Below are 51,988 nucleotides of genomic sequence, written 5' to 3'. Positions count from 1 at the left end.
ATTTTGTTATTATGTTGTTGCTGATGTTTTAGTGTTTAAAATTGTATTTTTTGCTAGAAGGCTATTACGTTTATTTTTTAAAAAAGTTCCTGTGGGCTCTAAGCAATTCGTTTTTGCATGATTTTATCTACTGTGACTACTGAATACACATACTACTTAGTTTCAGCTTTTTTGTGTCCATTCCTTTGAGCATTGCTCTCTTGTTTGATTTCACATGGTATGGTTTAGGTGGGTATCCATTTTCAATAATTTATGTCGAGGAATCGAGAATCGGAATCGAAAATTTAGGAATCGGATAAGAATCGAATACTTGTAAGTACTCATACTTAGCATCCTTATTCCCCAGTAGAACTTCGTGATATCATTGTACATGGTTGAAAAAAGAAACTTAACTTGACCAAAAGTATAAAATATTGGTAACCATAGTAACGCAGTCGTCAGTTTATTCTGATCGGTCATGCTCCAATGCTTTCATCAATATCGTACAAAATTCAACAAGACCTCAAAATTTGATTCCCGTAGGACAGCGTTCCCCAAACTTTTTCGGCCACGGAACACTTACACTTTTTATGTCGCCTCGCGGAACACCACAAAATGAAAGGGTAAAATTAATAAAAGAAAAACGCTGTAATGCTGCGGTTCTCAATGGGTTTGCCGTGGAGAGTTGTCCAAATGCGCCGCGAAAACTATCAGAATTGTGTTAAACATACCTATAATACGATTCAATAATATACATATTGCATTTATAATAAATAATTTGTTGTTTCTTAATTTAAATACTGCGTATATGAATCAATAAATCCATTTCACCTATTCATGTAGTTTACTTTCTATGGACCTTTCCCCGACCTTTGACCCCCGAAAAATTCTTCCTATACTTTACCTTTGCAAAATTTTCGGGGCTATTTTAAGAGTGCTTTTGCGAGTTGGCGCCTGTGAAATGGGGTATGTGTTTCAAACCATCATTATGATTCATCGCATACAACAATCTGTTTTTTAAAAGTACCATTTAAGAATTTTAGCCTAGTCCAGAGCTACTCAACTGGCGGACCGCGGTCCGAATCCGGACCTTTCGAGTACGAGATTCGGACCGCACCCAATTCTTTATTTTAGATCATAAGCCCCACTTTTGAAGTTTCCTTTTATAAAATGACTTTTATAGTTTTGAATATATATGAAAAGAACTATAACACCATAATAAGCAATTTCGATTAGCTAGTAATCATTAGCCGGTCGAGGAAGTGTGCGTTTAAGGATGCCGAAATAAAAATTCTGTAAAGACCGGACTCAAATAATTTTGAAGTTTTGTATGCGGATCTTCGGTAAAAATAGTTGAGTAGCTATTTCTACACTCATTTTTATAACTGCAGTAAAGTTAAAACTCCTAGGAAGACAGGGTGACCATTGAATTATCTGATTTATATTTAAGTTTCCAAAACACAACTGAAAGCTAACGAATAGAGTTAAAAAATGCGAAAACGAGGTAATGTTTACGACCACGCTTGAAAATCTGTCTGAGCGGATGCGAAAAGGGAGCATTGTTACGCCACTTTTTCAATTTGCTGATTGGCCAATGTCACGAAGCAAACGAGGAGGCCGATGCTCGGGGAAGGGTCCATTACGTAGTGTTTGCTTCTAATGTTACGTCTGTGGCGATAGAATTACTTGCTGCAATTTCGCGAGCTGTAGACCTGCAGTTTATTTATCTGCTAAATCGAGTTTAGCGAACATGAGTAATTTTTTCAGCATTTTAAAGTAAAACCGGGCAGAGATGGAGGAAGGAGAGTTGACATTTTGCCTCCATTCTTTAGACCTACTTGTTTGCTTGCACTATAGCAAAGCCAAAAGGATTGCTGTAACCTTGATGATGAACTTAACAGTCAAAAAGCTAGGCCGAAGGTTAACGAAAATGCCACTACACTACCCTAGTTAGTTCGCATTAGGCCGACGGTGACGCGATGTTGCGCGACAACTCCACGATCCCTAGAGAACCATGTCAAACAATTTAGACGTATTTATGATTCCTTTTCCACGGAACACTCGGAATCCGCTCGCGGAACACAGTTTGGGAAACGCTGTTGTAGGATATAGGATAAAAAACGCTTAGAGTCCTAGGATTCACAAAGATTCTGGCACCATAGAATTAAACTTAAGGCCTTCACGTCCACAAAAAGTAAGCTCTAGGGCAGATATGCACCGCTTCAAGGTACTGTGGCAGCAAATAGCCATATCGTAAGTACCATACTGGAGGACATGTATGAAATACCTTTGTGCTGCTAGACTTATTGTAAATCTTACAATCTAGCTGTCTAGCATAATATTAACAACAACTAGCAAACGAGAATATCGGTCAGAGACCGAAGACTTATCGATCGAAAGTTAGGGGATCCCAAAACAGTGCTTTTACTCTATAGTGACACCTTGTGTCTTATCACTAATTAATTAATAACTCGCTAATTATACTACATAATTCCTCCAAAATCAATAGACTTCTGGTACGACATATGATGAATGCACATGCAAAATCTGGAGCAGATTCAATCTCGCTTTCGTGAGATATCGCGTGCATCTAACAGACAGACAAATATCTATCAACATACTTACCGATTAAAATCGATGAGTAATGAGGTTAGCTTTACTGGGGTTACTGTCTTTCTCCTGACCAAAACGTGCTGCTGGGGTTTGTAAACCACCAGAAGAGCATTGTTTATTTTATTATTTGAAAAATGGATTTATATTTGTTTTCGTGGCATATTCATATTTTCGCTTTGGTAAATTTTTTGCAGCGTGGGATTTGGGTCACGGCAATTTTCTTCTGTCGACGTTGTTTTGTTGAATGAGGTGAGAAATCTCTCTAAAAAGCTAACATTGTCCCTGGACCATGTTATAGGTGAGTTATACGGGCTGTCCAGTTCATCATATCTTCGATTCTTTTAAATTTCCTTCCATCGCCAACATAAAAGATTTCAACATTTTAAAACTCAAGTTGAGCGCGGGCCAATGCTAGGTAATTATTCACGCATGAGATTGGAATTTCGCGACGCAAAGTTTAAACCAGTGGCGTGAACTAATTATGACGTCCAAAATCCTTTTACGGTAATTTAATTATGCCGATGCCCAAGTACCAATTAAAACCATTTTATAATCTTATATTGCCTGAGGCAACATGAGTTATTTTACAATGTGGAGTATATGACGAAATCTTATAATTATTTCAATTGGAAAAGGTCGGGATGGGTTTTCAGAACATAAGATAATTTGTTCTAATTTTAAAATATTTTTAACAAAACTTTTTTGTATTATGCTTTGAGTAGTTTCAATTAGAGCTCGACCGATATCACTTCTTGGCACCGATACCGATATATCGGCCAACTGGTGACCGATAACCGATATCGACATACCGATATCTACAACCTGAACCCGCAGTAAATACAGATAGAAAGAAACATTCCGTTTCAGTCAATTAAAAGTTTATGTTGAAAAATAAAGCAGTCCTACACAGTGCTTGCATCAGTAATAAAAGTTTCACAGCAAATAAGAACACACATTAATGCACAACAGAAAAAAGGCAGTCAGTAAAAAGCTTATAGAAGTCCATTTTGATCCATACAGTAGTAGGTGGGAGTAGGCTTGCACGTAATTTACGGAATTATTTCGAGTTACGGAAGGGAAGTTACAAATTACGTAAAGTCGTAATTATTGGTCGAGCGCTTTCGCGTTTGAAACGTGCTCCTTACAAGCAGTCAATTCCGTCGATTGTAAAAAATGAAAGTTTAACAAGTAGAAGAAATTAGAGTTCCGGTATTCGCAGCCGTTTTGAGCCGGCATGACGCGTTGCCACCCCGTTTGAGCGTTTGATTTCACGGTCAAAACGATATTATTATAAGCGTTATCACCGTAACGCAATTAACACCGACAGACTTTTTTGTCTTTGTCACGATTTGGTATCTTTTTTATTTGGCGCTGATAATGATAAATAAGAATGTGTGATAGTTGATTGTAATTCCGGAAGGCGTATTTTTCTTTCTCTCCGTGAAACAGACATGAGACGAATTTTACCGCCGCTCAAATAGAGAGAAGGCTAGGCTACTTTCTTTTCCAGACTCAATCACTTTTATTAATACAAATCACAGCGCATTAAAAAACAAAAAAGAATTTATTAGCATTAATTTACAACGAGTTACGGGTAAGAATTTATCGCCGGCTAAATAATTAATATTTGATCTAAATTTATCGCAAATAATGTTATAACATTTAGGCCGCGAAATGATTTGATATAAAATGAAGCTTGGTAATCGGAATATCGTCAATAATTCAGCGTCAATAATTATTTTAAAATGCTAACTAGGTAGCAAAGTCGGATAATGTAAAAAACGGAGCAATAACAAGTCTTCGTCGCAGGGCAGGCGCAGGTATAATCAAATGAGAGAATACGCTTGTCGTTGATTAATATCTTACAAACCCGAAATTTTTATTCAATACGAAAGTAGATTTTAAAAAAGGCAACTATCGTTTCATATATATCCGTATACCAGTGTCGGTAAATACGGTAATGATAAAATTGATCGCATAAAATTGGGACGATTAATTTGCGAAGGTGATAAAAGGAAAATCAAAGCCAACACAATAAAACAAGATAAAAATCAGAATAAATTTAATTTGAATTCACTCCTTGGTATTTGTCTTTAACATCTGTCGCCGGCGTGTAGTACTGTCGGTAATATGAAAACCAAACTTCGATGTCCCATTCGGAAAAGAAGTGGATTTAAATGGTTTTTATGATAGGTTTAAACGTGTGAAAAAAATCGTAATTACGGGGTCATTACGTAATCGATTTTGCCGTAATTATGGAATTGATTTTTGTCGATTACGTGCAAGCCTAGTGGGGACGCAAGATATTCGAAGGCGAGGATTTTGCGCCGCACGAAGAGATAAAAGAGAGAGAGAAATATAGAAGAGAACTCTCTGTTCATTGAAAGGCAAAATGAGAGAAGCGAAAAAAAGAAAACGCTCGGCCGCAGATATTTCCCGGAGAAAAATACTCATTTTTAGGACGTGGAAAAGCGACTAGGGCTGATATATATCGGCAAGATATATCGGCCGGTTGGGCCGATATGATATATCAGCAAACACGCAATATCGGCCCGATATATCGGTTGGCCGATATATCGGTCGAGCTCTAGTTTCAATGAGCATTTTTGTACCACAAACCGCTTGTAACATAATTCGCTGTACTCATGGGATACACACAGTTGTGGGATTCAAATTTTTTGTCAGCCAGTCCCATCACAAAAATCATAGTTTTCGGCCGGTTCTGTTACAAATTATTTTTTTGTAATGCTAACCGGTTTGCTGATCTCATGAAATTCGGTGAGACGGTTCTATAGAACCGGTGTGAACTTGCTGAATCCCACCACTGGATCCACAACATTCAAGCAGATAGATCATATAAAACGTTCATGACGTTGAAAGGACTGAGGTATACGAGCAAGATATTGCTCATTCGTCAATACGTAGATAGATATATATACATATGCTGGAAGTCTGGAACTATAATTGGTACTGGTCCTATCTAAAATCTTCTCCATTACCAGTCTCCAATAATGTAGAGCAGTAATGGCCATTCCCAATAGTGACACGGCTCGATTAATTGGGCCGCAAGTAGGGCGACAAGTTTTCTCTGTTTCCATACAGGAAATGTGTCACGTCATAAGTCTGATCACATCAGGGTGCCGAAGTGCCTAACTGCTGCAAGTGTTGCGGAATGTTCCAGTCGAGATTGATAAGGAAGTGAAAAAAAAAAATGGTAAAACTTTCATAACTCTCCCAGTAACAAGACAGTTTTTGACGTGAACAGTTGGTTATAAGCAAATAAGATAGTTTAGGTTTCAAATGTCTGCCAATCCAACTAAATTATTTCGAAGTAGTTTACGAGCGAAAAGGAAATATTAGATATTTTATTATTTAACCCGAATAAGTACATTGGCCGGTAATGAGCAACTATGCGTATGTTTTGAAGCAAACCTGAATTGTATTTGTAAGACACTTCTATAGTTAATCTATAATCTATAGTTCCTTACCACATAATCATGAGTTTTCAGAGTGCTCAGTGAAAAAACCTAGGGGCTCCGCGAGTTATTCGATTATTTATCACACAACTGACTTGACTAATGTTGTAAGTCATAGTCAATTTTATTTTTTCCATCCAGTAAAACGTAACATACGAAATTGAAAAATAACTAGAATTCAACACACATTTGTACTGGGGAGGAAAGCCTCGGGGAACCCAAGGGCTGTAACTGTCCAAAGAAGCAACAAAAATATTGGTCTGAGACCGAAGACTTATCGATCGAAAGTTAGGGGATCCCCAAAACAGCGCTCCTAATCCATAGTGACACCTTGTGTTCCATCACCAATTAATAAATAACTCGCTAATTATACGACATAATTCATCCAAAATTAATAGGCATATAATGAATGCACATGCAAAATCTGGAGCAGATTCAATCTCGCTTTCGTGAGATATCGCTTGCATCTAACAGACAAGACAAATACCTATCAACATACTTACCAATTGAAATTGATAAGTAATAACAGCATTAAAACCATTTGATGACGGTAGCGCCGAAATGTGGCAACGAGGCGTTAATTCAAATACAGTATCAGATCTATAAGCAGAAGCGCAGCCATCATTTTTAAAAGAAAGGGAAAGGGTTCCAAATTGGAGTCGGAATTCACGCGCAACATTCTTCACAATTAGGCCACTCGTTAAAAAAAGACCTTTTCAGCTGGTAACGAATTTTCTGTTGCGTAAATATACAAGCTATGGCCGATGCTAGCATTTACAAATCTTGTCATATTGATTTGTGCTCACCGTTACTCGCCTTTAAGTCGAGATTACTATTACGATTACTAAAATGAAAGAATACCATTCTAAAATAAAATACGCGCTCAACTGCTAACTTCAAATAGATTGGAATTGTTATTTAGTGATTTGTCAAATTTGATTCGATATTTCGACAAGACTGCTTAATCCAGCGTTTCCCAACCTTTTTTGGTCGCGGACTATTTTCTCACCGGCGAAAACCTTTGCGGACTCAAGGTGCGTTCATTGCAACCGTACTCTGTGAGAAGAAGCAATTAAAGCCATTGCGCGCTCGTTAAAGAGCCGACTTTTTTTAGTGTATAAGGGCGTTTCCGTCGCACAATATTCAATTCATGACAACGCCAAGAATTCAAAATGTCTTTCTATTTTAATTTAATTGTGTTCATGGTCCCGGTTGTGTTCAACTCGCGCTTGCGTCGACTTACGACAATATGAAAGCATTACTTTTTTAAAATGTCACGGCAATCTGCGAACATAATAATGTGAGAAAAATATTGCTCGATTATATTTAGTTTTGATACATATTTTTTGCGATCTTGCGAATTTGTCATCGCCGTTAGAAAAATCCTACTATCTGCAATAAAGTTCCAGAAAGTACAACTTGATTCATCACTTATTAAAATATATTTAAGTATATTAGTAAATCAAAAATACATATTCATCGCCTTTCGTGCTTCGCTATTAATTTAATTGTGATGATTTTAATCAGCAGTTGTGTTGACGAAATAAAAACAACGCGTGGTAAAGTGCCCAAATATATTTTGTTTTGATTCGTAATTTTGTGAATTCGACAAATCTGAGCTGTTTGTACAACACTTATGGCGCTCCAGTACTGTACGTACCAATGTAGAGGCAATAAAGCAAGGAATCCTAAGGAAAATGCCCTGGTACGTATACTACGGTAGCACCTGAAATTTTGCGATTTTCAATTTTTAACAAAACGTTTTTAATCGATCGCGAACCATCATAAAACAAAACCTATGGTGTTCTCCGTTTTGTTTCTAGTATTTCGTATTGCCGCTTTTCAATTTAGAAAATTTGGGTTGCCACCATCGACACCTACCCGATTTTTTTTTTCATTTTTCGAACTCGCGAGAAGCACCACTATAAGGTATAACTATCGAAGCGTGTGCAGACTCGTATTTTTGTCGGAAATCCGCAAGTGAGTTGTGAAATCCAATCGTTGATCAGGCGACGCGTCACCTGTTACCAAATTTTCGAATAGTAAATTGCTATTCTGATAGTTGAGTATTCGGATATATGCCCAGTCCTACTCATTAACCAGTGATTATTGTCTCGAATATTGTTATGTGAATAAACTTGCCTTTTATGTTTTATGTAAATTCTAACTTAAATTGTAACTTGGCTGATAGTTAGTTTTCGCAAAAACGTTTGCAGTCCGCAGTGAATTTCTGGCTCGTTGCGGACTCATTCAAACGCTCCGCGGGCTCATTTGAGACCGCGGACTCGGGTTGGGAAACACTGGCTTAATCATATGGAAAATACTGATGGAACTTGCAAGCAATCGCTTATAATGATTAATATATTAATAAACCTGTTCTTGATATCTATTTGAATATAAGTCCGCAGATGTGCATTATGATTGATTAAATTGTTCATTTACAGCTCTGGAGATAAGTGAGAGTTCGAAGACATTTCGTTCTCCTCCGACAAACCGACAACTCCACTATCTATAAGGCAGTTCAGTTGTACCAAGTACTTCATCTGCGTCCACAAGCACGGCTAGTACACGTAGAGGCAGACCATTGAAAAGAAGATGGTCGTGAGGACGCCGTAGAAATCCACAGGCTGTCGTAGAACTAGCTCCCCCACAACCGGTGCCCGTTGTCACCCCTAGACACTTCAACCAGTGAATGTACCCCGACCTTCTTCTTAGCCGGAAGACCCAAGTCAATGTCCTAGCATTCCACCTTTCACTGGCGTCCCGAACATCAATATAGTATGTGATGATTTGACACCAATGAATATGGTTAGCAAATTTCTCACCAATGAATTTTTCGAAATCATCAGAGATCAAACAAATTTATATGCCGCACAAAAATCAGTGCTTCTCAGTCATCCACTACACACCCCCGAATATTATTGAAAACCTGGAAAGCGGTTATAATCGCCGAATTAAAGATTTTCTTTGCAATTATGCTTCGCACCGGCGTAGTCAGAAAACCTCAGTCGCGACTATACTGGTCAACAAGCCCCTGTTATGCAGAAACATATTGTCAGTCTCTCATGTCCCGAAACAGATTTACCTCAATATTATAGATGCTACATTTCAATGACGTCAACACATATGTACCATATGGGACAGTTGGTCATGAACCATTGCACAAGATTCGGCATATCATAAATCTGTTGCATGATAAATTTGAGAATAATTTCTATCTAAATCAAAAAGTATCTCTGGATGAAGGGACGTGTCCTTTCAAAGGACGACTCAGATTTCGAACTTATAATCTAGCCAAACCGCATAAGTGGGGAATCAAATTATGCCAAACTTTACGATGCCTTGTCTCTTAGAAAAATACATGTGCCGTGGTTGCATCAGGATCACAAAAAAACAATATACAAAAAAACTGCGTACATGTGTGAGTTGTGCAAAGTGCCACTTTGCGTCACTCCTTGTTTCAAAAATACCATACTCAGCAGCAGTATTGGGGGGAATGATATTATATTGCAGTTTATCAGTGCTTTTATTCATTTTTTTTCACCTATTCTTACACTCATTGTATATATACATTTTTCGATACAATTATTTCCACAGTGTTTTCTAAAAGCACCCTTGTTATATCTTATGCATTGCATGTATGCTGTTTATTTCATTTCTTCCATCATTTGTTATCACTGTTCAGTTCATTTTTTAATTTGAGTTGTTGTTTTTCATACGAGTGACAAAAAAAAATTCTTGTTTTTTTTCCGGTGTTTTCATATGCTCTTTATGTAAGGTATGGGTTAGACAAAAAAGGATTCACAATAGCTTATATATTCTGGTCTCCAAATTTGGTGGCTGTGGCTTGTATAGTTTTCTCGTGAGTAAACCGTTTTCAAGATCAATCGAAACCGTGCGTTTTTGATCAATTTCGCTAATATTTACTAAAAGTGAAAACATCAATTATTTTGACGTAAAAAATTCGGCGAATCGATTAGAATATTCAAAAAATGGAAGGCATTGACATGTAGGGCTTCTTTAGCTCTCTCAAGCGCAACCGAATGCGTGTTCATGGGGTCAGTAGTTCATGTTTGAGTTCGAATTGAAAACAGCGTATTTAGGGGGTTTAATGCGGGTACGGTTGGGTGCACGTGAATATGACTTTGGGGCTGTAAGAGTTGAGAGAAATATTTGTATTATTATTATTTCAATCATTCAACTAAGAAACAAGCTCACCCATAAGTCGTGCTTCCATGGGCGGCTGCCCCCTGAAAAACAGTAGAAGCGGATTTCGCGCGCTGTGTGGACAAGTATAGCAAACATTTATGATTGGGAAAGAGGAAAAAATTGGTTTGAAATGTTTTTACATAAACTGGAAAAAGGAGCTTTTTTCGGGACTCGGATAACATATAGTCCATTTCGTTGTAAAGTTGATCAATGTTAGTGTTAAATATTAGTTGTTCCATTGAAGTTGTGGGGATTTCAAGAAATTCACACATAAGCTTTCTTTTATGATGTTGTTCCAGAACAACGTTACAGAACTCGATTATGACGTCATCGTTTTTAGTATATATAGTATTGACATCGTAAATACTTCATTTCAATATAAAAATAGTTTTTTCGGCGTAAGCGAAAAAGTCATGAATGAAAGGATTAAGATTTAGCATTTAGATTTAACATAAGTAAAGTAAAGCTAACTTACTCTGGAATCATCATCGGTAAATAACAATTTTAAATTCATTGTGAATCATAGTCAACCATTTCACGAATTCCGTAGTTTAAGAACCCTTGAGTTAGACCATTGTTATCTGAGATAACCTTATTAATTAGTTCAGAAAGAAAGCTGTATTCCAGTGGGATTTTTCCGAATTTTACATGTGTGATACGCCGACCACGTTCTATTCAATTAAGTATTTTCATCATCGTTAGCTTATCTCTCACAACTCAATTTCTATTTGTTGATTTTGCTATTTTTTATTCTTATTTCAGATTGATAAATAATAGCCTAAAAGCCTTTTATCCAGTACATTTATATATTTCATCCAGTATATTTATATATATTGTGATCAGTTCCCTTTTTTTCAATTTTGCAATGAATTAGATTAAGATACTTACAACTAAAATGACAAAGGCAAAACAAAGTAAGTTGCACGGATGTAATATTTGTGGTAAAAATGTACGTTCGATTAGTCATCTCAGATATCATCAAACGACACACACTGGAAAACGACCACATAAGTTTGAAATCTGTGGTAAATGATTTCCTAGCAATAGTAACTTGATTGAGACACCATTTGCGATTGCACGTTTCCCATAAGCCACAAACTCAACAGAAATGCGGACAAAAACTATCCACGAGAGACAACATACGGGAGAAAGACCATACAAATGTGATATATGTGGAAAAAGCTATTGTGTTAAAGGCGCCTTGAAAAAGCATATTAATCGACATTCTAAAAATTCGCATGTGAAATATGTGACAGACCATTTGGATGTCGTTCTGCATTGACAGATCACATGTCCACTCATACCAACAAAAATTATATTCAAGCAAAAACAATTTATACCGGCATATGAGAAGCCATACAAATGATGCCCCCATTGAGATGTGAAATATGCGGTGTCACCAAATTGGAACAATCTGTTTTGAATATTCATATCCGTACACATGCAGGTCAAAAAACGTTTATCTGTAAATTATGTGGGAGAGCATTTTGTCAACAAGGCATTCTGAATACTCATTTGCAATCGGTACATTCCAACAAAAAGCCTTATAAATGTGAGATATGTGGGAAGAGATTCGCCGTACAAATATATGTCAACGTCCATGTAAAGAAAACTCATTTGAAATGCAAAAGTATACCGAACACAACCAAATTAAAGTTGAGCAGCAACCAACTAATCACATGTATTCGGAATGCACCTTTCAAAACAAAAAGATAATACAGATTGAATTGAAAACGCCCCGAGCAATTGATATCAAAGAAGAGTTGCATTTGGGATTTGATCACAAATAACTTGATTATATGCACTTTGCTCTCACCGTTTATTCAGATATGGCACACTTCCGATGGACGGAAGGTATACTTGCTCCGTGATAGGACCCTCTTTCGGGTAATTCTTCACACACAACTGGGGTATTTGAAGTCGAGCCCGCGTCGGCTAATACGACGTACTTTTTTCTTGGTTGAGGTTGATATTCGGCCTCCACCACCGATCCTATTTTTGGAACATTTAACAGATTCTGTCGAACTCAACCAACCTAGACGTGCATGTAAATTATTTTTTCCTTATTGATTAGAAATGAGCCCTAAATTGAAACGAATAATAAATGATGTGTTTATGAATATTATCGCAATAACAGCCGTAGTAATAAACATGGTTTTTTGTGGGAACTATAATTTGTAATGTGGCCGGGGATGGATACCGGTATGAAAATTTGATATATATGCTTTAACGTTATACTTTGTGTGGTTCATCGCCTCCTTACAAACAGAAAAAAAACTTGTTAATCTAATCCTAGAAAAGCGTACACAACGGAGACTGTTTATGTAAGTTTAGGCGTTTTTTCAGATATTTATATCCGTCGTACATGAAATGGTTCACAATTAAAAAAAATCAATAAATAGAGAAAAAATAACGGCCATACAATATTACAATTGTAAATGACGAGGAGCCGCGAAAAAACTATACAGTAAGCGCGTTAGCGACACCAAAAATCTCTGTGTTCAGCAGCGGAATAACGTCAAATAACGTGTGAACTTGAACGTAGCAAGTTTACTTTCCATACGAAAAACGTCATTTACGCAAATTCGTACTCGTGAAGCGACCAACGACTTGTAAACGATACACGGGGGAATTTACGCATTACATCCAGCCTCAAAACCTGTTCGACTAAATCACACAATATGCAGTGTTATTACCGTTTAATTACATAAAATATGAAAAACAGTAATGGCAAAAAATAGCAAAATTTGTCTGACTAGCAACACACAATATTTCATGTTTTCTCAATTAATTAGGAAAATGTTAGTCGAATTGAGAGAGTCAGTTAGGAAAGAATTATTTAATTTAAATAGAAAATGAGGGAGTTTGTTGACGTCCATGCCTTCGAAAACAAATAATTAACTAATCCTATACCCGACATGGAATGGTAACCGGACGAGAGGCCGTGGTTCGCCATATGGTTAAGCCGTCTTATAGGCTTCCTTCTCCCCCGGGATAAATATGTAAATCCTACTAAAATTGCTGGATTGGAGCTATTTAAATAAGTCATGAAACAGAAATTGCAATTTTTTCACTTGACATTTCAACCAGTGTTTTTTTTATGACAAATCATGGTTGCAATTCCAAATGCTTTCCAGTTAAAAAGTGTGGAATTAAGATGACATGTGTTGCAACTCGCAAGCATTGCATTGTTGAAAGAGCCCTCGCGTTCACAAAGAGTCTAGCGCCGTAAAAGATAAACTTAAAACTTTATCGGAAGTGAACATGATAATGAAAGCATAGAGCCCTCGAGTTCACAAAGAGCTTAGCGCCATGAAAAATTAACTTGGAACTTTATTGGAAGTAAACATGATAATAAACGCTTTGAGTCCTCGCGTTCACAAAGAGTCTAGCGCCATGAAAGTTTGCTCAATGGACATGGACGTGAAGGCTCGATGTTTCTCTTTCATGATGCTACCCTTTTTGTAAATGCGAGGACTTTGATATATTATGTCCTATTTTATTTAATAATACAGACAGGGTTGTCCAAAACGAATCGAATATTCGAAATCATTCGAATATCAAGGTATTCGAATACCTTTTCGGCTCATTTCCGAATAATTACGAATAGTAGTCACTTTTCGCCGTAAACACGGTGTTTCGTTTTACCGGAATCTTCAAACGACTTTCTACGCTTTCTCACGTATTGTAATGACGATGTAATAGAGTCGGCATTTTGATTGTTTATATTCAGCGCGAATGTACGTCGCATAGTGTTGCGACACATTTGCACGTTTGCGTTGGTGGACATTGCCGACATTCGTCTTTTAATTCACAAAATCATTTCCATTAGTCGAAAAATCGACAATCCCCGTATTTCCTATTTCCCGGCTAATAAGTCGCTTTTCTAGACCCAATTTTGGCTTGATTTTTGGGGGGAAGGGGCGCCTTATTGAGAAAGCAAGTTTATTTTATTTCTATGTGGCCTGCTTATTTTTCGCATTAGTCTTCTCAAGCATAATTTGTGTTAAACCTTATATTTGGTCCTTATGGGTCTGCCAATCATGATATTTAATCGTAGGCCGGTTCGATCGTTACTTAAAGAGAAAACACGGCCACCGCCACCGAGATAAAGTAAGTGATTTATGACCCTTTGGTTTTGCCGATTCAGCAGAAAACGACAGGGACATGAAACACAGCTGTGAAATAACCCGTGGACGTACCGTGTGGTACTTATCACATTCCAAAATTATTTCAACATTCGGGTTGATAGGTTGTCCAAAATGATTGCCGCTTTATAATTTAAATTTACCGCTTCGTTGTTGAGAATAGTTAATTCCGTGAGTATGGTTCTACCAAACAAACATGATCTGGTTCTGTTCTGACCCTATAAAATTATAGATTGTTCAAAATGATTGTGATTTTCAACTTAAAATTACCGCTTTATTGTTAAAAATAGTTAATTCTGTGAGTATGATTCTACTAAACAAACGTGATCTGGTTCTAAACATTATTATTAGCGCATATTAGCATAACTGAACAACAGGGAATAATTTTTCTACCCGTCTTCTTGGAGGCCTATATGGAAAACCCCCTTTTTTGAGTGCTAAAAATATACATCGTCCTATTTGCCATGTAGACTTATTAGCCGGGAAATACGGTATTTATAGCCGTAATTGTTACGATATCCAATAAATTGTCACAAGTTGGGAAACAAGTTGATTTATTAGAAAAATACTTTCACCCGCTTTCTGGGAAATAATTTTGATAATGATGGTCAAAAGTATCGATAATGAAAGTATTAATACCAAATACCACGGGTATTTGTGGGCATGAAATGTGTGGTAAACTGCCCAATTATAATTAATTTCGGATTCGTATTTACAAAATATTAAAACTATTATAACTCAAAAATACAACGGCGATTTGTGGACTTGAATGTGTAATAAAGTATAAATTATTTTTCCGACTTGTGACAATTTTTTCGAGTACGAAAATAAGAATCAAAAATTAAATATATTCGGGCACAATATCACGGCATTCTGTGGACATAAATTGTGAGGCAAACTCGCGATTGATATTAATTTTTGATTCCTATTTTCGTATTTACAAAATACAACGGTGATCTGCGGACTTAAAATGTGTGGTAAAGTTCCCGAATATAATTACTTTTTGATCCGTATTTTTGTACTCACGAAAAAATTGTCACAAGTCTGAAAAAGAACTCATACTTTATCCCGCTTTTTGACAAATAATTTGGATAATGGTTGGTATTTAAAAGTATGGGCGTTTTACTAGGATGATTTTGTGTTGCGCAAGCATTCAAATCCATCACCGATACCACTATTTAAAATGCCATGTCGTATTATTTTAATTCTGTTAATTAACACAACTCATGTTATATAAAATATATATCGCAATAATCTGCAAACATGAAATGCCTGGTAATATAGCCAGGTTGTAGATAGAAGTTATTCCATTGTTGATTGTATGAAAATTCCTTCATACACTTAGATTCTATTACTGGATTTTATTTTCAAAGTATTCGAAATTTCATATTCGAAAATAATAATTTCGAATGTATTCGAAATAGTGAACTATTCGGTATTGGCCATCCCTGAATACAGACAACATATCCTTTGTTAACTATCATGCATTTTCTTGGCTTGTCAAATTTTGTATGATATTAATGAAGGCATTGAGACATGGCTGGTTGAAATATTCAAAACTAATGGTAAACGAACTATGGATTTTTGGTTCAGTTAAAATTCCACCTGTGCCTGACTAACTATTATCGATTGAAGGCTTTTCAAATATTTGGAAGTATAATTTGATTTCCACGAGAAATCATACACCAAACAAAACAATGAACACGCAAAAAATTTGAGAATGCAGTTTAACAGAGACCACTTGCTAACGTTATTTGTGAATGGCTTTAATTGCAGAAATAATTGTAAACACAATTTAATACTAGTTTCAATTTTAGTTGCGTTGAGCCACAATTTATAAAACGAAATATTTACGAAAAAATAGGAAATAACGGTGTTATCTAAGTTAGTTCCCGTTCAACTTGTCCGTATTTAAGATACTTTTTGATTTCAAATGAATCCGTTTCATGTGTTTCTTGACATATCTTTGTAAAGCAAATCTCTTTTCACATATCTCACATGCATACGGCTTTTCGTTGGAATGTGTTTGCATATGAGCATTTCGATTAGTGTCATGGCTAAATGCCTTCCCACATAACTTACAGATGAACGGTTTTTCACCTGTATGTGTACGCATATGAATATCCAGCTTGCGCTGTTGCACCTTAATGACGCCACATATCTCACATTTGAATGGATACTCATTAGTATGCCTTCCCACATGCAACTTTAAATTTTCTTTACTCGCAAAAAATATTTTCTCCTTTGTGTGAGTGAGAATATGAGTAGAAAGCTGAGACTTGCAGCCGAAGGGCCGTTCACAGATTTTGCAAACAAATCTCTTCATATGTCGATTAATATGTTTTCTCAAAGTACTATTGTCACAAAATCCTTTTCCACATTCATCACATTTGTATGGTCTTTCTCCTGTATGTTGTCTCATGTGAATAGTTTTATTTTGTACATTGCAAAGTACTTTTCCGCAAACTTCGCATTCGACCAACTTATTTATTTCAACTTTTTTCATTTCAAATTAATAAAACACAGCCTGCTGCAAATTAAATATCATTACTGAAAATAAGAAAACAAGGATGCAACTAAGTTTGTTGTAATTTAATTTTCATTATGACCTCCGACGAGCTTTACTTCAGTTGCAAAAATTCTAAATTTGTCCCGCAAATACTGCGATGGACCAAGCTAAAACTTGCTGCCAGTATATGCAATTTGCACGCGGTCAAATCTTTTGGGGAAACATCCATGGTGCTAGCTTGAGGTAGATATCTCATGCTGTATTATAACTTGAATTTACCTAAAATGAAATATGATTGTTGCAATTGGGCACGCGAAGTATGTGGACCAAGATGGCGGACACCGGAACCGATACAAATACTACGGGGATCACTTGGCTAATCCCCGAATTCATAACATAACTGAAATAGGAAAATTGGAATAAAATTATGGTTTAACCTTAACCTGGTAGACATACTACGTTCTGGTGTCCGCCATCTGGAAACATGGCTTATAAGTAATAATTTGATATTGAGACATGAGAAAAAAGCAATTGGTTGTTTTCGTGTGTAATCTGACGGTAGGCATAAGAATATTACACTGACCGACTCAGCTAGAATTACGCACGAACAAATCTGTCAATATATGCGACTGTCGGCTAAAAAATACATATGAACTTCAAAATGAAAAGCCAATAATATGCCTGACATTTTCACTAATAACAAAGCTAAAACATCTGGGCACGATCGCGCCATACAACAGCAACAAATAGCTAAATCAGCAAAAAAATAAGACCACATCGTGCTCGATAAATTCTTTGTGGTGGTTGTGATATTGGTTTCAGTTGCTATTCTAGTTCATTGTTACCGAGGGTTTATTCCGTGATTTTGGATATTCAAATCCGTTTACTATATTTATTCGGATTAGTGCCCAGTGGTTTTCAACAGGGAATACAAAATTCTATCCTATGTCGCCTCTGAAAAACGCTTCCTCAACGATCTCAATTGGGCAACTTACGCAGCACAGCGCTGAGATCCAGCTAAGCATACTTTACTTCAATCAGCTTCAGCGCTCAAATCCTCGATATTGCGTCGAAACACACACGCTTCAGTGGTTTCTGCAGCCTCAGAATTTTCGGTTCGTTTTATTCTATCGATGAGGCAGATGGAGTGAAGCATTTCCTATTCTCCGGCCTTTGTTAAGGACTAAGTATTTGATAATATGGGTGACTAATACTAATAGATGGACTGTTAATAGATCAGATCTCAAATAATGCAAGTACTCTAAATATTATTGAGAAATATTAGTGGTTGATAATAGTGTATAATAAAAAGATTGGCCGCTAATAGAGCATTGCCATTCTACCAGGAAAAATGCTGCTTACCTATAAAACTCAATTTTGTGATCAAACAACAAGTTGGTCTAAGCAATAAAGGCAAAAAGTCAACTCTTCTTTCTCATCACTGCCCGATTTTCGTTTAAAATGCTAAAATATTCACTCATGTCCACTAAACTCGATTCAGCAGATAAATAATATTTCCAGAAAGTAGTGGTTATCTCTATTGTTACGTAACAAAATTATTTCATGTGAATACTAAGTAAAGAGCCTGGCCGATTTATATATTTAGGTATATTCAAGAAAAGTCTTCTTATCTACGATATATAAGGTTAGAGAGGATGTGAAACTAGAGATAAGCTACCAATAGAAAAACACTATTGCAATTTGCAAAGCAACTATCATTGCTGAGACCTTCATATCGGCAGTGGCCCTTCTCTCCGTGAAAGTAGAGGCTCTTATCTTCTATGGCGCTATAAACTTTGTGAACGCTGAGGCTTTAAGCGTTTCTTATCATGTTCACTTTCAATAAAGTTCTAAGTTTATCTTTTATGGAGCTAGACTGATTAGGAACGCGAGGGCTCTTCCATTTTGGTCGAACCCGTAAGAAATAACGCTTGTTCCTGAATACTCGTGATCAATTTGTCCCTACTCAACTTCGCCTGTAATTGAGATACTTTCTGATTTGAAATGAGTTCGTTTCATGCGTTTCTTGACATATTTTTGTACGGCAAATCTCTTTCCGCATATCTCACATGCATACGCCTTTTCGTTGGAATGTGTTTGCATGTGAATATTTCGAAAACTGTGATCGCTAAATGCCTTCCCACATAATTTACAGATAAACGTTTCTTTACCTGTATGTGTACGCATATGAATATTGTTGCACCTTGATGACGCGACATATTTCACATTTGAATTGATATTCATTCTTATGTCTTCTCATATGCAAGTTTAAACTATCTTTGCGTGCAAAAAAATTATTGCAAATAGTGCACTTAAATCTTTTCTCCCCTGTATGAATGAGAACATGTTTGAAATGAAGGGTGAAACAAGGACTTGTAATAAATGCAATCAAGTTAAGTCTATTGTTATGACGATGGAGTAGCAATGAATGTAGACGCCAATCATCCAAATACAAAAGAAACTATTACCAGAAAAAATGAATAAAGAAAAGCAAGACAGTAGATAATAAATGCTCGAGATAGTGAGAAACCTAGACTGCTCCATTATTTGCAATGTTTAAAAGATGTCGAAAGCGTATTCTCAAAGCCATCAGAACAAATTCTAAAGCTGCATTTACAAAAGAATTGACAGATCTTACCACTGCTGGATTAAGAGCCTATATCCAAACTCAATTTACGGAAAGCATGACTCGGGAGAATCGCGATCAATGGGACCTGGATCATCGAGTTCCGTGTTTTTCTTCTCCGATTTTAGTGATTCAGATCAACAGAAGATTTTTTTCTGGCATAAAAACTTGCAGCCAATGTGGAACAAAGAGAATATGGAAAAGAGTGTTATGTATAACGAGGAAGACCAGCAGGCCTTAATTTCTGTATATTATAGTCAATTCAACATAAGTAAACTTTATGATAGAACAAAATCCTTGTCGACAAGCTTGTCAGATCGGTTCTGACCAGAAACTTCGGGAAAAGTATAAACCGCTACACTCTTTCGGAAACTTGGCGTCACCATGGACAAATACATGAATGAAGTTGAGCAGAGGAATGGGGCCAGGGTCATTCCTCATAAATTCAGAAAAAAAAACTCAATTACTAAGTGAAGGTATTACTGCTCTTCAGGAATCCGAAATCATTATCCAAAACACTTTAACATCAAATCCCCATGTCCATCTGACACGTATTTCTGAAATCCCAGGAACCTCCCAATAATCTATTACCCCCACCACTTTCTCCGTTCCAAACCCATCAAAAGTCTGTCAAACACCTAAAAAAAACTTCTGATTACAAATCCCCGAGGAGTAAAGTAAAAGCCACAGAGACTCAAAAAAAAAAAATTCCGAATAGGATATGTTATGTTTATATTTCAACAAAAACGTGATGGGTTTTCTTGAATACAAAAGAACCCTGAGTATATCGCAACTAGAAGAGTTAATGACAAAAATGACAATTTCGCTAAATGTTATATTGAGATTCTTATGGACGTGTTAAAAACGTAAAAATTAATTTATTTTTGACTGTCTTTTGTACCCTGCACGACATCTAAACAGATTTAAAAGTCACTGTGGCTTTTACTTTTTGTAATTTTACTCGTATACATATATATATATGAAGCTATATTCCTTGTACATTCTAGAGATGTACCGATGTATCGGTAATCGGCAATATCGGCCATTTTTTTGGTATCGGCCATGTATCGGTTAGAATTAGATTAAGGCAGAAATATTTACCTTTTTGATATAGTCCAGAATGTTTTAAAAGATAAGTTGGAATACTACTTTTTAACTTTTTTGCCTGGAGAGATCGTGAGCTATGAGCCATACATGTCTCCACCCCCGCGAGAGAATAGGATTCACGTGTTTTTAGCTATTTATCAGCCAAACTAGCTCAACTAATTTGTCAATTTTCGCTGTCAAATTTTTATATTGACATTTTTCATATTGCATAGTATAAATGAAGAAATATATCAACACAGCACATAACAAAAAGCAACTAGGCGCCCAGTTTTGATTCATACAGTGGAATTGGGGTCCTTATTAACGGCACGTGGAATTTATAATTTTGTTCAACTACACAATTTCTTTATAGATTTATTGACATGACCGTCTAGCCAGCCCTAGACTGTCTTAAAATATATGATAGCAAATATTTAATGATATAAAATAGTAAAGTAAAAGAACATCCTCGATGGATATGGGTAGGCCTTCTTTTGGTCGGTGCTGATTGATATTCTTTCATGTTGGCTTTGACTTATTGCGTCGACGATAACAATTAGCCACAAAATAAAAAATTTGTAAAATGCTTTTAATTTGAACGTAGGACGGCGGCGCTAGAATGTGTGGGTGATATTCGATATTCTTTTAAACACGAATAACGATATTCGAAGGTCGCGATATTAAAATTAAATTCAAATTGGACATCCAGGCTTATGAGTTTTCTAATTGAACACCGAGATTACTAGCGTTACTGTACAATGTATGTTAATCAGTTAAAACATATGGATACCAAACATTAATTTTATATCATGTTATATATATTTTTTTTCGATCTGAAATAATGTGTACTATGAACAACGCTCAATGACCATTGTTTTAACCCGTCTGCCCTACACAGCACACCTAATTAAGTAATATTTACATAGTATTGGAATATCGGCCTTTCTGTAGTATCGGTATCGGCGTTTTAGCTGGTATCGGTATCGGCGACAAAAATGGTATCGGTACATCTCTAGTACATACTTTATTGCGTGTTATCTTTTTACATCAAATAAATAATTTTTCGTCTTGTCTCTATTTTCTTTGTGCATTTCTACTTCAGTGGTATGGTATGGTGGTAGGATATTATAGATGCAGCAAAGAAAACATGGACACAAATAAAGATGTGATTCATATGCCTGTTTCGGCAGACCAACGAAGTGGACGAAGATTGGAACCTATACTCGAGGTAGAAACAAGCGCCAATAAATTATATCCTGGCACATGTCACCATTTCCTACAAGACTCCACGGCCGTCATTTTCCTTCGATGATATCGCCCAATCAGAAAAGATTGTGTTTTCTGTGTCTGCTGCAATTTCAGATGAAGACAGAAACGGCATACTACTGTAAAGGAAACCATCTATAAACCACTGGTTCTCATGGCCCATGGAGACATTTTCAGGCGGACCACAAACGTATCGAATATAATAGCGATTGTGGTAGCATTGAATGATGATGTTGGTTTTTTGTTACAGGGTTGTTCTACTTATTATTATTAGGAAAATGCCTAAATAAATGAAATCGAGATGATAAACTTTTAAAGTGATGAACCTTACCCATAAAAATTAAACCGTTCAATCAATTACATTTAAAGGATTTTAGTGGCTTGAAATTGCTTCTTATTGATGATATGATATATATGTTTCGCTTACAAGCAAACGTGCCCTAGTCAACGCAACAATTTATGAGCAAATTGTCATCAAAAACTAGTTTTAAATTAAAAATCTCTAACGCTGGACACGTGGTAACGAGTTGAGGGGCGTTAGTTAGGGTTGGTAGTTTTTGTTTCCCTATGACTCCGTGCTTGTCGAGACTGGCCTTCCTTTTAAACTGCCGCTTCAAAGTATCTAATGAATGAACTGGAAATATATTTATATATCTCTGTGGCCTACACTGGCTAACGTCAATCAACCCGAACGAAAATAGGTGCAAGGAGTCGGAATCCGAGAGTATCTGCTACATTAATAGTTGATTCAAAAATCGTTCAGAGTGGAGAGCGATAGCTTATTGCCCTTAACCTACGTTCGCTATTATTTTCAATGACCAGGCCGTTTTATCTTTTCCTCTTTATTATGTACATTATAGATGTAATAGTTTGTTTGTATTCCTCATTAGACCTTATCAATTTTTCGTAAGTGTCTCCTAAATTGCATTTGCTGTAAATATTTTCGATTTACTGTTTGCCTTATATTGCTTTTAGTTGCATATTCCGCCAAACTTGCCTTTCCTATATTTTTTCTGTGCTTTTATCTTGCTTTCCTCGCGTTTTTATTAGTTGTTAGTAATTATTCCGTGAAAGTTACATTTTCTGTTTTACTGTGTCATAATCGCATACATTTCGAATGTCGCTGTAATTGTATCAGTTGTGACTTATTCCTAGGATTTATTCATTTTATCCCTCATTTAATTATATTTATTCTAACCTGTAGCGCTGTAGGTGTCGCTGCTTGAAGACCTTCTTAGGTCCCTCGCGACTCCGGTCACGCAAAAACATGATTAGCACTGTAATTTATTCATTATGTCACTTTATGTTTGAACGTGTTTTTTTGTGATGACAAAATAAACGATTGATTGATTGATAATAATAACGAGATATATTCTTTAAAAATACCACTCGGTCAGAATGTGGCGATATAAGAGTACTTTATCGGCCGCTTTGTTTTGACAGCAATTTGTAGATTAACTTTTACAATATAAAAATCTTATTCGCAAAAATCACGCACCTTGTCTCACATTGTAATGTTGTAAAGCATTCTATGTGAAAAGTATTCGAGTACATCATGCTCGAGTATGGAAAACATTTTGGTTTTATATTTAGAAAAAAAGAGAAAAGTGGAGTTAGCCAAGTTTGCTAGAAAATCAGAAAACAGATCCCACACACATGGAGATGTATTATCTTTACGGACATCGATCTGAGAAAGTTATTCACTGGAACGGAAAAACGTACAGATGAATTTGAGTCGAAAATCAAAAAGCACTATCTAAATTTACTGTCATTCATTCACAACAAAGTAACACCAGCGTTAATATTAAATGTGTGATGGTTAAACAAGCAAAATAGATGCTAAACTCAGTTCAGAAGATAAAAAAAAACTGCAGTTCGCGAAATTACAGCAAGTAGTGTCTTCCCGCAACACATCCCTTTAGTCCAGCGGATAAGACCTCAAAAATGATAGAATTGTGCACTTTTGGGAGCAAGCATGAAACTTGGCACACATGTACAGTAGCGTATTCTGATTAATTTTGGATATGGTGCCATCCATGAAAATACCTCGTTGCCATGGAAACGAGGCATCATCCGTATTGCTATTAAAGGGAAATAAACATTACTTTAGGAAAGGATATTTTCAAGATAAGTAAACCGATGTGTATATAAGAAGTGAAGAATATGGTCAGAAGTGCATTTTGACATTTCCCTTGATAACAGAATACCTGTTACCATGGAAACGAGGTATCATTATCGACCAAACACAATTATAAGTCGCACAACCTGTATTTTCTGTTATTGTCATGGATCACAAATTAAGCTACATTCACTTTCAAAATGTAGTTCCGTTTGTGCTCAATCAATTGCCATCGCCAATGGTATACTTTCAAACTCATAGCCACGTGAAGCTGGTGAAAATATAAAATATATATCTCATAACTGACGGATTACTGTTATCTTGGAGCTATCATATCGTCATCATATATTTTAATAAAAATAAATTCATTCTCTTAACTCTGGCATTAGTATCTCAGTCAGATAAAAACGGAAACTTGCATTACATTTCAGTTCAAACTCGGCTGGAATTGTTGATTGTTGCTACAAAAAGAAATGAATAGAAAAACGATTGAAATAATCTTATTTTCCAAAAATATATTCCACTAAGACTCCCCAATAACTAGCGGGGGCAATTTTACTATTTAGATATATACTCCTGCACTTTTGGATACAAGCATGAAACTTGGCACACATGTACAGTAGCATCCTCCGATCAATTTTGCAATGTCAGTCGTTATTTTCGCAATCCCCATCACAGAAACATAGTGGTAGCAACAGAGGTTTCACAAAATTTTTCTGATGCACAGAGATGGGGATGGGAAAAAGTAGGAGACAAATTTTTACCAAGATGAATGACTATCCCGAAGCAGCAAAAATTTGCACAGAGCTGATTCATTATGGCTGCAAGAAAGGTTGTGCTGCTCGCTGCAAATGTTTCCGTGCTGATTTAGCATGTACACCACTATGTTTCTGTGATGGGGATTGCGGAAATAACGACTGACATTGCAAAATAATTGGGGGATGCTACTGTACATGTATGCCAAGTTTCATGCTTGCATCCAAAAATGCAGGAGTATATACCTAAATTGTAAAATTTCCCCCATTAGTTATTGGGGAGTCTTTGTGGAATATATTTTTGGAAAATATAAATATTTTAATCGTTTTTCTATTCATTTCGTTTTATAGCACTTACATAAGGCGACGTTAGATATAGATTAAAATAATCAACGATTCCAGTCGAGTTTGAGCTGAAATGTAATGCAAGTTTTCCGTTTTTATCTGACTGAGATACTAATGTCAGAGTTAAGAGAATGGATTTATCTTTATTAAAATATATGATAACGATATGATAGCTCCAAAATAACAATAATCCGTCAGCTATGAGATATAAATTTTATATTTTCACCAGATTTACGTGGCTATGAGTTTAAAAGTATACCATTGGCGATGGCAGTTGATTGAGCACAAAAGGAATTACATTTTGAAAGTGAATGTAACTTAATTAATTTGTGATTCGTGACAATAACAGAAAATACAGGTTGTGCGACAAATAATCGCGTTTGGTCGATAATGATACCTCGTTTCCATGGTAAGCAGGTATTCTGTTATCAAGGGAAATTGTCAAAATGCACTTCTGATCATATTCTTCACTTCTTATATACACATCGGTTTACTTGTCTTGAAAATGTCCTTTTATAAAGTAATGTTCATTTCACTTGATACGGATACGTTTCCATGGCAACGAGGTATTTTCTCGGATGGCACCATATCCAAAATTGATCAGGGGATGCTTGCTACTGTACATGTGTGCCAAGTTTCATGCTTGCTTCCAAAAGTGCATGATTTTACCTCTTATCCGCTGGACTACTTGGAAACCGCTGTCGTATGTTTATATCAGTGGTTAGCAACCTATTTCAAGTGACGGACCGGTAAAGCCCGACTAAAATGTGGATGGCCACCTCTACACAAACGGATTAAGCCTATGCAGTTAATTATACGCATTAGGAATTTTATGCGATATCTGTATTTGTTTGCTGGCCATTAACAGTTCCCATATTGGAGACATGGTCGACATTGACAAACGTAACGCGTTTCTTAAATCCAGACTACTTCGACGTTTCGTTTTTGTAATTATCAATATTGGACACCAGGCATCACATTAATAAGATTTCGAGAAAGGTAACAATGCCTGTAAACTTTCTGACTCTGGCCTGGCTATTGATTGATGTTTGTTTTACCAAAACTATTTTTTTACCCGATGTGCTAACTTTGTGATTATCCTGATTCTGAAGTATCGAATTAGCGAACTAACTAGGTATCACCGGTTAGCTACGAGCCAGTAGCTGAGTAGTCACGTTCTTAGCAAGAATCATTTTGCTGTAGAGATCTTATACGGAGTGAAGAGAAACATACTTATACGGTCGTAGAGGAAACAATTGACCCAGCATTATTGTGACATACTGGCATGGCGATTGTTTGTGAAGTTAGAAATGCTGCTCTAATGCGTTGTGTTTGTCTGGTTTGCTCTTGTGTGCTGTTTTTGGTCGTAGGGTCAGTGGAGGTTTTATTACGGCCTTGCCATTTTTTGTGGTATGTTATTTAATTCACAACATCAGACGCGATTGACTACTCGAGACATTGCGATCGACGTGTTTGTCACCCCTGCCCTACAAGAACGTGAAGGTTCGATGTCTTTCTTTCATGATGCTAGACTCTTTGTGAATGCGAGGGCTTTAATATATCATGCCCTATTTTAATAATACAGACAACATCATATCCTGTGTCAACTATCGTGCATTTTTTGGGCTTGTTAAATTTTTGTACGATATCAATGAAGGCCCCGAGAAACGGCTTGTTGGAATATTCAAAACTAATGGTAAACGAACCACGGATTCGCAGCTTATAGTTGCCGTTAATCCTTTTCTTTTTTTTATCTTCAGTTTCGGTTCAGTTAAAATTCCACCTGTGCCTGACTCACTAATATCGATCAAAAGCTTTTGAAATATTTAGAAGTAAATTTTGATTTTCCGGAAAAATCATACACCAAACAAAACAATGAACACGCAAAGAATTTGAGAATGCAGTTTAACAGAGACCACTTGCTAACGTTATTTGTGAACGGCTTTAATTGTAAAAATATTTGTAAACACAATTTAATACTAGCTTCAACTTTAGTTGCGCTATTAAGCAACAATTTATAAAAAAAAATATTTATGAAAAAAGTAAGAAAAAGAAGTGTTCTCTAAATACGTGTGATCAGTTACGTTCTGTTCAACTTGTCGGTATTTGAGATGCTCTCTGATTTCAAATGAGTCCGTTTTATGTGCTGCTTGACATATGTTTGTGAGGCAAATTTTTTTCCACATATCTCACATGAATACTGCTTTTCGATAACTGTGCCGGCTAAATGCCATTCCACATAATTTACGATATAAACGGCTTTTCACCTAAGTGTGTACGCATATGTAAATTCAGTTCGCATTGTTGCACCTTGATAACGCCACATATTTTACATTTAAATTGATATTCTTCTCATATGAAAATTCAAACTATCTTTGCGTGCAAATAACTTATTGCAAATAGCACATTTAAATTCTTTATTCTTCGTATGAGTGAGCATATGTTTAGAAAGATCAGACTTGCCGATGAAGGGCCGTTCACAGATTTCACACACAAATTCCCTTGTATGTTGATTCATATGTTTTGTCAAAATACCTTTGCCACAAAATCCTTTTCCACATTCATCGCATTTGTATGGTCTTTCTCCTGTATGTTGTCGCATGTGAATAGTCTTACTTTGAACATCGCTAAGTATTTTCCCGCAAACTTCGCATTTCTGTAGATTTCGTGGATCATCGGTAAAGTGCAATTGCAAATGGCTTTTTAAGTGACTATTCTGAGTATGTGTCTTGCCACAAATTTAAACTTGTATGGTCGTTCTCCAGTGTGTGTCGTTTGATGATTTCTGAGATGGCTAATTCACCTAAAACTTTTACCACAAATACCGCATTCGTGCAAATTACTTTGTTTCTGTTTCAATTTCTCCATTCCATTCATTAGTATCTGATTGACTTATTGCATCTCGGCATTGAATAAAAAGAATTACACACATATTATATATATTAGATAAAAGGTGTTTTTATCAACAATATTTTTCTAGAATATAAGATAACAAAAGCCACCGAGGAAGTCGCAGTTACATCTAAGCTAACATGATAAAATACAGTCTGTTGCAAACTAAATATCGATACCCACGACAGCTTTGACTTACATAGCGGCAAACTCGTCGAGAACGTAAGAAGTGAAAGCTCCGAGTTTATCTTTCATGACGCTAGACTCGTGCGGCACGACAGGTCAAACTAATCACAATCTGTGCTAGACAATTCACATGGATTAAATAGGGCGACAAAGTAACAATTTTAGCTATTAAAAAGTTGAATGCGAATGGTGATATCGAATTAGGATAAAATGTCCGTAACATACGAATAAGTAATATTTTTACAGAAAGAATGGGAAGAAAAAATTGATTGTTTTGATTTGTCATCGTGGGATTATTCAGTATATAGTCCCCCGTCGGAACGATCATAAGTTATACTTCATTAAATAGGTTGCAATATGCGCATTGTGGTAATATCACAGAGCACCGAATTTGCGGAAAACATGGGCGGACGAGCGAGACGGAGTCGGGTATGAATAATTGGATTCATCGCCAGTGAATATCATTAAAAAATTATTCCCAAAACACTGGAAAAGCAATTGATGATGAACAAATGCAGCTACTAAAAGTAACGCCACTTCCACAAGGGACAATTTATTTATTTGACAAGAAGCATAAATATAGATAGCTTTAATGATTATTGTCGTTTGGAAAAAATCGCCATTTCTCAAAGCAATAGATTACAAATATGCGAAACAAATTAACAGCATTTTTGTGGCTTCAACCATCTTCAAACACTGGCAATTTAAAATCGATTTGTGTAACTTATCTAAACAACGGTTATCATCAACGCGATCTATATTTAATCTCCTTGGTATATAAGAGAGCAATGGTCAAATACATTAGTACGAAAGCCAAAATTATTCGTTTCTGAAAAAGTCCCCATCCTGGACAAAGCAAGTCGGAACTATGGAATGGCTAGCAGTTCCGTATCTGTGGGCCGTGTACTACAACTAGGCGGCATAGCGTAAATATTTTGCACATGTCACACCTGATCCCCACATGACCCCGTTATAAAAAAATTACGTTACTTGCGATAAGTTTGTTATCTACTGTGGTTTCGGTAAGAAATATGGCCCTTGGTCTGAATACACGACCTGTTGCACCTCTTCCTTATTCCACTTCAGTTATCTGAACTAAACAGTTTGCGGTGCAGCCATCCGATTCGTTTATATCGTTTTCTAGGCTTTTATTGACAGAAAGAACAATTTGCAAGATATAGCTCTCTTGCTGTTGTATTATGTAGGTAAAGGTGAGTTTGTCTATTGGGCTTTCCTAAAGAAAGCCGTCGACACGGTGGTCGACAAAATTCTTGTTCAAAAGTTACAACACAATGGTTTCAGAGGTAATGCAAATAAATTACTACTTATTAATTGTAATGTAGCAATATCGTTGATAAACATCTCGTTATGTAGGGTTACCATATTTTTGTGACCTCAAAGCGGGACGCCTCCAATGACCACAGCTGTGATTTTTTAAACTTTAAAATTATTGATTTTACATTCGGGGCCTACATTTAGAACCATCACGGCTGTCTTCATTGACCATATTGTTATCGAGAGTTTGTGCGCTGTCTGTCTTAATATCGGTTTCAATTCGAAAATTAGAAATTAATTAACGTTAAGCACCCTTTTAGTGTTCGGGGCTTACACATAACAAATTGTAGCAATTAAAACAACGAAACAATCGAAACCACGCATCCACATTCAGTAACCAAGCTACCGGTACTCTACACAGCAACAACAGTATCGAGAACATGGTAAGCGGTAATGTTGATGTATTATATTGCCTGGCTGGGCGCCAAAGCGGGACTTTTGGCTGACCGCTCGGGACGCCGGTACAAAACGTAAAAAATAGGGACTGTCCCGTCTAATTCGGGACGTATGGTAAGCCTATAGTTATGTATTCCGTGATTTAAGATGAAAATTTGCAACGACCCGAAATTGAAAAACGGCGTTTTGAGCTGAACTATCCGGATTTAAAAAATACAATTGAGATGATGCTATAAACTGTTAAAGTGATAAACTTTACCCACAGAAATTATACCGCCGAAAACGCGGAGGGGATATTGGGTAATGTGCACGCGATGTTTGGGGAAGAAGATGCCAGGTACGCTAAGTTGACATTGTGGGCCCAGAGGTCAATTTCTAGACGGTCAGCAATACTAAAATACTATTTAAAAGTTTTTAGTGGCTTGAAATTTTCCTTCCAAATGATTATTTTTGCTTCTTATAGATGATATGATATATATGCTTCGCCTACAAACAAACGTGCCATAGTCGACGCAAACGTTTGTGAGCAACTTGTCATAAAAAACTTGCAGTTTCAAATTAAAAATCCCCACCGCTGGATTCGCGCGATAAAGGATGCAGGGGCGCGTTAGGGTTGGTAGTTGTTGTTTCCCTATGGCTCCGTCGAGACTCGGCATCATTTTAAACAGCCCGCTTCAAAGTCTTTTACAATAATGAAATTGCTTGGTCGTGTGATATATTCTTTAATAAAACTACTCATTCAAAGCGAGGCCTCTTCGTTTTGACAGCAAGCAATTTGTAGAATAACTTATACATTATTTAAAAATTTATTATTGAATAAAAATTAAAGTTTGTAAAGAGTGGAAGAAAAACCAAGCACAAGTGACCAAGGCGGTAAGTTATTCAACTCTTATTCGGAAAAATCACGGACTTTGTCTTACATTGTACTGTTGTAAAGCATTCTATGTGAAAAGTATTCCAGTACAGTATGCCTAAATATGGACAATTGTTTGAAAATCATATGCGGTAACTCAATAGTACCTGTATCGGGGTACCGTGGCGGTAGTACGGTGCAGGGTCTGCCATAGCTTTTTTAAGTCCTGTAACGATGATACATCCTTCTTGATTATGTTTAAACATCAAATAAAATATCACGTGATATACGTCACTAATGATGAAATTTTGTTTAGTCCATGCCACTTTTTGATTTATCACTTTTTTGGAATAAGCTAAATATGCGTTATTCAGTGAGATTGCTTTATATTTTAAACTTCACCGTGTCATAACCTCAATTGTTGTTGTTGCTTTCCAAATATCGTATACTGTTAATAATTGTCTAACCTTAATAACGATATAGCACAGTGCCAATTGATTGTTGATTGCTAATTTTAATTGAGTCTGTGATATTTCTATTGTCGTATTGTTTATTTATAATTTATATTGAGTCTGACTTACTATGATGATCAGTAATTTACTAGATCACAGTGTATTGCTGCTTACTGGTATATAATTTTGCACATATCTTCCAAACTCTATATATTAACTTACACAAAACAATGTATAAATTGGTAAAGTTACTTCTATAGAAATTTTTAATATCGTAGAAAAGTTTATTTCGACTCCATAATCAGCATAATAGACGATATTTTTTTTCATCGTTTGAGGAAATTCAATCTCTCTCACACTTTCTCTGTCCGCGTGGGATAGGTCCTCGATGTTTGTAGAGATACGTGGAAATGGTGTAATTTGGAAAAAAATAATTATGATAAAATAATTTGTAATAATATTGAATGTGAAGTTGAACTATTAATTATAAATTGCGCAAAGTCAGCTATTTGGGAGTTCAGAATAAGTGTTAAATACGATGAGGTTTATCAGATGCAGTGCAACATGAGGGCTATTCCCAAATGCAAACTCCTACTCATACTCCTAAGAATTTGACACTCGAACTGAAGTATTTCAACGGAATCTGTATGATTCACATTTTTGCTGAAATAGATATATTCTATCAAAGACTCTACTAGCGCCCTTGAGTGACGCCATATAGACATAAGAACCGCAAATTTATCTCTTATACTTCGCCCATACATACTATATGGTCTCACCACTCAAAGGCGCTGTATTCGCGCCTAAATTTTGATTTCATTGTTATGTATATGTTTATTTGGTGTTGTGTTGTCTCCATTTATATATATTGTCTTGTCTTATAAACTCCCTTGTATAAACAGTTTTGTATACTCCACCCTTACCACTTTCACCACACCAAACGACCCATTTCCCCACCTTGCACAACTGACAACTGTCTGTCTATATAAGGGACCATACTATTCATATTTGATCTAATGTTTTTTGTTTTATATTTGTTAAAAAAGGGTGCATGCCGCGCATTTGTGTTTTAGGCCAGTACGGTATTGTGCATGCATCCCGTCTCACATAATAATAATCGTTAATTTATTTTTTTATCACTATTACGAGACGAATAAACATACATACATACATACTTTCATAGGCATCATTGAATAAATGCCAAGCAAGATTAGGTGATCATTAAGATCTTAATGTGACAAAGAAAATTCATTTCTTGATGAAACCAACGATGATATCCTTCAAAACTCTAGAATGGTTTGATAGTATTTAATTAAGTGAGGATTTGCATAGGTTTATGGATCACACACATATATTTAGGTCAAGTGTCAACATACATAGTCGGGGGAATGGGAAAATCCTAGCAGCATGATAAGCTTTTCAACTAATTTTTCAATATATTTTTTTTTTCATGTCAATCTAAAATATATAACTATGTGTCTGCATTATGGTGGCTTATGGACAACTTCCAAATCAAATGGACTTACGATGAACAATGGAATATCAAAAAAGTTCGCGTCAGACGTTTGTACTTATATTGGTCGACCTGTAAACTGATGATGGATTCTCCAATAAAGCATAAACCGTCGGAATATACGAGCATCCGCAGCGTGCAAGGGTCAAATTCGAATAGACCTTCATGGGGTACTTACTAAATTATCGCCAGTCAAACAAGGCTCAGGTTGCAAGTACCCCAATGCTGGTTTGGGAGACGGTAAGAAGTATGTTAAAGTTACATCATTTCAAGAACCCCATCATAGTAAACTGAAGAAGTATTTAAATCGCCCAGTGATTCTTAAAAACGTTGACGTACGGGAGGACGATGTGTATGGGCTGCAAATTCTGACAAAAAAGGCAGCTATTTATTGGAATCGACTAAAACGTTTAAAGTCACATCAAAAAGTGACAGCTGCTGAGTATCCAGGAAATAAAAGAATGTGATGGGGGAAATATTTCATTTGTGGCCAAATTTGTCAATTTATATCCAAATCAAAAGACCTACTGCTTTAACAAAACAAGAGAAGACAGGGGAGGATGCATAGACGAAATACTATGGGGTGGAATGGACACAGTGTTAGTGAAGAAAAAAGCTATGAATCTGAGAACATGGGGCCCAGCATGTTCACGGGGACAATGACGGTTCAGACAACTGCTTATACTTGTATCAACGAAATTGCGGATATTGGATAAACATTAAAAACGAATGATACCCTTGAATTAGAAGGGGAAATTATTGTGGCATCGAATTTTGAGACGATACAAGCTCTGTAAGAATTGCTCTGGGGAAGTACGTGAAATACCATCTAATTTAGCATTAGGTAGGTGCACCGAATGCTCTTCAATGATGAAGATTTCGGCATGCAACCAAAAAACATCTGGGCTCATCACTTTCAAATGTGATGTTGGAAGACAGCATGATTTTCTGATGGAAAATGAACAGGGGTTTGGGTTAATAGAAGAGGGCACGGACACATCTTCCAAACAGAACCTAGAAATATCGCTTTTGACCACGGCAGAGAATCACAACAGAACAAGAGAGTAATGCGGTTGCACGAATGATTTTATTGAATCATTGAAACTCATTTTTTCTATCGCAATATATCCCGCAAATTTCTTTCTGTCTTGTCTAATTAAGTACCATTTATATGCCTCCTAACCTGTGAGTGAATGAGATCGTCCGTCAGTCAAATGATTCTGGGTGGCAGCAGGAGTGGAAATGGTACTAAAGTAGACCAGAAATCACCACGTTTGTATGATAATTTTTTTTTAATTCGTTTCAAGTTTCTTTCTTAAATTCAATAAAAACACAATTTCCATGTATGTTTTTTCAGTCAGTGGGGTGTGGTTCTGCAGTCTCAGTAGCATATACTAGCCATGAACACAATAAAGGCTAGAAATATCTTCTGTCCTAGTATAAAGAACTGTCGAAATGGGGCATCTTGGAAAGATATTGTTGTCTTTATCATCACCTGTGAGTCAAGTTATCAAGAATGGTCAAGACTTAGTCTACTGAACATAACAGCAATTTAGTCAAGGGTTGACGTGTATGTTTGAGCTTATATTCAAATTAAAGTCTGTTTCATATATCCACCACATCTCGGAGTACCCTGCGTGTGTTTGCATCATGTGTGAGAGGATTGCTGGACTTCTCGCCACTGGAGGGTGGTTATTGCTTCCTCCACCATCAAGTACATGCATTCGAAACAAATAACTGGTGATGAACATATGATTAAGTCGAGTTATCGGCTTTCCTCTCACCTTGGATAAATATGTAAATCCTATCCAAATCTATATTCTAAAAAAGCTTAATGTCAAATGAGATAAGACTTTTTTTGCTTCTGAACTGTAGTCTAATGACTTTGCCTGTGTCATACTCAACCTCACTCAGGGTTGCCATCTTTTGTATACGGATACAAAGAGCCACACCTGAGAGGTATCTAAATAATGATGGATCGCCATGTAGCTTCTCTTTTTCATAAGTTAAAACAAAACCAGTGACACCTTCATTGGCCAAATTTTCATTTTACACTTAAGCTCATTACATCAATATGAGATCATACTAATAGCTGTACACTGGTCCTATATTTCATTCTCACATCTGCAAATTACAACAATTTGATTTTTAAAATAGGTGATTTTTATCAATTTATATTTTATATAACTGAACCATCACAGCAATGTAATAACAGATGACTTATAGTTTGTCTTGAAACGTGTTCCTATATATCGTGAATGAAATATTTACTGCTTGACAAATTTGTCTATGCCTCTTTCAGGACATGATTCAATACATGAATCATATAAAACAAAATTTTTAACTAACTTTCAGCCCATGCATTTGGATAAAAAATTAAATACTGATTTATATTTATTAAACAAGTTTGTCTCGTATAATACTGTTATATAGGGGATGACAAAAGTGCATTCTTCACTGCAACAGTGTAGTTTTATCTTACTAATAATACGATAGACCACATCAGTTTTCGCAAAACACACGCATCTGACCAACATTCTACATTTTGTATGCTAGACCGGATTACAACCAAATCACAGTATTAAAAGAACTCATTTTCAGATAAACAGTAGGAAACATAATGACCAGATTGAATAGTCGATCCTCCCTGAGATACAACACCAAGAAGTTTGTATTTGTTTCCTTTTAAATCAAGATTGGAAAAATACTGCAGCATATTAATATTTTTTTATGCTGATGATCAACTCTGCAAATCGCAATGAACAAAACAGTAGGCAATGTGTTAAACGAATAATTGACATATTTGAGTGAATTGCAATTGTGACATATTTCTTCTTGATGCTTTTAAAATCTCTTCAAGTTTTTTTCCTTGGTTAAACTTGAAAATGTTGAATTTCATTGCACTGGGGATATTAGAATATTCACCGCAGAAACAGATACTGAAAAAAGGCACATAGATTGCAGGGTAGTAACATCTATATTATGGTACCTAATTTGGTCGTCTGAAACCTTAGATAATATTATACGAAGAAGTTCAGCAGCATAAACATTTTATAGGGCCTAGCATGGTAATCTTGAACAAACAGAGAAAATTCGTATGCTGGAAGACATCTTGTTGATTTAGCTGGTAAAAATAGCATTCTGCGTCTTAGGATATTAGTTTGCAGAAATGTCAGGCCTGTGATATTGAGCACAAACAAAAGTCATGTTGTACATGAATGGAAGCCGTAACAATAATTGCAACACGCCGTTAACCCAGCAAATATTTTTTGCATTAGTAAGACCGCGACCACCCTATTTCAGAACATGTTGAACGTTGTTGGAAAGATTGTAATGCTTCTTTCTTGGCATATTTATTGTTTCTGTGTTGACAGCAGAACTGTCTATCAAAAGAGCAACAAGATGAGCACAAACATGACAACTCGCAGGCATACAAATAAAATGGAATAAGTTAATTTGACTGCAAAAAAATAACACAGTAACAGTAAACATGTAAATGAAATGAACTTGGTATGCTCCGGCATTAAGACTTACATGCGTCACATGGTAAAAATTATTGATGATGCTTCTTCCTAAAAAATAAAGCAAAAAGAGCATAAACATGAAAGTTGCGAGAATAAAAAGATATACGTTAGGTTAGACGTTAAATTTACTGCAGGTAATGGCATCGGTAAATGAATTGACTTTATTTCACTGTTAAACATTTGATATGCTCAGCACTTACACTTACCTGCTGCACATGTTGAATTTTTGTAATGCTTCTTTCTTTGCATATTTATGCATTTGTGGTGTGGTGTTTCCAGAAAAAATGTAACAAAACAGCAAAAAATGAGAACAAGTATCGCAGTTGTATAGACATGCTCATTACTGCATTAATGAAGAAAAATAAATAATAATTGAATTTCCCTGCAGACACACAAGACCACAGGTAAATAAATTCGGTAAGCTATGGTAAAATTGCCAAAGTTCAGACAAAATAGACTATTCTTATTTTCACGAATAATTCTACTCATTTACGGTATTAGGTACGGTACCGGTATGTTTCAACAGTCTACCGGTACCGTACCGTCCCCATAAAAAACTTTCAATTTCAACTAACAATACAGCACAGGGACCGATAAGCTACCGGTGCGGTCCCTATAAAAAAAACTTCAAATTCCAACTTCCGCTAAGGCGGTACGGTACATCCGAGTCACTACTGTAATATAGCACCAAGTACGGCGCTATTCGCCATTCACCATTCCCCAAATCTGAGCAAAGCAAGGATTTCGATACGAACCACCGACGTTCGATGGCACGTGATCAAAAAGAGGAGTGCCTGCATATGCGTCCGCAGAACATTCAGTGACGTCATAGCAAACACATCTCAAATTTCACAGAGCTAACAGAAATATTTGAAATAAAAAAAGTAATAGCCTTCTGGAGAAGAATTTCATCTTTAACCACTAAAAATTTGAAAGCAATTGGTCCAGTGATCAAGGAGAAAAGCGTTTTTTTAATATTTCCAATAGGTGTCCAAAAAGTGTCAAAGAACAACAAAACGATCGTTATGTCCACTAACGTGTCCAAAAAGTGGAGTTACCCATGTTTAGTAGAAAATCGGAAAACAGAGAACTCACACACATGGAGATCAATATTATCGTTGGGGACATCGGTCTGAGAAAGTTGTTCATTGGAAAGGAAAATGGTTTAGATAAATTCGAGTCGACAATTAAAAAGTGTGCTCAAGATTTCAAAATTTTTCCCAAAACATACGAAAATAGGTATTTTGTACACATACCACTAGTGCTGTCCAAAATCGAATAATTGTCTGATTCGAATCGAAAATTTTCGCCGATTCGAACCGAATATTATTGCGCAATCATAAATCTGTCTCTATTATACAATATACAATAAACGCCTGCCCTTCGATGATGTGACAACGTATGTGCAGTTACATCTGACTTACTGCTGGTATTTTGCAATACCATGTTTTCAGATTTATGAAAGGAGATCACACACTTGTATGAACTGGTGAACAAAAATTGGAAGTCTCTAAAATTAGGGTTTCAAAAAGTGTGCTGAGTAAAAATTGCACATATCAAAAATTGCACTCTCAATTCTAGTGGATTCAGTTTTAATAGGGAATGTAAAGCCTCTAGATCAGCGTTTCTCAAACTTTTTCGGCCACAAAACACTTACACTTTTTATCTCGCCTCGATTCGTTGCAAATTTTCATCTTGACGAGTTGTTTATCAACGATATTGCTACATTACAATTAGTAAGTAGTAATTTATTTGCATTACCTCTGAATCATAGTGTTGTAACGTTTGAACAAGATTTTTGTCGTCCACTGTGTCGACAGCTTTCTTTAGATCAAGGAAAACCCAACAGACAAACTCACATTTACCTACATAGACAACAGCAAGATCGCTATATCTTTTAAATTGTTCTGTTCTGTTAGCCTAGAAAACGATATAGACCACTCTTCTCCGAATGGCCGCACCACAAACTGTTTAGTTCAGATAACTGAAGAAGTGGAATAATAAGGAGCAATGGGGTGCAATGGGTCGTGTATTCAGATCAAGGGCCATATTTCTTACCGGAACCACAGTAACGTAATTTTTTGATAACGGGGTCATGTTGGGATCAGGTGTGGCATATGCAAAATATTTACGCTATGCCGCCTAGAAGTTCTTGTAGTACTCGGCCCACAGGTACGGAACTGCTAGCCATTCCATAGGTCCAACTTGCTTTGTCCAGGATGGGGACTTTTTCAAAAACGAATAATTCTGGCTTTTGTGTCCATGTATTTGACCATTGCTCTCTTATATACCAAAGAGATTAAACATAGATCGCGTTGATGATTACCGTTGTTAGGAAATAAGTTACACAAATCGATTTTAAGTTGCCAGTGCTTGAAGATGGCTGAAGCCACAGAAATGCTGTTAATTTGTTTTGCATATTTGTATACATATTTGTGATCGATTGCTTTAAGAAATGGCTATTTTTTCCAAACGACAATATTCATTAAAGCTATCTATATTTATGCTTCTTGTCGAATAAATAAATTGTCCCTTGTGGAAGTGGCGTTACTTTTAGTAGCTGCATTTGTTCATCATCAATTGCTTTTCCAGTGTTTTGGAAATAATTTTTTAATGATATTCACTGGCGATGAATCCAATTATTCATACCCGACTCCGTCTCGCTCGTCCGCCGATGTTTTCCGCTTACCACAATGCGCAAATTCAATATATTTGAGCAATGCCTATTTTATTTCCTTTTCAAGTGTCGTGTGAATTGTCAAGCATATTGCAACCTATTTAATGAAGTATAACTTATGATCGTTCCGACGAGGGACTATATACTGAAGAATTCTACGATAACAAGTCAAAACAATCAATTTTTTTTCCATTCATTCTGTAAAAATATTACTTATTCGTATGTTACGGACATTTTATCTTAATTCGATATTGCCATTCGCATTCAACTTTTTAAATAAAAAGAAATGAAATTGACGTGGTGACAGGGTTAGAAGATTTCCGCACCACCACCTCGATTCCTGTCAACCAAACGAAGGCGTCCAAAACGTATTCTTATACAAACCAGAGTACTTAGGTCGACATGTTTGTAAGCCCTTTTTAGTCACCTCGAAAAATATACTGCTGGAGGCCACGATTACATGTGTTGTTCCTTCCTTGCGTGTTATAATATATTATAGTATAGACAGACAGATACTCAAGCATGGTTGCAAAGATGGCCTCTCTTTGATGTTTGGTTGGTAGTAGTCAGTTTTTTTAGTTGCGTTTCCAAAAATTAGTTGTGAATGAGGTATTACAATATTCCCGTGGCGTCTTTTTGTGAGCTTCAGTTTAGTTGCAATAATTAAAAATTCGTCCCGGGAAAGCTTGAATAGACTACGCTAAAACGAGCTTTTAGTACGTGCACACGGCACTTGTATATATATGTTGATATAAATAAGGGTTTTGAACATGTAAATCAATTTGTACGCGTCAACTCTCCAAAACAGTCTCAAAATAAGTATTTAAACTTTTGCAATAGTAAAGTATAGAAGAAATATTCTGTGGTTCAAGGTTCGGGGAAAGGCGCATAATAATAAAACCAATTTATTACGCCTTCACGCAATGACAATGTAATTTTCTCTCGTTACATATTAGCCGATAAGCTAAAAAATAGAAACGCGTCACATTATTAGTCGATAAAACAAACCGAAATGCTCGAGGACCTAAAAAACCACTGAAGCGTGTAGTAATATCGAGTATCAACTATCAGCGTGTCACGTAAATTGTGAAGTTGACATCGTTGTCGAAGTGTTTTCAGTGCCGGGATATGTCAGAATCAGAATTAGGTGACTATTCAGAAAGACAGAGAATCAAAATGACGGGCGGCGTGGATGGCGAGTTGTTTTGATACCAGCGTTGTCCATTATAAAACATACGTAGTCGGTAAGAAGCAAATAGAATAGTCTAGCTGAGGTTTGGAATATCGTTAAATTCCACGCTTTGCTGTAGTACGTCAAAAGTTCCGAGAACGTTACTATCCGCGGAAGAAAGTACATTTTCGAACGAGTCGTCGTTTATCTCGATTATCCATGATCTCATGAACTGGGTAAGCTTCAGAATTGCAGTGAAAATTTTTATCATTAGTCGCAGCATATCCCTTACGCATGAATGCTGACGACACGCGCAGCACTCAAAATGAATTTCGACAACCCTGTCGTTATAAGTCGGCAATTTTGCTTCAATATCAAGAGATTTCTTTAGTGCAGACTTCGGGTATCATCGGAGGCCGTGTGCGCCTACACGCTTGTTATTATTTGTTGAACAGTGAAGTGCGTTTTTCAATACCAAACAAGGTTCTATTACTGATTCCGATACAGACTGAGTGATTAGGGTTAGTTCGGATACATATAATTTTACTATCCTGATAACTGATATATCAGGGTATTCCGTATTTTAACTACCCAGTTAACCAAATAGTTACTGCTAACTTTAGAGAACCGATTTCACAAGATTTTTGCAGTGAATTGACTGAAAACCACCACACAGTTCTTTATTTTGTATATATATAGTATTTTGTGTTCTGTATTATTTTGTGATTTCTTGCACGACGAAATATTGACGAACTTTGTACATATATATAATAATGTGATACAAAATAAAATAAATACACAAAAGCAAGCATTTTGAAGATTTTATTCTGGTGAGAAATACCCAGAAAAAAATATAAAGTCCGTGAATATTTAATGACAAAGAAAAATGATGATATTGAAAAAAACTAACTAGTCAGAAATTTCTTCTAATTTGAACACTGTAAATATTCCCATGTTTGTACTAATTAGGCCACAACTTAAAATCTGATTCGAATACCCTTTGAACAGAATTAACAGAGCCAAAACAATGCTGCACCAGTTTTTGAACAATTTTACTTATCAACCTAGGTGAGTAAATGAAAAACATGACACGATACAAAGTCTGTCAAATTAAACTTTGCTGAAATATTATAGACGATCCTGCAAACAAGTTTTTTTGGGAAAGTGCCATGAAAACCACAAATGTAATAACAGCCCTTTTTAAAATTTTCGAAAAAGTCACTAAAAGTCAGTTGCCAGCAGTGTTCACTATTAGCGCACTTTTTTGCGAAAATTGCGAAGCACTTTCGCAACTTTTTTTAGGGACTGCGAAATAGCACTTTTTTCCGATTTTGAAGAGAAATAGCACTTTTTTCCGATTTTGAATGGAATAAAAATTCAAAGTTAACAAATATTTTCGAGTATTAAGTTGACAAATAAGTAACATACTAGTACTTTTGTAACTCAATTCTGCATATCATAACGATATTTACCGGAATTCTAACCTATGAGATGCAGACATAGGAGATAAAGCTTTTGCATTAACGGCAAAATTCTTGTTTATAATATGATTATTATACAAGCACACGGATTCCGCTTCTCCCGGGGCGTTTCTTTGAACGAGAGTGGTCATGTGACTATCAATGATATCGATGAATTCAAAATGACTATAAAAAGTGTTAGTAACGTGTTATAGTCACTTTGGATGAATTGTGACCAAACTGCACGATTTTCAAATCAGACGAAACTTTTAGCAGCATGTCACAGATTTGCAAAATCAACAAATTCACAAAATACCATTAAGTGCCATTTTATTGTAATCACAATGTTGAAAGGACGTGGCATTTTCCGGAATTTTGCGATATTTACACAACTATTTCTCATTGATATGCGAGGAGGGGTGGGCAAAATTCAATATTTTTTTAAATCGAATATTTTTAAGGAGTACCGAATAAACGTGGTGGAAACATTAAAAATCGGCAACAAAGCCTTTTTACTGGTAATTCCGTTGTAATCGCTAATTGTTCTTGTCACCGATCGTTTTGGCGGCGATATCCAGGTTTTGGGTAATCTATATTCCCGCCCTCTCTTTTTTACAAATATATATATGAATTCTTGTGGGTCGGCGGACATCGAAGTTTTATATTTCGTGTTTACCCGTTCGTTCACATGGCAACAAATTAACATTTGCGCTGGCTTTAATATTACCTATCAAGATTTGTAAATTTACTGTCCCAATTTTATGCGCATGGTAATATTATTGACCATACCGTGATGCATATATTTATTAAGACGATAATTAACTTTCTCATGTATTTCTATGGTGATAAACTTCGCAAATCTGAAATTGTGCCAATCCTGAATGTTGATTTGAAATAGTGATTGAATAATTCGGCTATAAAGGCATTTCTGCGTGGTCATAAGACGAGATGACGTTAATGAACAGCACTTCTTTTACATGATATTTTACGTATGCGACTTTATGCTAAAAAGATTGGGCTCGAGTGCTTTTTTTTTCGAGTGCTCGAGTGCCTAATAGAGGTCAGGCGCTAATTGTAACTAATTCCCTCAAGTTTCAACGTGTTTACAACAAAACAATACCCCGGCGATAATTATAGCTAAAATGTTACGGAGCAATTCACAATTTTATTTATGGAATTTGCAAATTCACCAGTTTCTTGACGATTTTGATAATGTCACGCCCTAATTATTAGTGCAAAAAATACTCCCCTTCTTCCGCGGCGGTTTGACGGGTTCTCTGTTCCATTCTTCAGAAAATTCTGACACGGGGGATATAGAATACTGAATCGGAGGGTTGAATCCCTGTCCACTTACTGGTGATTTTCCGTTCTGAAATGCGTGAAACATTCTCTATTTTAAATTAAATGACGTTTCGCGGGCTAGAGTTCTCCCCGAAAATGATGTGTTCCAGACGTTAGTTAGAGGATAGATAAAACATTAAATTAATAATTTTCGTGATGCCCCGTTTTCGAAAATACAAAGTTATATCGCGTTATGCGTTATGATACATTTGGAATGAAACATTATTTACGGTGAATTCAGATCACATTTTACTCTCCATGACACCCGGTATCCGAAAATACAGTTGTATCTCGAAAAATGTGTTTTGTTACATTTAAAATAAAACATTCTTGCGATTAATTTAGATCATAGTTTTCTTTTCACGACACCCGTTTCCGAAAATACAAGGTTATATCGCGAAAATGTGTTTTGTTACATTTAAAATAAAACATTTTTGCGATTAATTTAGATCATATTTTACTTTTTAGGACACTCGTTTTCGAAAATACAAGGTTATATCGCAAAATGTGTTTTGTTACATTTAAAATAAAACATTTTTGCAATTAATTTAGATCAAATTTTACCTTTCACGGCAACCCGTTTCCGAAAATACAAAGTTATATCACAAAAAATGCGTTTTGTTACATTTATTTTGCATTCCCAATAAAATACATATTTTCCCTAATTAAGGTCGTCGATGAATCTGTTCCTGTCGTTCAAGCTCGACACACGTTTGGACGAGTGTGGGGCGGTTTTTTGATCGACGATAAATTAAAAAGTTGCCACACGTTATTTGTATAACGATAATAACTGAAAATTAAGATTTTATAATAGAAGTGAATTTGTCTCAAGATGGTATTTTACGATTCCTGCCCACAGAAAATAAACACGCTGACAGGCTTGGTTATAATTGTTATTCGTTTAATTTATTTTACACTATTAATAAACGCGCCACACCAATTGCGACCATATAAATTGCAGTCGCATCGGTATGGACTGTATGTTTTTGGCGCTCTCAAATTAATAATAATTTTCAACAACAATTTGTTTACAATTTTAACATACCGCCGGCCATGTATGGTCGAATAAAATGTTCACATATTCGAAACATGACTTGGCCAAGGATGGAAGGGATCACTAAAGAGCTAATAGAAAGTACATACGCGAGGGTATGATATTAATATCGAGAATATTTGTGAGCATATCACAGGACGGAAATATTTTGCACCCGGCTGTTTGTTGGCAGAACAACGATACGCTAAAGTTAATTGATCGAATACAGGGAAGTATTTATTTATCATCTCACTTGCGAACATCGAGGTTTTGACGGAATTGTACAATCATGTTGTCTTTCTTAAATAATAACTTTTTCAGTAAATGTTCATTTTACTTTTGCGTCTTTATTATATGTCTGGTTTTCATTTATTTTAAATTCGAAATTGTCCGAAATACTCCAACAGGTGTATAGGTACAATAATAATAGTACTTACCAAAGTACCTACCAGGGAAGTTTAATACACACGATGTGTAAAGGGCGTCGTAACTCCCGTTTATTAATTACAAATTTTTTTACATTCTGCTTAAAAAACAACGGCAGTCATCTCACGTAACTCTCGCGACCAAATCTTTTTTGTTTTGTATGGCATCGTCTTGGCTTAATTGTGTTTTAGGTTAGTTATTTTCTGTTTGTTGGTTTCTAAACTTTACAAACTTGGGTAGCAATTACTATTAATGTGAGATTTGTGCATATGAACCATTGAATATCGCGACTGGATGTCCGATATCTGAGAATGCGTAATTCTCTTTCAACATTAATTTTCAGGATATCAGCGTTCATGTGGTCGAATAAAAATTATTTATCAAATGGCTTGGTATTTCGAGACACTCTCAAAATTATTTGGGATCCATTATCATATCATTCGTTTATTTTTTATATTCATGTTTTTCTCAAAAATCACCCTCGTTATATTTAGTGTACCTTCGCAAAAAAAAACTCTTTGATGTCATCGTTCCTATTAGTGTAATTGAAATATATGGAAACCTCGCAAGTGGCGTTGTGATGCGAATATTTGATACTAGGTCAGCAGCATTACAAAGAGTGCTATTTATGAATGCTGAAAGTACATGACATTACTAAACATTTTGCCAATATATGATGTTTTCTGCCCGATTTAAACTAACTCGCACGCAAACCAAGGCATGTGGACATTTAAAAATTACTTGTCTTTGGGTAAGCTCTGAAATAGTATAATATAAATGTAAATGAGAAATTAGGTCACGCTAGCTCACGAAACGGGAAGATTTTCAAAGTGATCTTGACCTTGTGTAATATTTCGGAGAAAAAAGTTTGAAAGGAAAGTAGGTCAACCTATCTCCTAAAACAGGGGAGTATCCTGCATAATATTTCGGAGGGAACGTAGGTTAACCTATCTTTTAAAACAGCGGGTGGCGACTTTCAAAGTGGTTCAAAATCACAAATTAATAATTATCAGATTAGGTTTGGGGATGAATCGAAAAGTTGAATTACCAGCGCACCTAACCCTAATTAGTTGATTGCTATTTATATTGGGGGGGGGGGGATTATTTTGCACCGGATTTGTACAAACGATCCACCCTGTAACTAATATGGTTTCCAGCCGGCCTCGTGTCTGTTAGATGGAAGGAGTAACAAATGTGAAAGTCTTTGCTGTTTACGCGAGTAAGCAACTGACACCGTGATACATTGCATGAAAGTTTTGTCCGTGGCAGGTGTTAGCAGATGTCATTTCGTTGCCGATGAATTCGCTTGTTTCAATTAAACATGAATTCGCTTAAAGGGAACTCGGTTAACGAAAAGGCTTCTCTTTAATTCATAATATTAACCGGAGGAGCGCTTTTTCGAGTATCTATGCCGTTTTAAATGGGTTTTATGAAAGGCTAGGGCACCTAACTTGTTAAAATCGGCAAAAGCACTTTTTTTTTGGACTGCGAAGCACTTTCGCACTCATAATTTGCTTAGAGTTAACACTGGTTGCCAGTATGCAGCTCAAATATTGCTTGGAAATATTAATTATAGAGGAGCCTTTACAGTAAACTCAAACGCATGCATAGACCTCTCAATTGATGGTTCCTTTTTGTTAAATGATTGAAGGGTCAGCTGTTTTCAAACAGGATTTCTGGGAAATTTATATAACAGATCCGAATACTGTTATACATAATTATATCTTACGTTCTTACCCCAATTCTATTTGTGAATATTTTGTCTTTTCATATCTTAGATAGATATTGCCGATAAGAAAACTTTATTTGGTATATTTATATACAGTATATTGTAACCAGCTTCTTTTTATTCAATGTTCAGATAGAAAACTTTTAGATATCAGTAACCAAAATGAAAAAAAATAAACAAAGAGAGTTGCACGAATGCAGTTGTTGTGGTAAAAGTCTCCGTTGGATCAGTCATCTCAAAAGCCACCAAGCGACACACACTGGAGAAAGACCACATAAGTGTGAATTTTGTGGCAAGGGATTCACCCGAATCGATCATTTAAAAACCCATTCACGATTGCACTTGCTTGATGACCCGCAAAATCACAGTATTAAGGTTAAACAAAGTAAGTTGCACCAATGTGGTATTTGTGATAAAAGTTTTCGTTGGCTCAGTGGTCTCAGAAACCACCAAACGACACACACTGGAGAACGACCACATAAGTGTGACATTTGTAGCAAAACATTCACCCAGAAGAGTCACTTGACACCCCATTTACGATTGCATTTTTACGATGAGGGACAAAATCAACATAAATGTGAAGTTTGCGAAAAGGTACTTAACGACATGCGAAGTAAAACTATTCATATGAGACAACATACAGGAGAAAGACCATATAAATGTGAAGAATGTGGAAAGGGCTTCTGTAGCAGCGGTATTTTGAAAAAACATATCAATCTACACCTGAAGACATTCATGTGTGAAATATGCAATCGGGCATTTGACTGCAAGTCTCACCTTTCTACTCATATGCTCACTCATACAAAAGAAAAAAAATTTAAATGTACTATTTGCGAAAAGTTATTCGCATGCAAAGGTAATTTAAAGTTGCATTGAGAAGACATACAAATGAATATCAATTTAAATGTGAAATATGTGGCGCCATCAAGGTGCAACAATGCGAACTGAATATTCATATGCGAATGCACACAGGTGAAAAACCGTTTATCTGTAAATTATGTGGGAAGGCATTTAGCGAGCGTAGTAATCGAAATATGCATATGCAAACACATTCCAACGAAAAGCCGTATGCATGTGAGATATGTGGAAAAAGATTTGCTGTACAAAGATATGTCAAACAACACACCAAACAGACTCATTTGAAATCAAAAAGTATCTCAAATACGAACAAAGTTGAGCAGGGCCTAACTGAAAATATATATTGAGATAGCACTGTTGTTTCTTATCAAAATGAAAATATATCGCAGCATAAGCACAAACCTCTCAAGTAATTGAAATCAAAGAGCTATCAGACCACGAATAACTTGATATACCGAGTGTCTTAGACATGCTCGTAGCGCTTATTCATTTATGCCACATTCTCAGTAAATCGTCACCGCGTTGCCCACTCCGTCGCCGACAGGTGGGTTCACTCGGCACGAGTACTGTTCAGCAGCAGTAGATATTCAGCCCAGACACCCATCCCTACTTTTGAAATGTTAAACATCAAGTTATCACAAAACCTGACTTGGCCTGTAGAAATCTTAAAATTTAACACCTAACGTGTAGTATCTGTAAATACGTTTTTTATAAATGCTGATTTAGAAATGTAAATTCAAATGGAACGATTATTAAAAGATTTGTTTACAAATAATACTGCAATAAAAGCAGGAGAAAAAAATTTTGTGGACAGTGTCGCCGACGGTGGGTCAGTGGTTCGCCAGCCCTTGCACAGTGGCTTCCAATCAGATGGAGTCCATGAATGTGTAATATGGAACGAAGTAGTGAAATAGAACTACTCGCTGTTGCAGTCTGCCTCGGCTAGAAAACAAGTCATGGATTTATTTATAAACAAAGCTACGGTCTTAATAAGACTTTGTATATGACTGTAATCACATTCAATGAGACGCTTCTTTGTGAATGATTTATCTAAAGAAATATTGGACCAATTACATTATGTACTTTCTCCAAATAAATACGGACCGTTTTTATGTACAGTTTCAATGAGTATTAGTTGGTTCTATGTTAAAGAGATCTACAACATTCAGGTAAATTATCCGAAGGGTCGTCTATTACAGCGGTTCCCAAAAGGTACCGGTAGTGCGCCGCGAAAAATTAGTAGAATTGTGTTAAACACAATTAAGATATGATTGAATATTTTACATATTGTATTTATTATAGGTTTTTTAATATTTCTGATTATTAATGCTGTATGAATATGAATCGATAAATTCATTTCATCTTTTTATGTCGTTCATTATTTGTTACGTTGTGCCTGTCTCTATTATTACGTAATAATATTATTACGTAATAATAGAGGTAACCACTACTTTCTGGAATTATTATTTATCTGCTGAACCGAGTTTAGTGAACATGAGTGATTTCTTTAGCATTTTAAACGAAAATCGGGCAGATATGAGAAAGGAGAGTTGGCCTCTTGAAGCAGCATTTTTTTTCGTTCAAGTGAGCCGTGAGTTTTTTCCAGGTAAAATGGCGCCGCTCGAACAAAAAGTTTGGGAACTGTGGTATATGAGATTGACCTAGTAGCACATATTAAGCGAATGTGTACGAGCAGGATAGAGATCATGAGTTAATAAATCAAAGTGGGTACTTATAACTTTGTTGGATGCGATGGTTTACCTAGAATGATGGGTTCACCAACGTTCAGATTATGTTTATATTGTGCACTTAAGAGCAAAACCATGCTCTATTAGCAGCCCAGCTATTATAGACCATTATCAACCACTGATATATCCCAATAATATTTATAGTACTTGCATTATATGAAATCTGATCTATTGACAGTCCATCTTTAGTATTAGTCATTCAAATATCTCAATACTTACTTAATTAGGCCTCGACCAGTTTCCTTTTTTTTTTAATGTTGACTTGGAAATCTAGCTCAAATTGAAACGAATATTAACTTATGTGTTTACGAATATTGCTGCAATAAAAATAGTAATAATCATGTATTTTGTGGAAACGATAATTTGTACAGTGAATGTCAAACGTGGGTGAATATCCGTATAAAAATTAAATATTTTTGCTTTACTTTGCTTATGACGGATCATTCCGTCCTTCGCAGCACCTGTCATTTCAATATTTATTTATTACAGATATTTTGTTGTTGATTGTTTGTTTTTTGAAGTAACAACTGAAATACCTCTGACTCACTTCCTTGCAGCCAGGAAAAAACTTGTTCATGTTCCTAATCAAACCTGAAGCACAAGGAAGAGACTATTTGTCACTGTAAGTTTAGGTGTTCAGGATTCAAATGAATGATAAGTAAACACAAATATCGAATAATGCACCAGCATTGATGGCATTCAAACGTACCGAGCCAAATTGCTAAACTGAATTGTATGTAACACCAGTGGCGTAGCCAGCCCAATAATTTTTTTTGGGGGGGAGGGGAAATTCGAAAGTTTTAGAAATTATATTGGGTCTAAGACACCCCTTCTTCAAGCGCGAAACAACAACAGTTTATCAATAAGCAAACTGATCCAACAACTCAGCTGGCTTTTTGTGAATACAAAATTGGGTGCCTGTCATCGTCAAGCCATTTTTTGAGAAATTTACGACGACTTTGTCTAACGGTATCCAGAATCGTCATGTTTTTCGGACCATTCGAAGTTAGAAGCCTGTATCTCTCCGCATCGATATGTTTCTTAGGAATAAATCCAAGATCATTTGTTTTCCCTTCTTTGAATATTAGTTTATCTTCGGGAATAGAAGTGATAGTCGTCCGGTGCATCCACAGCCTGAGTAGCGCTTATTGATGTTATTGAGGAAAGCGACTCTTTATTTCTCTGAAAAAAACTATCGCATTTCGCCTGTTTAAATTTAGCCATCGAAGTAATTTGGTCATCAAAATCCAAGCGTTTCGAATATAAAACCGGCGTGAACAAATCAAGACCGAGTAACTGACCGAAAGCTAACGAAACAGTCTTTCCCAATCTGCTCATAACAGCGAACTGCCAAGTCTTTGTGGCGTAACAATGACAATCAGCAAGCGTACGAGACAAGATTGACACAAAACTGGTGGATTAATTAATAAGAATGGAATTCTCGAACATTTTTTGGGGAGGGGGGGCATGGCCCCTCTGACGGTCATCGAAATATACATATGCAAACACATTCCAATGAAAAGCCTTATGCATGTGAGATATGTGGAAAGAAATTTGTAGTACAAGCTTATGTCAACGGTCACATAAAGCGAACACATTCGAAATCCAAAAGTATCTCAAACACAGACAGAGTTGAGCAAGAACAAACTGATCACGTGTATTCAACAGGCCCTGATGTTTCTGACGAGTTAAACAACAAAAAGATATTGCAGCATAAAGGGAATGAAACAAAAGAAGACTTGAACTTAGCATGTATGTATGTATGTTTATTCGTCTCGTAAAAGCAATAAAAAAGAGTAAGTAATTATAAATACTGAAGACGGGATGTATGCACAAAACCATATTGGCCTAAAACACAGATGTGCGGCATACACCCCTTTTGATATATATAAATTATAATAGGGTAAATCAAACACGAATAACTTACATATCTGCACGAAGTGTTAGGGACGTGCTCGCACTGTTGATTAACGGCAGAACCAATAACTGGTTGACTAATACCGAACCATTTTAAGTTATGGTTCGAGAACTCAAGTCCGATTAACGGGCTTCGAAAACTGGAGAATTGAGGGTGCTCCCGAAGTATGCGCACCAGGATGGCGCACAACCTGAACATAGTATGTGTACCAAGTTGGGGTTCAGGTTGCGCGCCATTTTGGTCCACATACTCAGGTACCGGAATAATATTGTTAAAAACGAAATACAAGATACTCCAGACTTTTTCGAGTTCAGTTCACCAAAACTGAGTCCCCATCATGTGATGCATTTGAACATGTTACTGCGTAGCATTAGTAGAGTTTATGATGCAGAGTTTACATTTGTAAATAGTCTAGTACAGTGATTCTCAACCGTTTTCAGTTCGCGGCCCGTTTGAAAATTTTTTGGCGCAGACCAGGCACATGGGAAGCGGTACTTTTTCGCTGATGGGAGCAATAGTGAAACCCAGATTTAAATACTTCTTATCATACTGCCTAATAAAGTCTCCCTTCGTTTTTTGCTTGTTTCTGCGTGATCCATATCAACATTGCTGTAAGGTCGTTTCGGGGCATGTTGTAAAGTTGAAGTAGCAGTCTCTTCCTGTGTCCTGTCAACACCACTGACTTGGTTTTCATAGCTAGGTTTCTTTTGTAAGAACTGGATAATACTTTGCTGTTTGTTTGCCTCTTCTTTACTTTCAAACCTCGCTATAGTCCTACTGTCAAATTACGTAACGCGCGGTGGTGTGGCACATCGTGCGTTATGAATACGCTCGCCATCGCATTTCTGATAACTTTGGGTTGGTTCGCAGGTTCGAATCCCATGCGGGGATAGTTATGTACGAGAGGATTGCTGGACTCCTCGTCGCCGTAGGGTGGTTCACCTAACCGCTGGTCGTTTATGGTTTCCTCTGCCATCAAATCTATGCTACCGAAAACAAATAACTAACTAATACCATAGCTCACATGGAATGGTACCGTAACCTGACGAGAGGCCGTGGTTCGCCATACGGTTAAGCTTTCTTATCGGCTGTCCTCTTTCCAAGGATAAATATGTGAATCCTATCCTAACTGCGAAGTTCTCAATCACGTACCATATCATGTGCTATCAAACTCCTTCGTTATGACGTTAGCCGCCGTTATGAGGTCACAGACTTAATAAAGAGCATCCAGTCGTTCAGGGTTCGAAATTAACAGAGCACCTCTCACCAAGTTTGGTTGTCAGACGAATACCGGTATTACGAATCGATAAGGGGTAATAAATCACAAACTTAATCGGCATGCCGT

At 36.2% G+C, this 51,988-nt stretch overlaps 1 protein-coding gene across 2 annotated transcripts; it reads right to left on the bottom strand.

The window, feature by feature from the left end:
• Positions 1–34,874: 34,874 nt before the first annotated feature.
• LOC144427154 (uncharacterized) lies at positions 34,875–38,185 on the bottom strand. 2 transcript variants are annotated; one of them, XM_078115892.1, is made up of 4 exons: positions 38,044–38,185; positions 36,489–36,625; positions 36,293–36,330; positions 34,875–35,697 (listed from the first exon to the last, which is right to left on the bottom strand). In XM_078115892.1, exons 1-4 carry the CDS (start codon positions 38,052–38,054, stop codon positions 35,680–35,682), a joined length of 204 nt encoding a protein of 67 aa, XP_077972018.1. In that variant the 5' UTR covers positions 38,055–38,185; the 3' UTR covers positions 34,875–35,679. The 2 variants fall into 2 exon arrangements, with proteins under 2 accessions (XP_077972018.1, XP_077972017.1); XM_078115891.1 differs by having other exon boundaries at positions 34,875–36,330.
• Positions 38,186–51,988: the final 13,803 nt, after the last annotated feature.

Source organism: Styela clava, chromosome 9, assembly GCF_964204865.1.
Source record: "Styela clava chromosome 9, kaStyClav1.hap1.2, whole genome shotgun sequence".
Taxonomy (NCBI): domain Eukaryota; kingdom Metazoa; phylum Chordata; class Ascidiacea; order Stolidobranchia; family Styelidae; genus Styela; species Styela clava.
This window is presented reverse-complemented; position numbering and strand designations above follow the sequence as displayed.

Excerpts from the sequence above, each read along its gene's own strand:
- LOC144427154 (XM_078115891.1), bottom strand. Across the intron at positions 36,331-36,488 it reads AAATTCAACATGTGCAGCAG|GAAGAAGCATCATCAATAAT; the intron begins GTAAGTGTAAGT and ends TTTATTTTTTAG.